The 63,969-nt window shown below is 37.1% G+C and overlaps 1 protein-coding gene across 2 annotated transcripts; it reads left to right on the top strand.

Moving 5' to 3' along the window:
- The first annotated feature begins 28,118 nt into the window (after positions 1-28,118).
- LOC143226671 (serine/threonine-protein kinase mos-like) lies at positions 28,119-45,145 on the top strand. Of its 2 annotated transcripts, none has more exons than XM_076458352.1 (4): positions 28,119-28,811; positions 40,242-40,461; positions 42,297-42,642; positions 44,768-45,145. In XM_076458352.1, the coding sequence occupies exons 1-4, from the start codon at positions 28,154-28,156 to the stop codon at positions 44,927-44,929; spliced, it is 1,386 nt and encodes a 461-aa protein (XP_076314467.1). In that variant the 5' UTR covers positions 28,119-28,153; the 3' UTR covers positions 44,930-45,145. The 2 variants fall into 2 exon arrangements, with proteins under 2 accessions (XP_076314467.1, XP_076315040.1); XM_076458925.1 differs by having other exon boundaries at positions 42,297-42,610; positions 44,768-44,938.
- The last annotated feature ends 18,824 nt before the right edge of the window (positions 45,146-63,969 follow it).

Here is a 63,969-nt window from a genome sequence, read left to right on the forward strand (position 1 = left end):
GCAGCCCCACTGAGGTTCTGCCAGAGGCCAGGTGTTACATAAACCTGTCAAGGTGACAAGAAATGCCCTAAAAGGTCCAAGTGGCCACATAAGCAGACCCATGCAGCACATGCCAGACATTGGAAAATTCAAAATCTGTCAGTACTCTGTGTAGAAACAGAATACACTGATCACTAGAAAGTGTATTGCCTGCATTCTTGAGGTGAGGATCCAGGATGCACTTGAAATCTCAACCAAGGATGATATTGGCCCGAGAAGAAGGGTTCACCTCCTCGGACTGAACAGACTCATAGACATTAACAAGCCAAATTTTACGACCCCAAGTGGCAACATCAACACTCACGACCCACCTCTCAACATTACTATGTGATGCAAGGATGGTGCCACTGAAATGCGTGTGGAAAAGGATCCCCCACACCCTGAACACGTGTCGTGCCAAATGATTAGAAGGCAAGACAGGATAGCCTGAAGGGAATGAAAAGTGGTCCCTTCGAGAGGCAAAATGCATCATCTGTAGAAAGATAACATCAACTGCAAGGCAGTCGAAGAGGGAGAATGCATAGAATTACTTGGCAATGCCATGCATTCCCACGATGTTCAAGGCGATGCAGGAAAACCCCATCAACCAATTGGAGGGGGATTAGTGACGTTACTGCTTGGACTTCACTGAATGAGAGGGGGGCAAGTGGCCACTTCAAGCCACCCAACCCCACCCCTGCTTTGGAATTGCAGCTGCTGGAATCTGACCACTGCCACTGCACCACAGGTAAATCCAGACCTAGGTCTAGAAGTATCATGGGGCTGAAGGGCCCTGCTCCCCCCTCATTGTCGTCCCCCAGCTCTGGAAGACTGGAGAAGTCGAACAAGCGAGGTGACCATAGCTCGTCCAACGTTGGGGTGGGGTCTGAAACGGCCGCGAGAGAGGGGGCCAGAAGACCCACAACACCCAAGGCTTGGGCAGGGGTCCCTTAGAACTTCAGCCACATCCCACTCAGCAGGGGAAGCCTGTGCCACCTTTAGAGGCACCATTTCTCTGGCTGACCCACCTGTAACAGAGTGGGCTTGACCTTCCTCGGCTGACCCACCTGGAACAGAGGGAGCTTGATCTTCCTCAGAGGATCCCATCCCATCACTTACTGGGGTGGCAAGAGTGTGGACACTAACCCCCTCACCACCAGACTCAGGCTTGAGTTTTCACAGAGATGGGGGTACCCCTAGGTCTCCTGGGCTGGCCAGAGCCCCAACCAAACTGTAGCCAGTAGCATGGACCTGAGCCTCCTCAGAGGCCCTTCCCACCCAAACGGCTCCCAGAGCGTACCCCACCTCCCCAGGGGTCGAAGCTCCCTCAACTTGGGCAGGAGAGACCCGTCCTCCCGATTCACGGGTTCTGCTGAGGCATGCCCCACCCTCGGAAATTGTTGGTTTTGGGGGCAGGGTGGTAGAAGCCTTCATCCCTTTCTCCCCTTCTTAACTCGCGGCTGCCCCGCAGCCACCGCGGCATATGTTGTCACACGCCTCGGGAAACGCAAGGTGTCACCATTACACCTATCACATTTAACAGTACACTCACTATATGTATGGCTATAGCCACACATTTCCCACACTGCGGGGTCTGGCAGTTATTAAGCAGGTGGCCTTCGAGGCCACAGCAGCGACACAGTCGCCGTATGCCCGGGTAATTACACATTACCGGGAAGCTGCGTACAGTAATAAAGTTCGGAACCGGCTTCTTCATGTCTATACACTCTCGCCGGTTCCATGTGCACACTATTGGGCGGGTCTAAAAAGTCTCGTATTCTATTTTGCGAAGTGTCCCGTACGCTGCCAGTACGTCTTTTGCGGCATCGTGGGACAGTTCGAACTAGGCCAACCAGAGAGACATCCATTTAATGTTTTGCCCGGCTGGCTCCACAGGTACATCCTGGCTGCCAAAGAGAAAGTCCCCTTTGGCCAGCAAGTTCTGGGCGTGTGTGGACGACACCAGCATTGCCACATACCTCTCATTTCCGAAGTGTTACAGACATTTAGTATGGCTACCCCCAACCTCAGTGTTCAAGGCATCTATAATCGCCGAGGGTAGAGAGGCCGTGGGCTCCATGAAGCGGATGAACCAAGGCCGAACAGAATATGGCCGGTTGACCGTAGTCATACCGACCGAGACGAACAACACTCCCACAAGCTACGCGAACTTGTGGAACACGCTGCAGCACACGGTTACAAAACACAAAATCCCGTATCGGGCGACGGCGACATAACAAAAACCACGGTATTCGTTTAAACCTGCAGCTTAACACTAATTAATATTCCGATATACACAATTATAGAGGCATTAATTAAGATGACATCAGTAAAGCGAACTTGGCAGAGGTGTAGTTTAGAGAGAGAGAGAAGTCTGAAGAAGGGGTGGTAAGGAACGTTGTGGTTCCTCTTCGTCCTCGCTCATGGAAGATTATTTACATTTATGTGGACGTTTTCTTGTAATTTTATTTGACTTGTTTAAGGTGTGGAAGTGAGATGGGGCGTTATGAAAATGATGGGTGATAAAGGGGAATGAAACAAAGGCAGCACAAGGGAAGAATGCCAGGCCGGAGCCCGTAGTCCGAAAAGCCGACAAGACATCAACTCAAGCGGCACAATTCGGGGCCAAGCAAGAATATTGTCTTGGCTGGGATCTGAAGATCCAATACCTGAGATTGGGATGTGAGGAGAAAGGGGAGTGGTCCGAGAAAACCCACTTTCACAGGACAAGCGCCGAATGTTTTACCTGTCCTGTGTCCAGATCTGAAAAGAAATACATATAAACATATATTCACCTTATTTATCATTACGTATTTTGTTGAGTGTTTTGTAACTGTTGAAATATGTTGGATATGTATTTTGTAGGAGCGCTGGTTAATTTACATAATGATGCAATTAGTTCGTTTCTATGCTCTGCTTTTAAGTAATATTTGTATGACATTTCTGTGAGCTTGTTTCTAAGGGTGGATCGGTTACTGATTTTGTGTACATAGTTGACAGGTGTGATGGTAGTCGGTTTGCTGCTCTTAATATTTTATTTTGTTGTATTTAGATCTTCTGTAGTGTGTTGTTAGACATATTGTATGTTACTTGACATCCATATTCTATTAATGGATGGATATAAGTCTTGTATATTTGGATGATGGTTTCTGATGAACAGTTTGCTAGATATGGTCATCAAATGTGAAATACGTTTTTTGTTGTATAAATGTATGTTGTTAACATGTTTTTTCCATATTAATCTGGATTCTAAAGTAATGCCAAGGAATGTGATTTGCTGGCTCATGTTGATAGGCGTATTGCCGAGTGAAATGTTTACTTTTTCTAGGAGTCTTCCTGTGCCTTTTCAATTTCCTATAGAAAGTAATTGCTTGTGTTTTCGTTGGATTTAAAACCACTCTCCACTTATTGTTCCAGCTCGCGACAGTATTTAGTGTTTCCTGAACGCAAGACATGGCCATTAGTGGGTTCCTAGTAATACTCCAGATAGCAATGTCGTCTGCGTATTGCAAATAGTAAGTGTAAGTTATGACAAGGAAAAGATATATCACTAACAAAAATAATGTAAAGGAGTGGCGACAGGACGGATCCTTGAAGTTTTTTGAAATATTTTGAACAGCTCAAGTAAGAGTTAACAAAACCTAATCAATCTGTTTGGAAGTTTGATATCCATTTGATAATAGTTTGATTTACTTTCAAATTAGGCATTATGCCAAACACTGTCAAATGCTTTTTTAACATCTAAAAATACACCTATGGTTACCTGATTGTTATTAAATGTTTTGTTAACTGATTCAGTGAGTTGTGTGAGGTGATCTATTGTTTGTCTGTTTTTTCTGCAAGCATTTTGAGATTCAGGTTGGATGTTATTTATTTCACAGAAATGAAGGAAGCGACTTGAAATTATTTTCTCCATCAGTTTGCCAAGACAATAGACTGATGGGACAGAAGTGGTCAGGATTAGACCTGTTTGATTTTTTCTTTAGAATCGTGGTAATAATGGCTTTTCTCTAAGTGTCGGAGTAATAACCTGTTCTTAGAGATTCTTGATATTTGCGACATGTTGTAGTAGGAGATTGGAGCCTTTTCTGAGAACATTTGGTATTTGATCATGTCTGGGGGAAGTGCTTTAAGTTTTAATATTAATTTGAGTTCGGTGGTTGTGAATTTTCTATTTATTGAACTGGAATAGCTGTTTAGTGTGTTACCAGGGAATTGTGGTGTGAAAGAAGATCGATTTGTATGTATGTAGTTGTTAACATGGTGGTGGTGGTGGTGTGTGTGTCAAAGTCGGCATAGTTTAGGTCACTGAAGGAGGATTAGTAATAGTTGGCTTTCTCAGAGTCCGTCCTTGCGATTGTCTTGTGTGAGTGTGTTGTAATGTGTTGTGTGTGACGTGTTGTAATGCGTGTTTTTGTCCAATGAAATACTCTTGATTTTTTTTCCAAAGTTCTTTTGGCTTATTCTTACTTTTTCTAAGTGTTTACAAAAGTTAAACCAACTTCAGTGATGTCGAGAAAACCCACTTGTAGAGAAATATGTATGTAAAAACGGTTCGTTTGTAAAATTTTTTTCAACCCAAACGAGCCGTTTTTGCATATATATTAACCAACTTGTTTCTTTTCCTATTTTAATTTGTTGTTTAATTTTTGCGTTTGTTCTGTTGATATGAGTTTTGATGGTCGGGTCGCGTGTTGCATAGTGAGATCGTATTAACTGCCTCCGTTTGATTATTAGAGCGTGAATGTCCGGTGTTAAAAGTCCATTGATAATACGAGAGTTTTTTCCTTGTTTGTGGAATTGTGTTTTAATGGCTTTGTAATGGCTTCAGTAACTTGTTTAACATGGTTGTCTAATTCCGTTTTATTGTTAGTATGTTTAACTAAGTGTGGTAGAAAGGATTCGAGTGAAGCGTTAAAAGTGAGCCAGTCAGTTTTAGTGTACGTGCACACTGAGGGAGTCAAGTACCTCGCCGCGGAGCAGCGCTGGTGAACCATACAAGAAATGGGTGGTCGCTGGTGATTTTATCATGTACACCCGTGGTTCTTAACCTTGTTGGAGGTCCTGAACCCTGGAAGTTTCGTACTTGCATTCACTGAATCCTTTGTAATTGGAAAGATAAAATGATTTTTTTCAAATTCAAAACATAAGTAGATATTTTATTAGTGCACAAAATGAACCATGCATCAGTTGCACACAATATCATTGTGTTCGAAGAACAAAACCAACAAAACATGAATTTCACACAAAAACAAAACTCAATGAATATTTACTGCAAATCAATGTGACTTTTGCTGTTGCCTTTCAGCAACAAGTTTAGAAATGCGTGGCTTCACCTTGGTAAGTGCCACTCTCATATCATTTTCGCAACAAAGACTGTTACTTTTCTTCGTTTTTATGTCTACTATCCTCGAAAAGGATTGCTCGCAAAGATACGTTGTAACAAACGGTATGAGTATCTCAAGGGCCTTCTAAGCAATAAGAGAGGGTACGCTACGGTTTGGTGACACCAAAACGTTGAGAGCGTTGTTCTGAAAAGTTGCTGTTGAACCTGGCTCTGCTGAAGTTCAATGATTTCGTCGAGATATTCACCATTGACATCTGCTGTCGCAACACTAAACGTGAACGTCTGTTTTACCCATGCTAGATATGACTCTCTGGTGGGGAAGTATCCGTTGAGAGACTTTACGAGCTCATCTAAGTGCATGGCAATTGCTTGCATCAGTTCTCCGGGTATAGAAATGTCTCCGATTTCAGACACATCTTCGATCTTACTTACACAGTCGTCCAGCAAGGGAAAGTTTCCGAAGTTATCATTCTCTGTTCGTTGTTTCCATAACGGTAGCTTTTTTTTTTGAAAAACCTTCAGGTTTTCTTCTGCTTCGATGATGTTGACTACACTGCCCTGCATCTGTTGATTGAGATGATTGAGGGCATTGAAGATATCGGTCATGTACGCCAAAATGAGAATGAACTCAAATTTTTCGAAGCAATCTGCATGACAATGTTGGTGCTCTCGCAAAAACAGGGCTAATTCCACACGCATGGCAAAAACACGATTCAGCACCTTTCCCTGGAATAACCACCCAACGTTAGAATGGTACAGAAGTACCTCGAATTCAGAGCCCATTTCATTACACAGCTCTTTTAAGATGTGGTGCTTCAGGGCACTATTTCGCACAAAGATCACACATTCCACTATAATTTTTAATACTTCTGCCAGTTTTGAAGGTAGGGTTTTTGTTGCCAACGCATGCCTGTGCAAAACACAGTGCGTTACAATAATGTGTGGTGCATCGGCTTTCACCAGCGCACCAAAACCAGAGTTTCATCCCAGCATGACTGGAGCTCCATCCGAACAAACTGCAGAAACCATATCCCACGAAAGATCGTTGTCTCTAAAGAAGTCATCCACAAGTTTCTTCACGTCAGCTGCCTTAGTTGTTGTTGTAAGAGACTTATAAAATAAAAAATCTTCTTTTATCTTGTCGTTCTTCACATAGCGCACGAATACAACAAGCTGGCTTAGATTGGAAACGTCGGTGGTCTCGTCGAGTTGAAGGCTGAATTTTGAAATCAGATCTGCAACTACTTGAGCCGAGATGTCATCGCTCATGTCATCTATTCTGCTGCTGATGGTATCATTTGAAAGAGGAATTTGGGATAACTTATTTTCAGCAGCTTTTCCCAGCATGATGTTCGCCATCTTCAATGCAGCTGTGTTTACGAGTGCTTCACCAATGGTGTGTGGTTTGCCCTGCTTTGCGATCAAGTACGCAACTTCGTACGATGCTGTGAGGATCGGTTTGTCGATGGGTACAAAGCCGAGAAGAAGGCAAAGTAGCTTTTTCATCGAACCTGACTCTCTTTACCTTGAATTCAGCAAGCGTTGTGTTCTTGTATTTCCCATCTCCATGCAGCTTTAGGGAGTGTTCTTAGTTTTGCCAGTGCTAGACTAGAATTGCAAATCATGCATTGAAGACGCTGACTTCATTCATGTTCTGTTATACACGTGAATCCATATTGTACGTATTCGTCCGAACACTTTCTGCTTTTGATCGACATAGCTAGTATAAAGGGATTGAAAGATTAGGAAAAAAATCACAAATGACGCACGATTACTACAGTCATAAGTCGACTGCTAAGCGCACAAAGTTCCTTACAGCACAGATATTAAGGCCAAGTGATGTGACGTGATCAGCCGCAGCCAATGATGACCAAGTGGAGCATGATGTCACGAATCATACTAATGGGGTGAACGGAACGGACACATACACAGTGTGCGTGTCTTGACTTCTGCCGAACTCCTGAGATTGAATCACCGAACCCCTGGGGTTCGATTGAACCCAGGTTAAGAACCACTAATGTACACTAAAGTTAGAGATGCTGTTTATTTTGTCCTTGGGAGCTATGATGAAATTGAGTATATCATAGGAACCTTTGGCAATAAAAGAGTGTACGTGTATGGTCGTTTATTAGGTGCATGTTTATGGAAAGAAAATTCTTTGTAATTGATCCTCTATGCGTGTTTGTTTCCTCTTAGCCTTGTGTGTGGGGAATTAAGTCCCCCATAATAATTAGTTTTGGATTACGATTCGCACATTTTTGTAAAAAGTTAATGCCAATATATTTTGAAGGAGAATAATATATAGCTAGGATAGAAATTGTCAGTAGGTCATTTAGGTGTATGTTGCAAAAACTTTGTTTCATTTACGTTTGATTTAAAAGTGTTTTCTATCGCGATGAGATGAGATATCTCTATGCTAAAATTATACCTCTGCCGTTTCAAGAGCGAGGTATACTGTATGTAATGAATCTGGGGAGTATGGTGTTTTGTTTCTCGGCGCAAAGTGTTTCCGAAATCATAATGAAGTTTGTTTATGTTGTAAATTTCTACTCTTTTGTTTTTGAGGTTTCCTTGGCTGCTGACATGTAGAATTTTAATGTGTTGTGCTACTTCCCTTGTATAAATTTTAAGTGATGTGGTTTAAAGGTAGTAGTAGTGTTTGGCTACAGAAAGCCTTGAGTGACTCGTGGCTTGACTCAAACGTGGGGAATTCACTTAATTCAATTATCATGGTCAGTGTAGTGGGGTTGGAGGTGTGTGTTGTCTTAGTGCGTGTGGCTTCGGTGGATGTGCGTGTTGTTTGAGGTTGAGTGGTTGCGTTAGTGGTCTCTGAAATTGTTGGAGTTTCTAGTAGTGGTTGTTTTGTGGTACGAGTTCTTGAGAAGCTGTGTGTTGGTGTTCATGGTTTTAAATATTGATTCTGTTTCTGAGCTATGTGCATTTGGGTTAACCTTAGTGATGGTATACAAACACACAAAACATCGACAGTTGTTTCGGTTTAAATTCTCCATCCTCTGAGGAAATAGAGATAACCAGGAGTAATCAGAAAGATACTTTCTCTTCATCCCACACCTGATTTGAGAGTGAGCTAAAAGTATCAAATCAATATATGAAGTAAAACAAGGTCATCCTGAGAGTAATGATATTAGAGTTGAAAAAGTGAGCAGGCCCCTGAGAGTAATGATATTAGAGTCAAAAACAGTGAGCAGGCCCCTGAGAGTAATGATATTAGAGTCAAAAACAGTGAGCAGGCCCCTGAGAGTAATGATATTAGAGTCGAAACAGTGAGCAGGCCCCTGAGAGTAATGATATTAGAGTCAAAAACAGTGAGCAGGCCCCTGAGAGTAATGATATTAGAGTCAAAAACAGTGAGCAGGCCCCTGAGAGTAATGATATTAGAGTCAAAAACAGTGAGCAGGCCCCTGAGAGTAATGATATTAGAGTCGAAACAGTGAGCAGGCCCCTGCGAGTAATGATATTAGAGTCGAAACAGTGAGCAGGCCCCTGAGAGTAATGATATTAGAGTCAAAAACAGTGAGCAGGCCAAAAAAGACGAAAAACAGAGCACCCGTTATGCGTGAATATTACAAAATCAACGACCGATATATGACTTACGGTCCTGCAGAGCGGCTAGGATCTATAATTCCGATGCCACAATTTTGAGGTGGGAGAAACGGGAGAACCCCGAGAAAACACACTTTCACTGGCTGGTGCCAATAATCCGCTAGTGCCTGTTTAGTTGACTTGAGGAAGAAGGATGGTCCGAGTCGTAACTCCAGTTGAAGTAAAGGGCTATGTCACTGTAATATCTTGCATATCTGATTAGCGAGAAAGGGTTAATGGGAGGTGGTGACTCCGCCTCCCTGTTCGGCTGGACTGCAGGTAATGGGGTTTCGTTGATCTGGTAGGTGAAGAAGGAAGGTCTGGGTAATCGGGTAGCGGATTACGAGCACAAGCGTATGAAGAGCATAGAACTGATGAGAATTTAGGTTGTGCTTCCCGAGTACTTTGTTCTTCGGTTGTCTGGACTAATTTACGCCTTCTTGCAGTCTTTGTTTGTACCTTCAGAGTGTTTGTAACCTTGATATCGGTCTGAACTAGTGCGTTTGTTGTCTTGATTCGCGTAGTTTGTGTCTGGCTTGAGGTTGCAGTGCTTGAAATTACAGCTGTGGTTTAGCAGAATTTGTCGTGCGTTTTCATCGGGTCGGCAAGTCCAGACATGTTGCTGGTAGTGAAGGTTGAGGGCGCCAATGTAGAGCCGGAAGAGGATGTTTGGATGTTATTCCTGATGGGATCTGGATTAAGAGATGATTCGATACTTGACTACTGAAAGTCGCCTATAGGTTGCTTATTTTGTCTGGGAATGTTGTATGACTGCAGATGGGTGGAGCGGCGGCGTGGGTGTTCGGTGTTAAAATAGAAGACGAAATAGAAACACCCATTATTTTTATATAAACACCCATTATTTTTATATAAACACCCATTATTTTTATTATGTTTTTTTTTTTTTATGCAGAAGACTCATTTTGCCTCTTGGAGGGACCACTTTTCGTTTTCTTCCTGCTACCTTGTCCGTGTTTTCTGGTCGTTTGGCACGACACGTGCGCGGGGTGTGGGTAAGAGGCAGGTTGTGAACATTGATGTTGTCGCTGGAGATTTGGCTTGGCAATGTCTGTGTGCCTGACTGGTCTGGGGAGGTGGAACTCTTCTTCTCGCGCTTGGCCAGGTTCTTCATTATACAGACCGATATCGTCCTCAGTGGCGACTTCAACTGCATCTTGAATCCTTACCTTGACAAAATTGGGAGCGATCCTCTTTCTGGTGAATGGTGTATGTAGTCTCCAAGTGCAGTGCTGTTGGATTTCGACTTTTCCAATGTCTAATGTGTACTTCATGGGTTTGCTCTTGTGGCCACTTGGATTGGTCAGGGCGTTTCTTGTTTCCTTGACAGGTTTATGTAACACCTGGCCTTTGGCAGAGCCTTAGTGGGGCTGTAGTTCACCGGGTTGGGGATGTCTCGTTTTATGTGACGGACCATCGGACACTTCTCACCACATTCCGAGATTTTGTTCCCTTTTTCGGGGCCCTAGTGTGTGAAGGCTCAACGTCCCCTCCTTGCCGAGGATGAGGTTGAAGACGAATTGATTGCCCTTGTCAAGGGGCTCTGTTCTGTCGAGTCTGTCACCAGTTCCTGGTGGGTGGGTCTCAAGGAAGCCTGTGCCTCCTTGTTGAGGCAAGCTGGCGTGAAGCATTTACGAGCCTTGCAAGGCAAGCAGGACATTTTAGCAGCCTTGCTCCGAAGCAGGCCAATGGGATGCAGATGGCGTCTCTACTCTGACGGAATCCCTCGATTCCAGAAATGTTATCCGAGTTCCAATGTGCAGGGCACGGAAGATGGCCAGGACCAGACACATCTCCAGTTTTGTGTTGGAGAATGGTCAATTGACATCTGACATCTCTGACATTCTAGATGCATGCTATTACCACCATTTATATTTGTCTTCACCCGTGGACGAAGGATTGTGGGACGTCATTACTCAGTTTTTGTCCTCCCTCGACCATTCCTTTCACGAACACCTCGTGTTCATTAGCTTGGACGAGTGTTGGTCGGCCATTTGGTCCATGCTGCTCGGTAAGTGTCCTGGGGTGGATGGACTGCTGGTGGAATTCTACCGCCACGTGTGGCATGTTGTCGGACCCTATTTAGTCAGTTGTCTGGTCACGGGGTCTATACGGCCAGGAACACTGGATGGGCTCATTAGTCTTATCTGTAAGGATCCTAACCAGTCTGAAGATCTTCCGTCGTGGCATCCCATATCTCGTGGGGTGTGCAGAGCAGAAGCATACAACAAAATCTGGTGCTTCTTAGGGACCTGTTCCATTACATCATGGGCAGGGATATCCCTGCAATCTTCCTCGACCAGAGCAAATGTTTTTATCGAGTTCACCATAAATTTTTGTGGTTCATTATGGAGAGGTGTGACCTCATTCCTGTTTTTGTCCAATACGTACAAGCGTTGTACACGACCGCTTCCAGCAGGCTCTTGATTAACATATACCTGACGTCTTCCTTTCCCATCTTACAGAGAGTTCGTCAGGGTTGTCCATTGTCTCCCTCACTTTATACATTGGTGATCGAGTGCCAACTCTCTTATCTGTACCTCTTGGTCTCCGTGTGTGGCCTCCAATTGCCGGAGAGTACGAGTGTCAAATACGTTTCTCATGCAGACAATGTGAACCTGTTCCTTAGTGAACTTAACATCGTAAGGTTCAGTGCTGGTCATTATCTACCGTTACTTTCAGGCCAGCACTGCCCAGCTCAACTATGCCAAGTCTCGGGCTCAGTGGTTAGGCAAATGTGCCTCGTGTGCCGACTCCCCATTTGGACGGGATTGAACCTCCTCCCCAGTCACTTGTTTTGGGGTTCATTTTCTCACACACCCCGAGATTGTCTGGGGGAGGTGGTGCAGCGTGTCGGTTCAGCAGTGCACGATTACTGCTACTGCCCTGCCAACGTTGTTTTGGCAGGGCAGAGGTGGTGAGGAGGAGGATACTCCCCTTGGTCTGGTACCTTGGGGCTGTCCTTCCTCCAGATGACTGCACTTCATGAGGTATTCAGTGCCATGGCTTTGCCTTCCTTTAGTATGGCAAACCTGAGGCTGTATCTTGGCTTTCTTTAACACTGCTAGTACGCAGGAGAGGTCTGGGCATACCATGTGTCTGAACCCAGTGTCTTTCTCTCTTACCATCTACCACCTTTTTCTGTCTGCTCTTGTAGGGTCACCCTGGTTACTACCTCATTAGATTCTTGGTTGGCACAGGGTGCATTCTTTTTGGTGTTCCATTGAGCCTGTAAACACCAATGTGTTTTGACCATTCTTCCTCATAAACAGACGTGCTGCAGCGAAACAGCAATGTTGTGCCGTGTCAACTGATGTTCCGACGGACACCTGTTCCCTCTACCACCTGCTGGTCCCTGAATGTTCCTACAGGATTGAGCAACACTACCCTGCTCTGCCGTGAGACATTATTTGGGGCCTCGCTTGCGATGCGTCATGTCGATAGCTACCTCTGGGCTTTCAACTGGTGCATCGTGCATAACATCACCCAGTAAGGTAGTGTGCATATTTGTGGAACTTTTTTGTAATCGCGTTTTTTCCTTTGTGTCACACTCAGGTGGAGTTTGTCAAGCCCAGGTTGGTTTTCTGTTCGATGTCGGTGGAGATCTGGGAAAGGGTGGTCCGCCTTCTCCAGATCCTGCTGCTCTCGGCTGAGACCATCTTATACCACTCGCCGGACCCTGTTCCCAACAGCCTGGCCTTTTCCTTCCAGTATACTCTAACAATCTTGAAGTACGTCATCTGACTGGTTCGAAACGAATTAGCTTTCGAGCAGGCACCAGTGTTGTACTTTAAGATGATGGGCAAGGCCAGGTATAGGTTGTTACTCTGCCTTAAGGTGGATTTTCGGCAGGTAAGTTCTAGGGACTTTTTCCATCAGTGGTGGCCAAATGTTTCGCCTCTCTGTGCGTCGGTGGGATGTCGGGTTGAGCTTGGATTCTGAGATGCCCCATCTCCACTCTCGCTTCTTGCCTATATCTGTCTTTTCTTTAATTATTATTTGTATATATTTGTTTTTGCCTTGTATGTGTTTAATTACTTTTTACTCTTTCTTTGCGTATATGTTTAATTATTACCTTTTTTCCTTACTTTGTATATCTATGAGTCATTATTATTATGAGTCATTTTGTATATATGTGTAACATTTTTTTTCACAGTTCATACCGCGTTCCTTTTTGTCATGATTCGTTGTACAGTTACTTCTTGTTGTAAATAAATTCAAAATTATATTGGGGGGGCACCTCAAGAGGTAAGTTTTATTTTACTTGCCCTCAACTGGTAGTACTTTATTTTCATTTATATTTATTTTTTCCATCTTTTTCTTATTCTTACTTGAAAGAGCAGTCACCTTCCCACAACTATCTGGAGGCAGTGAAGGATGATATATATGTAGGACGTTGTGGCTTTGAGCACCCAAATCTCGCTCTCCTAATTTCTAATTTTCTTATGTGAGACTATCAAATTGGAGGTTAAAAGTGATAGATCGTGTATCCCCACCTCAATGTGGATCCTACTTCAGTCACCTCCAAAACCCAAGATACATTTTATAATCCTACATTGTACTTTGTACCCTAAAATCCCTTTTTTAAAAACTTGTGTAGCGTATTTAATTTTTTTTAATTTAAAAACTATGTTAATGTGTTTTGGTTTATGGCTTGAATATTTTATGGTTATAATACAATTACTCAGAGGTTTGGATTTACTGTTTGTAACGTAATCCTTCCTCATGATTTCGTTTATTCATTTAATTTCACTTAGATATAAATTATTTATATTTCACTAAAATACACACATACGAGTGTGATCCTTTCGCGCTTAATCAACAGATATAAAAGATAATATATTTTCTTGTATGCTAACTACTCGGACACTACTTTTCAATCACCACCAAACTTGGCCTAGTGTATCCTACGGTCACAATAAATAACATGAAAGGGAAAATTCTCAAATCGGTTTTAGACAAACTCATTGTTGACTCTTAATTTAGTTTGACATCGTGTCACGCTCTTTTTTTTTTATAATACTAAACACCATACGTCATTAATTAGTAACAAAATAACACGATATTATTGTTAGGCCACAATGTTATTTACGAAGAACTCATAATGCACATGCTAATTTAACGTTTCTTGTTTCTGTTTTTAATAACTTCACTTACATAAAAACGAACGTTTTAATTTGTTTGTTTGTTTTGGAATTTCGCACAAAGCTACTTGAGGGCTATCTGTGCTAGCCGTCCCTAATTTAGCAGTGTAAGACTAGAGGGAAGGCAGCTAGTCATCATCACCCACCGCCAACTTTGGGGCTATTCTTTTACTAACGAATAGTGGGATTGACCGTCACATTATAACGCACCCACGGCTGAAAGGGGGAGCATGTTTGGTGCGACGGGGATGCAAACCCGCGACCCTCAGATTACGAGTCGCATGCCTTAACACGCTTGGCCATGCCGGGCCCGAACGGTTTAATTCAGAAACATCGTAAATTAGTTTTAGAAATTGTGTTCCCTCTTGGCTCCAAGGTCGCATAACAACCAATCAAATTCCGTGCACTTCATTAATCCAGACATGCACATCGTCAGTAATAATGAGTCTCGACATGTTTATGGCTTTTATGAGATCCTAGCAGACGATAGGCCTAAAACCCAGATAACCAACTGGTGGTATTGCAATTCACCTAATGATCTAATAAGGTTGATGGTTTAAAAAACTCCCCTACCCTGAAAGAAACTGGTAGTGAACATTCCCGTTACGCATATTCATTTAAAAAAATTAGAGGGAACATTGGTTGTAAGGTTTTCAGTTAAACGACTACATTACTATTCCAGACAAATGTAGTAACTTGTTTAAGGATGCAGAAGAGATAAAGGAAGATGTGTTTTCTAATATATGTCCAAGTTGTTATTGGTTTTCTAAAAAAAACATTTTTTTCGTGCTTCTAAATGATACTGTTCGTGACTTAATGGTTAATTATTACATAATATTTCCAGACATATAATTACTTATAGCTTTGTTGTTAGTGTTCCAGTACTAGACGATGTTATTAAATTTTTAAGTTGTTCTTGAACCAATAGGACACATTCTGAAATTATAAGTCAGTTCACCAAATACGTTATTGATAAATCTTCATCCTCCAAAATTATGTAATGTCATAAGTTTAGTTGTTGAAACTACTGCCACATGTTATTGAAGCAACAATAACAACTGGCCATACCAAAAGTGGAAATGTCTTCATTACAATAATTCCTTTGCCATTAACTGATTACTTGTTTGAAATTGGAAGGTTCCAATTATAATTCGTTTTGTAATGTCAATTAATGAAACGCAAGTTTAAAACTGTACTTACATTTCATATGGTCAGTTCAATATGTTCAGTGTCTAAGAGTTGGATCTCATTAAAACTTGTTTCAAGTAATTCGAACATCTGAGCAGGAAACACATAATTCATCTCGTAATATAAAAAAATACTCAAAGCGACACCAAATTAGAAATTCAGTTTGTTTGTTTGTTTGTTTTTGGAATTTCGCACAAAGCTACTCGAGGGCTATCTGTGCTAGCCGTCCCTAATTTAGCAGTGTAAGACTAGAGGGAAGGCAACTAGTCATCACCACCCACCGCCAACTCTTGGGCTACTCTTTTACCAACGAATAGTGGGATTGACCGTCACATTATACACCCCCACGGCTGGGAGGGCGAGCATGTTTAGCGCGACGCGGGCGCGAACCCGCGACCCTCGGATTACGAGTCGCACGCCTTACGCGCTTGGCCAAGCTAGAAATTCAGTATGCTTTATTTAGATTTTGGTAGATTGGTGAGGCTTTTGCAGCTTTAACATTGTATTTCAGCCAGTGTAATTAAATATGTAATAAATTAAATACTTAGCTTTTAACAAAATTAAAATATATGTATGAATATCAATACTTTTCGGTAAAATTAATATAAATAATGATTATATATCATATATAATTCACAAGCAAAAAAAACAACTAAAAATGCAAGAAATTCACGAGTTATTTAAATAAGATTCATGTTACTTTCAAATTTATCTATAAAATAACTTTCATATTTTTGTTGGTGTTGGTTATCAGAAAACATAAAAGGTTCTTTAGGTCACAGATGTAAACATTTACCGAGTATCTTAATGGACACTGATTTGAGTTTCTAACAAAACTTATGTTGATTCTTTTTAAACCTTACAATTTCAATTTAGCCAACCTACCTTTCATCACTTTTATGACTCAGCAGTAAGTCTGCGAACATACAATGCTGTAAATCGGTTTCGATATCCGTGGTGGGCAGAGCATGGAGCCAATTGTGTAGCTTTAGGCTAACAATAACTTTTATGACGCATACATTTTAACATGTAAATACAATTTTGGAAACTGTAAGAGAAAGATCTTTTGATTTTTAACATAAAAGTGACATTTGTCTTTCCAATCATGATTAGTATTGGTGATATAATCCGGTGTTGAAATCTCAAGTTCTTCCACTCTAAATTCTTGACATTTTTCAGTATTATATTTATAACCAAGTAAATAGTTCAAGCTTTTAAGTTGTCTATAAGCTACAGTATCATTAATATTACTTACCGTTTTTCTTATAGTTCTAGATCTGCAATCTTTTAACCCTGTTGTGTAGGTAAAGAAGATTACTGGTATAATTTCAGACTGATAATTAGATTTTGGTTCATATAACGTGGTATCAAAGATACCAACTTAACGAAGCTAGTGATGTTTTCCAAGTCGAGTTTCGCGTTAACCTATTGCACTAAAAGACCTTTTCAGTGGTCAAGTCTAATCAGATCCAGTATCCTTTCTGAAATTTCCCCAACGCAATTTTCCCCCTCTGGTTATCGAGCGAAGTACGAGACAGCTTTTAGCTGTCAACTTGGAAAGTTTCTCATCAGTTTTACAATCTTTCCAGATGTAGTCCAAGTGGACAGCACAGTGCTGTTAGCAGTAAGGAAGGGGTGTCCATGTCAGTTTAGTGCAGATCACTGATATTATATAATATGTCAGTTTACTAGTTGTTTAGCTCAGCAGCCAAATGAGGTAACATGTTTTGCTCTTGCGACAGACACTTAGTTCCCGTTATTGTATGTTCAGCTGTACAACAGAATACATACCAAAACGTACAGTCTGATCGTTACCCAACTAATGCCGTATCTCATGCCCTACTGACCTGTTGTGTGCACAAATACTTGATTGACCAAATTTGGCAGTATTGTTGAATATGATATTTAAATTCTGTAACTGTAGCTGGATAATGCAGACAGCATCTCCAGTCATAGGTGTGACACGTGATAAATGTAGATCATGCGGATTCTTTTAGTTTCACCTGGCTTCTTCGATCTCTTGTTATGATCCTTCTTTACTTCCATTTGTTCTTCATAGTTTGTTGTTATAATGCTTTGGTGCATTTATATGGCTTCCTTGATCTTACCTTTAGCCAAATTTATTTTTTCTCTTGCAATCCCTCCCTTAACCTTAATTGTACCGGTAAATGTAAAACTCATGACATTTGATCAATCTACGTTGATATCTAATTGATATATATCATTTGATCAATCTACGTTGATATCTAATTGGTATATATCATTTGATCAATCTACGTTGATATCTAATTGGTATATATCATTTGATCAATCTACGTTGTTGTATATATCATATCAATCTACGTTGATATCTTGGTATATATCATTTGATCAATCTACGTTGATATCTAATTGGTATATATCATTTGATCAATCTACGTTGATATCTAATTGATATATATCATTTGATCAATCTACGTTGATATCTAATTGATATATATCATTTGATCAATCTACGTTGATATCTAATTGATATATATCATTTGATCAATCTACGTTGATATCTAATTGGACATTTTGTCAAATTATTTCAATAAAATTCACATAAAAACGTAGATTATAAACGAAATTTTGGTGTTATAATATGCTTTAATGTTTTCATTTCAAAAGGAAATATTTAAATTTTAGATCCATATAAAACGCTTTCCTATCAGTAATTGTTCAGACGTTTAATTTAACAATATCTACAACCATCAAAGGGAATATTGTAATTTACTTGAGTATAAATTATGATGGCGACACCTTCTCGTCTATTCTATCAACAGCTTCAAGGCCCGGCATGGCCAGATGGTTAAGGCACTGGACTTGTAACCTGAGGGCGCGGGTTCGAATCACCGTCATACCAAACATGCTCGCCCTTTCAGCCGCGGGGACGTTATAAGTGATGGTCAATCCTACTATTCGTTAGTAAAAGAGCAGCCCAAGAGTTGGCGGTGGGTGGTGATGACTAGCTGCCTTCCCTCTAGTCTTACACTGCAACATTAGGAACGGCTAGTGCAGATAGCCCTCGTGTAGCTATGTGCGAAATTCGAAACAAACCAACAGCTTCAAAGTTTTCTATTGCATAAACCAGCTCTATTAATTTCGTGCATTTATGGCTTAGTTAAAAAGGCAGGTAAACTCTCATTGTCATAGGATATTGTATTCTTTATTCATGTCATTATCTTATATTCTAAATTGAATATTTGAAATAAACCAGTAAAATACACCAAACATAGCAAAAAGTAGGGTTAACTTTTTCAGCATTTCAAGACTTCGCTATAAAAACGAACAAGATCCACATATGAGTAGTAAAGTTTTTGTATGGTATGTATGTGTTTCATTTAATTTACTTTATATTATATTAGATAAATAAACAAATGAAAAAGTCAGTCATGAAACCCCTTAACGACTTATACACGCGAGAATCTTGCGCCTTAGGAATTTAATACTTTGCAGTGTATTTGACCGGGGCTATCTGATACCAAGTGAGCTTTTGATTTGTTATTCTGCAAGTTTGTAGTCGGACATGGTTCGAGAACAACAAGCTAATAAAATCAAATAAAAATGGATGTTTCAACCTTCAGGCTGTTCATTACAGTTATTATCTTCAGACACTCTAGAATTACATGGTTATTGAAATTTATTTATTTTTGTAATGATTAGAAGGTCAGTAGTGTTAGAGTAGATAAAATAAGAAAATATACTGAAAACCGTAATATTGATATAGGATGCTCTAACGATTAAGCAAGCGAAATTTGGAAAGCGTAAAATGAAGAGGTAATTTTATTCTTAGTAGGAAAATTGCTTTATACTCGGAACAGCCATTTGCAATGATCATTAGCTATAGCCATTCCGACTCTGTAAATAAAAACAAGTTTTTAGTAAAAATACTTTTATTTACAAAATCTTTTGTTTTTATTTTTGAAAATAAAGGATATTTTACGTTTACAGAATGTTTGGCAAATTTCATTATATAGTTAATATGTAATAATAGTAAACATTTATTCTTTAATATTAGGCCGGTCCATTGGATATTTTATGTAGTGTTTATTTCTGAGTCTCTATCTTTTTAACTTTCAATTTTCTTTTAAGATTTTGTTTCTTTTTATTTTTCCATCATTTTGATAATTACCAAGACCTTTTAGATTACATATTGTTATCTTGAAGTTGACTCTTGATTGTATATTCGTTACTCCTGACATCCACTTTGCTTCTATACAAAAACGTCTCTATTAAAAATTAATAACTTAAACTTTAATGTGTAACACATTATTTCTAAATGGACTTGGCTTTCACTTATTTTTCCGCATACTATAAAATAATACTGCCAACAATATAACTTACAAAAAATATTGTACAGAGATCTTAGCCAAATTATTGTATAATACTGCTCAATATAATATATTAAATAACTGAAAATTTCTATCGCCTTCTGCCCACCAGTAGTACAGCGGCATATCTGTGGTTGTATACCGCAAGAAACCGAATTTCGATACCCGTGATGAGCAGAGCTTAATTACAACCAATCCAACAACTGCACCCTCTGTTGGAGTTGTGATATCCAATTAGCAGTAAGAAAGTTGTGGACCTGGTAACAAGTAAACTCAAAATGTTTCGCAATAAAGAAACCAGCATTAGTAAATGAATAACAAAAATATTTATTTACAGATTAATATAATGAATGATCACTCAAGTTAAAGATGAAACAACTAACTGATAAATGTGTGAAATTGGTAAGTAAACAGGACAAATGACTTTTACGCCTTAGTGAGTTTATATTCAAAGATTAGTATTTTGATTTAGGATATTTATATTTTAGGTCCAAATTAGAATGAAATCTGTACTTGTTACTTTAACAATTATTGCATGCATTACTTTATCGTGAATCGAAAGTATCTCGATCCTCTGATAACTCTGATGGATTCTCTGGCACTTTAACATATTGTTCAACTGACAACTTCGAATAAGATTACGGCGTCTCTAGGATGTTGGTCTACTCACGCCACAGTCATAACCTTGGTAATATGTTTGAATATTTATTCAACACTCATTATTTAATTGATATACATGACTTGTAGTCATTTCTTTAGCTGAAGTCATAAACAAAACCAATTAATTTTCGAATCTTCTCTGATTCGATATTTGTTAGGTTTGTGAAACGTGCAGATTTCAGATGGAGCATCATTCTTTAGACTTTTTATTAATTGTGTCTTCTCCATCTCAAGGTTTAATCAGTACAAGAAACTTGTGATCCTATGTTTGGTTGAAACCTTAATTTGAAGGCAGTATGATGACTGTCAGTGTTTTCGGTTTATTGGTCAGTTGTACTTCTTCACCGATCTAAAGAATCCTGAGATTATCCTGACTTTCAATCAGGCCCATGGCAAGGTGGTTAACACTCTCGATTCGCAGTCTGAGGGTCGCGAGTTTGAATCACAGTCACATCAAATATGTTCGCCCTTTCAGCCGCGGGGACGTTATGAATGACGAGCAATCCCACTATTCGTTGGTAAAAATGTAGCCCAAAAGTTGGCAGTGGGTGGTCTTACACTGCTAAATAGGAGATGATAGCGCAAATAGCTCTCAGTAGTGTTATGTGCGAAATTAAAAAAAAACATATAAGCAAACATACTTTCAATCTAGATGAAATCATGGATGGAAATGTATTGCTGTTGAGCCATCTAGAGTCGGTCTAGATACAGTCAGTTGTAGATAACGGGCTGGCTCCAGAGTCATCTAGAGTTGGTCCAGATACAGTCAGTTGTAGTTAACGGGCTGGCTCCAGAGTCTTCTAGAGTTGGTCCAGATACAGTCAGTTGTGGATCCAATGATTAACCACAAAAACGACACTCCATACCACTACTTCTATGTCAATCAATTAGAACCTATATATGTAAAAACGGCTGGTATGGATATATAAAACTCTATGTAGAGGAGCGAACAACGTTTTGACCTTCTCCGGTCACCGTCAGGTTCACAAAGAAAGAAAGAGGTAACTGACCGATAGCCGACCACATGTTTAAAGGCGGTTGTGTAATTGAGTGTAGAAATGTAGAGGGCGTGCTTAGATGTTGATTACATTTATTAATTTAGGAATAAAGTGGGTTTTCTCATCATCACCAATTAGAAGCTGCTCAGCCACTGACTGCAACATTAACAACAGAGAAGAAGGGGTTCATGATGATGTCCTGGTATTTAGACACCTCTTCTCGGGTATTCTGTTGTAAAGCGTTTGGTTACCACTTCTTGAAGATATCAAATATGCACATACCTTTGATGAAATCACTATATGCTGAAGCAGAGAAGACTACAACTACCAAATGCTACTGAATTACGCTTAGTAACTAGTACTAACCATTTTCATTGGTCCTAATAACCTATAGCTATCATTGAGACTACAGCTACTGCATTACCATTAGTGACTAGTACTATCCACTGTCATTCTGATCCTAATAACCTATAGCTATCATTGAAACTACAGCTACTGGATTACCATTAGTGACTAGTACTATCCACTGTCATTGAGGTTTTAAGAACCTACAGATATCACTGGAACTACAGCTACTGGATTACCATTAGTGACTAGTACTATCCACTGTCATTCTGATTCTAATAACCTATAGCTATCATTGAGACTACTTCTGCTGGCTAACTTTCTTGTACAATATGCATCATTACAGATAAAGAGGAACAAAGCAATGACAGTTAATTCAATTTCATGGTTTTATGAAAACCACAAAGAAAAAACCACATTATTAGCTTTAGTTATGGGAATTATTGTCTGCACTGAGAAGATATAATATTATTTTTAATTAAATGTAATATATATCTTTCATTAAATGAAATCAATTATGAGAACAAGAACATTTGTGGAAGCCACCATGTTAGAACGCAGTAAATACTTTTATAGGTGAGAGGCAGATATTCAGATAATGTGAAAGAAAAGCACATTGTTGAAACTTGTGCTTAGCATAAATATCTCTGTTGTTAAATGCACTCCTTAAAGGTGCTAGTTTAGTATTTAACACAGCAAGTCAACATTATAGCAAACAAAGATTAGTCTATCTTAGCCCCAGTAATTATTCAATATGAAATTGTACAATGAATTAAAAGTTAATCCAATGTGTTTATTTAATGTGTTTAATAAAATCTGAAAATAACTGAATTTAAAATACTAATGAGAAAAAAAAACATTAACAGCCATATTTACAACACAAAACAACAACAAAACATTAACAGCCATATTTACAACACAAAACATTAACAGCCATATTTACAACACAAAACAACAACAAAACATTAACAGCCATGTTTACAACACAAAACAACAACAAAACATTAACAGCCATGTTTACAACACAAAACAACAACAAAACATTAACAGCCATGTTTACAGCACAAAACCACAACAAAACAGTAACAGCCATATGTACAGCACAAAACAACAACAAAACAGTAACAGCCATATTTATAACACAAAAAATGACAACTCATTTTTTCTCCTTTCTCTAGCAGTTTTCTCTCTTAGTGACTATTGTGTAAGGGTAACAATAATAATAAAACAGATTTGTAAGAAATACCAAAGATATAGGAAAATTACCAAGTAAGTCATTACTAGTTCTATTGTATGTTCATGAATCTGTGTAAATGTAGAACTTGTACATGAAGATATAAATGTATCCCACCCTCTTCCAGCAGCATAGCCATACGTCTGGGGACTTGTAACACTAGAAACCTGGTTTCGATACCTCTCATGGGTAGAGTACAGATATCTCATTGTGTAGCTTTTTGCTTAATTATAAAAATAGAAATAAACACTTTCTTTACCATTAACTTATCACTCAAAACAAGACTAGAATCAGAAGTAGTACTATTTAATTTAAACATTATAGAACTCAAACTGAACTTTCAGATGATGCCTGTACCTAAACCAAAACTGAAATTTATTAGAAATAATGAACCAGTGAAAAAAATAAATAACAAATAGGCAAAAAATTAGTAGAAAGAAACAACTGAAAGAAAGTTCTCCAAATTTAAAAGAAAAGATCAAGAAGAAAGAAACAACTGAAAGAAAGTTGTACAAAATTAAGAGAAGATCAAGAAGAAAGAAACAACTGAAAGAAAGTTCTACAAAATTAAGAGAAGATCAAGAAGAAAGAAACAACTGAAAGAAAGTTATACAAAATTAAGAGGAGATCAAGAAGAAAGAAACAACTGAAAAAAAGTTCTCCAAATTTAAAAGAAAAGATCAAGAAGAAAGAAACAACTGAAAGAAAGTTATACAAAATTAAGAGGAGATCAAGAAGAAAGAAACAACTGAAAAAAAGTTCTCCAAATTTAAAAGAAAAGATCAAGAAGAAAGAAACAACTGAAAGAAAGTTCTACAAAATTAAGAGAAGATCAAGAAGAAAGAAACAACTGAAAGAAAGTTCTACAAAATTAAGAGAAGATCAAGAAGAAAGAAATAACCGAAAGTTCTACAAAATTAAGAGAAGATCAAGAAGAAAGAAACAACTGAAAGTTCTACAAAATTAAGAGAAGATCAAGAAGAAAGAAATAACCGAAAGTTCTGCAAAATTAAGAGAAGATCAAGAAGAAAGAAATAACCGAAAGTTCTGCAAAATTAAGAGAAGATCAAGAAGAAAGAAACAACTGAAAGAAAGTTGTACAAAATTAAGAGAAGATCAAGAAGAAAGAAACAACTGAAAGAAAGTTCTGCAAAATTAAGAGAAGATCAAGAAGAAAGAAACAACTGAAAGAAAGTTCTGCAAAATTAAGAGAAGATCAAGAAGAAAGAAACAACTGAAAGAAAGTTCTACAAAATTAAGAGAAGATCAAGAAGAAAGAAACAACTGAAAGAAAGTTCTACAAAATTAAGAGAAGATCAAGAAGAAAGAAACAACTGAAAGAAAGTTCTACAAAATTAAGAGAAGATCAAGAAGAAAGAAACAACTGAAAGAAAGTTCTACAAAATTAAGAGAAGATCAAGAAGAAAGAAGCAACTGAAAGAAAGTTCTACAAAATTAAGAGGAGATCAAGAAGAAAGAAACAACTGAAAAAAAGTTCTCCAAATTTAAAAGAAAAGATCAAGAAGAAAGAAACAACTGAAAGAAAGTTCTACAAAATTAAGAGAAGATCAAGAAGAAAGAAATAACCGAAAGTTCTGCAAAATTAAGAGAAGATCAAGAAGAAAGAAACAACTGAAAGAAAGTTCTACAAAATTAAGAGAAGATCAAGAAGAAAGAAACAACTGAAAGAAAGTTCTACAAAATTAAGAGAAGATCAAGAAGAAAGAAACAAGTGAAAGAAAGTTCTACAAAATTAAGAGAAGATCAAGAAGAAAGAAACAACTGAAAGAAAGTTCTACAAAATTAAGAGAAGATCAAGAAGAAAGAAACAACTGAAAGAAAGTTCTACAAAATTAAGAGAAGATCAACAAGAAAGAAATAACCGAAAGTTCTACAAAAGTAAGAGAAGATCAACAAGAAAGAAATAACCGAAAGTTCTACAAAATTAAGAGAAGATCAACAAGAAAGAAATAACCGAAAGTTGTACAAAATTAAGAGAAGATCAAGAAGAAATAAACAACTGAAAGAAAGTTCTACAAAATTAAGAGAAGATCAAGAAGAAAGAAACAACTGAAAGTTCTACAAAATTAAGAGAAGATCAAGAAGAAAGAAATAACCGAAAGTTCTGCAAAATTAAGAGAAGATCAAGAAGAAAGAAACAACTGAAAGAAAGTTGTACAAAATTAAGAGAAGATCAAGAAGAAAGAAACAACTGAAAGTTCTACAAAATTAAGAGAAGATCAAGAAGAAAGAAACAACTGAAAGAAAGTTCTACAAAATTAAGAGAAGATCAAGAAGAAAGAAACAACTGAAAGAAAGTTCTACAAAATTAAGAGAAGATCAAGAAGAAAGAAACAACTGAAAGAAAGTTCTACAAAATTAAGAGAAGATCAAGAAGAAAGAAACAACTGAAAGAAAGTTCTACAAAATTAAGAGAAGATCAAGAAGAAAGAAACAACTGAAAGAAAGTTCTACAAAATTAAGAGAAGATCAAGAAGAAAGAAACAACTGAAAGAAAGTTCTACAAAATTAAGAGAAGATCAAGAAGAAAGAAACAACTGAAAAAAAGTTCTACAAAATTAAAAAGAAAAGATCAAGAAGAAAGAAACAACTGAAAGAAAGTTCTACAAAATTAAGAGAAGATCAAGAAGAAAGAAACAACTGAAAGAAAGTTCTGCAAAATTAAGAGAAGATCAAGAAGAAAGAAACAACTGAAAGAAAGTTCTACAAAATTAAGAGAAGATCAAGAAGAAAGAAACAACTGAAAGAAAGTTCTACAAAATTAAGAGAAGATCAACAAGAAAGAAATAACCGAAAGTTGTACAAAATTAAGAGAAGATCAAGAAGAAGGAAACAACTGAAAGAAAGTTCTACAAAATTAAGAGAAGATCAAGAAGAAATAAACAACTGAAAGAAAGTTCTACAAAATTAAGAGAAGATCAAGAAGAAAGAAACAAAAAATAAAAGTTCATATTAATACTTTTTTTTTCTGCCACAAACATCTAGACAGTTGCAAGGTTCGTGTTGGTTTAGCACTTTGTTCAAATAATAAGAAGTTGAACTGGATGACGAAGGTATATTTAGCTTTTATTGAGAAAAACAGGTTCTTACGCGTATTTCAAGAAACTCCGAAGTGACTCCTCATGTCACTACAACTGGTAAAAAGGTTTTCACATGTATCTCGGGAAATATCAACAACAGTGCTATAATATACAGTCCAAACTGAACTTTCAACAATGTTACACATATAGTTTAAATTGTATTTACAGCAATATTACATGTACAGTCCAAATTAAACTGTAACCAATATCACAGGCTAAGCCGTGCTTTCGAAAATTTCACATATATAATCCAAACTGATCATAGGTGAATACTGTATATTATGAATAAATACCATAGATCTAGTGATATGATGTCAACAAACAGAAAACAACCCACTGGTTGGAACTCTAGCTTGTTTTTTATATTATGAATAAATACCATAGATCTAGTGATATGATGTCAACAAACAGAAAACAACCCACTGGTTGGAACTCTAGCTTGTTTTTTATATTATGAATAAATACCATAGATCTAGTGATATGATGTCAACAAACAGAAAACAACCCACTGGTTGGAACTCTAGCTTGTTTTTTATATTATGAATAAATACCATAGATCTAGTGATATGATGTCAACAAACAGAAAACAACCCACTGGTTGGAACTCTAGCTTGTTTTTTTTTTAATTAATGGCAAAGCTATACAATGGGCTACTTGTACTGTGCGTGTCACGAGTTTCGAAACCCGATTTCTAGCAGTGTAAGTCCGCACACATACTGTTTCACTAGCGAGAGCCTTAAACCACAGAGCTAAAATAAGATTGAGCAAAGAATAATAAACTTGACAAAAGAAACTACAATATTTTGGTGCTTCTATTAAATAATTTATTAAAATAAAATATTTAAACCTCTTCAGTGCCATATGCATGTATTTAAACACGTATTGTCACCTATAAACCTATATAACGTTAGGAAAACGATATTTATAATAAACAATATCGGTTATTTATGACACAAAGGGGCACACAAATGTTTCAAGTCAAAATATTCCATCTTCAGTATATAATAAAATAAATACGTCATTCCTTATTGAACGGCTTGAAACAGCTTTCACTAACACTGAACAACATGCAATCTTTGTTTAAATTGCACATTTTCTAAAACCTACAGTATTTTGTTTGTTACTCGTTTAATATTTATGTCATTGCAGTTTTGGTTAAATTACTCTTTTTATAGCAATGTATTTTAGTTACTTGCTCATGAATTATGTAATTCTTTTAATTTACTTTAGTAACTGAAGATGAAACCTGTTGAATTTCGAAAAGTTTATCTGTGTCCCTATGTGTTATAAATTGATTGACTGATCGTGTGGAATTAAACACAAAACTATACAACTGGCTATCTGTGCTCTGCCTATCACAGGTATTGAAGCGTCGTTTCCGGCAGTGGTAGTCCGTAGACATATTGCTATACCACTAGGAGGCAGTGTTATGAATAAACAATGTTATTTATCTTGCGTATCATTATCCTTTCTGTTGTGATACTTCGTTTTCTTTGACACATCGGTTGCTAATATGACGTTAGATTTGTGAATACAGCGACCTAACCTAATTTGTTGAAGAGAACTCTAGATGATTTATAAATATGACATTCATACGATCAAAATAAATATTGGAAAAGATAAAAGTTAGTCAAATATGTCATTTCCTTTAATAACACAGATAGACATATGTGTTTTACTTGTATTTAAAAAAAAAATAATTTGAGTATGTGTGGTCTTGTCTTATAGAAGAGCCACAGCGGTTATCTGATATGTCCACCAAGAGGACTTGAACCCCTAATTTTATCATTTTAAATCCAAAGACTTACATCTGTCACATCGAAAGAAAATAAAAAATTAGAAATTGAGCATTTCGGTTAAATGAAAAAGGAAGAAAGCATTTTTTAGAGATTTACCATCTGAAAGCCAAAGAATGCGCGACTTTTACCTTTTTGATATTTCTTTAAGTATTTTTTCAAAGTCATCTTAGTTGTTTTCAAACACTAATTATTACTATTACCGTCGAGAGAAAACTTATTGAAAATTAGTATTTCCGTAATGAGAAGTAAAAATTGAAGCGCCATCTGTTTAGAATAAATTACTAATATGGTATAAATTAACATCAGCTGAGTTCAACTGATTTTTCTCTTAGAATATTAAGTAGTCATGTCAGGAGTTAGACGCTCATTTTCTAGGTTACGTCGAAGTGCTAGTCCTTTGCTATGTGGAAGTTGTCATCGGCTATCACCTCGTCTCAATACCCCCGAAACTCCACGTCGCCCTTCCCTTTGTAGTCGCTTACCTGCAGTTTATGACCTCACTTCCCCCGGGTCTTCTAGACTGAAGAATTTTCTATCATCGGGTAGGGAAAGTCATTTGTGGCCAAGCATTAAGTTGTTTGTAACTCCTCATGAAGAAGGTACCAGTCCAGTGCCATCACAACGTTTCACAAAGCTTGGTATTAGTAATGACAGTCTTCAAGTTCCACATGTTTTTAACTGTAATATAGATGGTTCTCCCATTTTAAGGCCAAGTAAAAAATATTCACAAGAAGTTTTCACACCGATAAAAGTATCCAGGTTGAAATGTGAAAAACAGTACTCATGTAAGAGTTCCGGAACCACATATACTCAGAGTTCAAACGTTCTAATAAAGAAGGAAAAGGAGTGGAGCCCTTTCTTTGGACCCGAAATAAACACGCCTTTTAAGGAACTTCTGTTAAAACAATATGGTAAAACATTCACCGAAGCATTAGAAAGTCTGCCAGAAATTCGTATTTTAGGACAAGGTTCTTTTGGTTGTGTAGTGTTTGGACTCTGTAAAGGTATGTACAATGTTTGTTTTTATTCTTAAAATTTTGTTTAGTTTTCTTTCCCTACGATGTTGAGTTTTTTACGTCATTTGGCTGTTTTAAAACAACAACAACGTGGTTAATCAAATACTGGTTTTAAATTTATTAAACGTGATATATCTGATTTCCTATTTTCTCATCCTTTGTTCTGTAACAACAGATTTTAAAAAGTGTTCACATACTTTTCTTACGTTTCCTAACATTTTTCTTATATTCAAATTCTTTTTATTTATTCATACCATTTATAGGAGTGGATAATTTAATCCTTCGGGAAACTTGTAGTGTCGAAAGATATTTAAAATTAAATCGTAATCCAGCAAATTTTTAAACTTGTGAAACAAAAACTTAGACGGAAATAAAACTGAATAATTTTCAGGGCGTTGTTAAATCGAGTGATGGTTGCGGTCATTTACACTGGTACCAGTACGTCTAGATCAGGGGTTCTTAACCAGGGGTGCGAAGATGATTCCCAAGGGGTGCGAGGATGCCCATGAATAATTAAAGCAAATCTATATTTTTACATAAGAGTATGCTTTATATTTCTCCAGGGGGTGCGAAAAATGATTACTGATTTGAAAGGGGTGCAAACACTGAAAAAGGTTAAAAACCACTGGTCTAGATAGTCCTATGGCAGTGAAGTTGGATATTTGCAACAATTACGGTAGTTGTGTCTTTGTAACTTGAATTGAAATATATTTACAAACGTTGCTTAAGAGTCGCAGTGTAGGTAAATTAATATGTAGGCTTATACACGAATTTTTCTCAACATTGAAATAATGTAGAGAACAACGTTTCGACCTTTTAGGTCAACTTCAGGTTAATAAAAATTAAAGAAAGTCTTTGTTAACCTGAAGATGACCTCAGAAGGTCGAAACGTTGTTCTGTACTTTATTTTAATTAAAGTGCTAATACCCATATCAGCCGTCTTGAGATACATTTTTAGTTCAAGTGGGTCTCTCGTCATCACGAAAAAGTTTACCATATTCCCAGGATTACCAAATAAATTAATTTTTATAAACGTAAATGTGTCTCCCGAGTACAATTTCATTATCTCAATACTTCGCTATTACAGATAAATCTAAACTGGAAGTGTCATTCCCAAATCCAATATTGATACACATGTTTTCAAAGATCATATTATATTAAAATGATAAAAAAAACATTCTTTACTTTATATTAAGAGAAACCAACGACACTAAATAAATAAGATTAAAGAAATGTTGTGGAATATAAACGATAAAAAAGAATTAGAAGGTAAAACTGGAATTTTACATAATATAATGTTAATATGTATATTGACCACACTAAATGCAATTCAGTGCAGATTACAATAACATAAATGTTACGCAAGAAATAAAATCACTCTGCTATTGCAGAAGATTTTAGAACAACACAACACACAATTTTATGGAAAAAATTAAAAGTACAGCTCAACAACGTAATATTACAACTTTAAGTATCAGAGAATCGCTATAAATTGAAAATTAAAAAAAAAAAACGCGCATTAAACTTAAATGAAGGGCCATCAAGTCAAACCATGGATATTTAGCGTGATGTTGACCAAAACATTTATGTGAATACGAAAGCAATTTAATATCACGTGACGAAAAAAATGTATAAATTAGTATTTCTTGCAGGTAATGTAGAGGACGTCGAAACGTTGTGCATGTGTGGTGTTTTTAACAGTACTTCCACGTGACACGTGCCAAGAATTTGGGCTGTTTGGCAACTATAATACAGGGTGTTCAGAAAGTCACTGTGCACTTGTATATTTATTAACAGACAAAACTGCACGGTGACTTTCCGAACACCCTGTATATAACATGATTCTAGAATGAGCTAAAACTATTCTTAGTGTTTTCACGTTGTACTAAAAATTACACATAATTTAATGACAAATTCGCAGAGTTTGTGATATTATAGCAAGTTTTTGGCTTCCATAGTTTACTGTAGAAAACTTAGGTGATGTACGTGTGGTGTTCTGTTTAACTTACCCTCTTTGGTAAGATCAAGCATCGTTTGTCATGTTCTTCGATATTTGTTCCCGTTCTTGTTCTTTGTTTTAAGAGGAGATACGAAAGCCTTGGTATCAATATTTCTTGAAAAATGATACTCTACCGCTTTCACTCGCAGCAATGTTGGACAAATCGTACTCTAGGTTTTAGTTGAATGAATCTCAGATTTCAGTCGATAAAAGTACCATCTATCTGTTACAAAAGTTAGCTCAATCTCTCTTTACCTTCTTTGAATGTTATCAACTAACATAACAGTAGAAGTATAACTTTTCTATAGCAAAGCTTGTTGCACATAGTTGGTAGATGAGAGGACGAAAATAGTTTACCATCAAATTCACAAATGACATTTACATTCATGTTCGTAAGACCATCTGGATCTCCTTGGAATAACATGGTGCATAAAGTTTTTTAAACAGTCGTGCAGAAAGCAGCAATCGATAGTTCTTGTAAAGAGCACTGAAACTTGATGTCTTCCGAAAGATAATCACTTGATGTCTTCCGAAAGATAGTCGCTGTGAGTTCGACACCACAGGACTGCTAAGTTTAATAGATATCTTTCTTGCGCCCTATTGGAGTACTACAACAACGCCTTCATTTACTCGAGTTCTTGGATGACCCGCATCCTTTCTTCAGTGTCACGAAATCCATGGGATCCTCAGAAGTATCGCTATTCATATTCGTTATTCAACAAAGGAATAGCGTAATCAATCCTTTTTGTTCTTTCTTCGTGCCTTTAATTTGTTCTGTGTTTCCCACCTGCTTTTCGTGCCTTTGGATTTAAACAGTTACATTCTCGCTGACATCGACGATATTTTCCACAAGTACCACATATACGCACTTTACCCTTGCAAGTCTTTCTTTTTCCTGTATTATCGTTGCTTTATCAATACAACATCAGTACGCCTTGACCTTCAAAATTCAAACATTCCAACGGTTATAGTAACTTTACCCATGTAAATGCGTTAGAAAGAATTACTAGATAATGCAGTTCAAAATGTGCACTTTCGATTGGTTATAAGCATGTACTTTAGAGGAGCATGTGTAGTATTTCCAAAAGATGAAGTTGTGGGTGGAACCACTGTAGTTGGTTCACTAAATGTAATAATATCTCAACAAAGAGAGATACTCTTATTTTAGGCATTATAAAATGTAATTGAGCAACAGGCAAAAATGTACCACTTGTTTATATAGAAATAGATATTTAACAGTTTTTTAATATTTAAAATATGAATAATAAAGTACAATTGTATGTCAACTTTAGTGACACAACTTAATAAAATATTAATGTAATAGTTTTTAATGTAAGTCTATAGAACTAGATAACATGCCTTCTGAACCCTACCACTGAAAATAATTCTTGTTTGCTAAATTCTTAAGTTCTTCCGATTCTCCAATGAAAGTAATATATCAACACCACTACAAGTATTTCAAGAACTTTCTTTGGTGAAGAGCTGGTTTACAGTTTAGCCTCAACATTCGATGCATCAGAACCAATTTGATAAGATGCATAGCTTGTTGATGTGCCTGAAATGTATAATCTCACTTCCCCAGGATAGAGACAGCGCCATTCAACTGTAGACAAGTACGGAGGAAAACAGAATCATCATGTACATGACTGTATTAGTTGTCCTGACGCAATACTGCTAGTCGAACCAAACATGTAGGTAGAGGATGTCTTGAACACTTTTTGGTGCCTTGTCTATCTTACAGAAGCAACATCATATTTTTACTCAATTCTGGAGTGATTATTCGTCCTGAATTCATGAAAGATGTTATCAGAGTTGAAGTTGATCCAAGGGTCTGCTGTTTCGGAGTCTAGGGTTAAGAATCAGGCTATAATTGTGTAGATATGACAGTGCACCCACTCATAACAACACCCTAGAATTAGCATTATTGGCAGGCACGAGGTTTGACATGAATGGAAGGTCATCCAATTAAACATCAGTTGAGCCACATTGCCTAAGGTAGGCCATTGGAGATTGCATAGTGGCAGCTACTAACCGACTTACCAACAGTCTTACCTACCACTAACACCTAACGCTGGTTCTAAAGCTGTGTTGCAAAGAGATGACTGCAAAGTGGATTGAGGCCTGGACTCAAAGTAACTAGGAGCAGGGTTACTTCACACTCTCTGACTAGAAGAACTTGCTAGCTTTATGTAACTAAGAGCAGGGTTACTTCACACTCTCTGACTAGAAGAACTTGCTAGCTTTATGTAACTAAGAGCAGGGTTACTTCACACTCTCTGACTAGAAGAACTTGCTAGCTTTATGTAACTAGAGCAGGGTTACTTCACACTCTCTGACTAGAAGAACTTGCTAGCTTTATGTAACTAGGAGCAGGGTTACTTCACACTCTCTGACTAGAAGAACTTGCTAGCTTTATGTAACTAGGAGCAGGGTTACTTCACACTCTCTGACTAGAAGAACTTGCTAGCTTTATGTAACTAGGAGCAGGGTTACTTCACACTCTCTGACTAGAAGAACTTGCTAGCTTTATGTAACTAGGAGCAGGGTTACTTCACACTCTCTGACTAGAAGAACTTGCTAGCTTTATGCAAAACTCTCGCAGATAAAGTCTTGGCCTGGGCACCACCCATGAGGCAAGCTGACGTTCAGATGTCTTTTGACGACGTAAGGGTAATTAAATGTTTACTGCTGTGTAAATGTGTATTTTATGTGTCAAATGTATATTGTAATTATCTCTGTATTTGTATTTTTTTATGTGTATTAATCGGTGATTGTTATTGTATTTTGAATTTTGTGATTTCATTCTAAAGGTAAGATTTGTATTTTGAGTATTTGTAACCGTTTTATCAAAGTCGCTGAGTTATGTTATTAAATGGTTTTCTAATGTTCCAAAGGTTGTGATATGCTCAAGTAATCCATGTGAACAGTATCTGTGAAAAAAGATTTATTTCAATCCATACTTAATGTGAAAATGCACATTTAGTTCAGTGTTTTTTGAGGTTTGATTAGGTCTTGCTCAAGCTCATCTCTTACCATTTTTTCTCAAGATAAAAGATATTTTAACTTATCTCTGAGGTAAACATCCAAAGAATCATTCTAGTAGATTTTTTCAATGAGTCCTTAACAAAGACATCGAAATTTTCACGCTGTTGAGTTGGTTTCAATTAGTATTTAATAGTTGATTCAAATTATTATAACTCAAATGGTTTACTTTACATTAACTATAATGTTTCGCTATTCAACAAAATTATTCGTTGTCTAATTCATCAATATTTTCAGTACAGCTAAAAATACTCAAGACTTTATTGTCCCCGCTAAATATTATGAACTTGTATTATTACTATGAATCAGAAATTCAAAGGCTCTGTCCCTCAAAGTACGTCACATGTTACAAGGGACGAGATTTTAATGGTATATACAATCACCCTACAATCTAATTAGTTAGTCTTTCTGCAGCTTTTGTGTATGTGATTATCTTAATTAATCTTTTGCTATATGAAATAAAGGGAAATTCGTTTAGGCAGGGCTACAGTAAGTTTATCTGCAAGATATTTTGTTATCCTTAGTACCTGTATTTCAATGCGTTAGTAATACCAAATGTGTGGAGTGACTACGTCCTGTTTGTATTTCAATGTGTTAGTAATACCAACTGTGTGGAGTGACTACATCCTGTTTGTATTTCAATGTGTTAGTAATACCAACTGTGTGGAGTGACTACATCCTGTTTGTATTTCAATGTGTTAGTAATACCAACTGTGTGGAGTGACTACATCCTGTTTGTATTTCAATGCGTTAGTAATACCAACTGTGTGGAGTGACTACGTCCTGTTTGTATTTTAATGCGTTAGTAATACCAACTGTGTGGAGTGACTACGTCCTGTTTGTATTTTAATGCGTTAGTAATACCAACTGTGTGGAGCGACTACGTCCTGTTTGTATTTTAATGCGTTAGTAATACCAACTGTGTGGAGCGACTACGTCCTGTTTGTATTTTAATGCGTTAGTAATACCAACTGTGTGGAGCGACTACGTCCTGTTTGTATTTTAATGCGTTAGTAATACCAACTGTGTGGAGCGACTACGTCCTGTTTGTATTTTAATGCGTTAGTAATACCAACTGTGTGGAGCGACTACGTCCTGTTTGTATTTTAATGCGTTAGTAATACCAACTGTGTGGAGCGACTACGTCCTGTTTGTATTTTAATGCGTTAGTAATACCAACTGTGTGGAGTGACTACGTCCTGTTTGTATTTTAATGCGTTAGTAATACCAATTGTGTGGAGTTACTACGTCCTGTTTGTATTTTAATGCGTTAGTAATACCAACTGTGTGGAGTGACTACGTCCTGTTTGTATTTTAATGCGTTAGTAATACCAACTGTGTGGAGTGACTACGTCCTGTTTGTATTTTAATGCGTTAGTAATACCAACTGTGTGGAGTGACTACGTCCTGTTTGTATTTTAATGCGTTAGTAATACCAACTGTGTGGAGTGACTACGTCCTGTTTGTATTTTAATGCGTTAGTAATACCAATTGTGTGGAGTGACTACGTCCTGTTTGTATTTTAATGCGTTAGTAATACCAATTGTGTGGAGTGACTACGTCCTGTTTGTATTTTAATGCGTTAGTAATACCAACTGTGTGGAGTGACTACGTCCTGTTTGTATTTTAATGCGTTAGTAATACCAACTGTGTGGAGTGACTACGTCCTGTTTGTATTTTAATGCGTTAGTAATACCAACTGTGTGGAGTGACTACGTCCTGTTTGTATTTTAATGCGTTAGTAATACCAACTGTGTGGAGTGACTACGTCCTGTTTGTATTTTAATGCGTTAGTAATACCAACTGTGTGGAGTGACTACGTCCTGTTTGTATTTTAATGCGTTAGTAATACCAACTGAGTGGAGTGACTACATCCTGTTTGTATTTTGTTACTTATCAAGACTACCCACAAACTGAAATCCTTTTAGGCGAGATCATTGTAAACTAATCTTAGACACTGGGCATAATGAAATGCATCAGCCGAAAGAGTTTGACGTTTTGAGTCCAAAACTTTAATTAGACCTCAAACTGATTTAAGAAATGACTAAGCTATGAGCTAAAAGTTTATACTTGGAAAAGCACAAACACGGAGCCATTCTATGACCAGCTATGCCGCAGATAAAAAACAAAGTCGTGGGAAATCGGGGTATAACAGGATAGACAGGACTTCCCTTTTGGTTAATCCAATGATATTGCTTTCAACTAGTAATTTTGTAAAGTTTTTTTATTGTTTTCTACGGTTCTCAATAAACTGAAGATAACTTTTAGGATAGTTCCTTCTACCTCTTTAAACAGAGATAACATTGAAAGATCGCCAGTTCTCAGTCACTTGCCTCTTGATTAACATATAGCATTGAAAGATCGCCAGTTCTCAGTCACTTGCCTCTTTATTAACATATAGTAAATGAGTGAGACTTTTATACTTGATATTTGACCTTCTTTAAAACCATGGGGAAACTCTTGGCTCAAATTGATTCTTTACGTATTTCTAATCTCTCACCTTTTCTTCTGACTACAAAGATTAATAAATATTTGATTCGAGTTTTCCAGTGTTTCCACTAAAATGCTAAGTGTGAGGAAAATTGCTAGTATCCTTTGTAAAAACAGAAAACATCCAAAAGTCATGCCACTTTTAAGTGAATCCCGACATAACATTTTTACCTTCTAACATTTTCCTGAACTTGAATTTTGAACCATCAGTACCTGATGAAACTACATAATTACAAAATTAGGAGAAACAAGAAAATTGTAAATTTCATAAATATTCACGATCAAGGTTTCTCTAGTAAAGGAATCATCAGGTACAGATTGAAATGTTTGTAACAGGGTGTATGTTTATTCACAATCAAGGTTTCGCTAGTAAAGGAATCATCAGGTACAGATTGAAATGTTTGTAACAGGGTGTATGTTTATTCACAATCAAGGTTTCGCTAGTAAAGGAATCATCAGGTACAGATTGAAATGTTTGTAACAGGGTGTATGTTTATTCACAATCAAGGTTTTTCTAGTAAAGGAATCATCAGGTACAGATTGAAATGTTTGTAACAGGGTGTATGTTTATTCACAATCAAGGTTTCGCTAGTAAAGGAATCATCAGATACAGATTGAAATGTTTGTAACAGGGTGTATGTTTATTCACAATCAAGGTTTCGCTAGTAAAGGAATCATCAGGTACAGATTGAAATGTTTGTAACAGGGTGTATGTTTATTCACAATCAAGGTTTTCTAGTAAAGGAATCATCAGGTACAGATTGAAATGTTTGTAACAGGGTGTATGTTTATTCACAATCAATTAAAGGAAAATGTTTGTTTAACAGGGTGTATGTTTATTCACAATCAAGGTTTCACTTGTAAAGGAATCATCAGGTACAGATTAAAATGTTTGAAACAGGGTGTATGTTTATTCACAATCAAGGTTTTTCTAGTAAAGGAATCATCAGGTACAGATTAAAATGTTTGAAACAGGGTGTATGTTTATTCACAATCAAGGTTTCACTTGTAAAGGAATCATCAGATACAGATTGAAATGTTTGTAACAGGGAGTATGTTTATTCACGATCAAGGTTTTGCTAGTTAAGGAATTATCAGGTACAGATTCAAATGTTTGTAACAGGTGTATGTTTATTCATGATCAAGTTTTCTCTAGTAAAGGAATCATCAGGTACAGATTAAAATGTTTGTAACAGGGTGTATGTTTATTCACAATCAAGGTTTTTCTAGTAAAGGAATCATCAGGTACAGATTAAAATGTTTGAAACAGGGTGTATGTTTATTCACAATCAAGGTTTCACTTGTAAAGGAATCATCAGATACAGATTGAAATGTTTGTAACAGGGAGTATGTTTATTCACGATCAAGGTTTTGCTAGTTAAGGAATTATCAGGTACAGATTCAAATGTTTGTAACAGGTGTATGTTTATTCATGATCAAGTTTTCTCTAGTAAAGGAATCATCAGGTACAGATTGAAATGTTTGTAACAGGGTGTATGTTTATTTACGATCAAGGTTTCTCCAGTAAAGGAATTATCAGGTACAGATTGAAATGTTTGTAACAGGGTGTATGTTTATTCACAATCAAGGTTTTGCTAGTAAAGGAATTATCAGGTACAGATTGAAATGTTTGTAACAGGGTGTATGTTTATTCACGATCAAGATTTCTCTAGTAAAGGAATCATCAGGTACAGATTCAAATGTTTGTAACAGGTGTATGTTTATTCACTATCAAGGTTTCTCTAGTAAAGGAATCATCAGGTACAGATTCAAATGTTTGTAACAGGTGTATGTTTATTTACGATCAAGTTTTCTCTAGTAAAGGAATCATCAGATACAGATTGAAATGTTTGTAACAGGGTGTATGTTTATTCACAATCAAGGTTTCTCTAGTAAAGGAATCATCAGGTACAGATTCAAATGTTTGTAACAGGTGTATGTTTATTCACTATCAAGGTTTCTCTAGTAAAGGAATTATCAGGTACAGATTGAAATGTTTGTAACAGGGTGTATGTTTATTCACGATCAAGATTTCTCTAGTAAAGGAATCATCAGGTACAGATTCAAATGTTTGTAACAGGTGTATGTTTATTCACTATCAAGGTTTCTCTAGTAAAGGAATCATCAGGTACAGATTCAAATGTTTGTAACAGGTGTATGTTTATTCACGATCAAGGTTTCTCTAGTAAAGGAATCATCAGGTACAGATTGAAATGTTTGTAACAGGGTGTATGTTTATTCACGATCAAGGTTTCTCTAGTAAAGGAATCATCAGGTACAGATTGAAATGTTTGTAACAGGGTGTATGTTTATTCACGATCAAGGTTTCTCTAGTAAAGGAATCATCAGGTACAGATTGAAATGTTTGTAACAGAGTGTTTGTTTATTCACGATCAAGGTTCCGCTAGTAAAGGAATAATCAGGTGCAGGTTGAAATGTTTGTAACAGGGTGTATGTACATGTTTAAACGAACAGCCGAAAATGGCCTTCACATTCACCTAGAGTCAAGTGGTGTTGTATATATTGTCCATCGTCTGTTGTGATAGTACCCGAAATCAAACTCATGAAAAACTAGTTATCAGTCATGGATTTCAATTAAAGGTGCGGAGTTCAATGCTTGTACCTACAACTTATCAACTCCTACCGCTTTTCTCTGTTTGAAGCCATTTGTGGGAAGGCAGTTGAATTAAAGGTTGTAATTTCAACATTTTAAAAAAATAACCACCCTAAAATATTTATACTAAAAATACCTCCCCCTTAAAAGTTCTTAACAGAAGAAGAAATGATTATGATAACCTGTTAAAACATTTCAATCTGTTATTAATGGTGCCTTTACTGGTGAAACTATAGTTATGAACAAATGATGTATTTGTTAAATTTACAATTGTCTTGGTTTTCTTCATTCTGAAATCCTTGCTGCTCGTTTTAACAATATCAGCCATCTGCCATCTTGGTGTAACATGTTTACCTCCTAGCATTCTAAATAAGTACTTTTTAGTTTTAACATAATCAAACAACTGTTTTAGATAGCCCATTTTTTGGATTTTATTAACATTTATTTTAGTTATATATTTGAGTTTTATTGGTTATCCAACGTGAACACAAAATAGAACAATTCAAACTGTTATCCATAACAACAGAGTAGATAAAGGGGGGGGGAGTGAACAGCATTGTTTTCTTACAGTACTGTATGTCTCCCAATTTGGCAATCAGTTAGCCTTTATAAATTATTATATTATCTGTTTTTCCATTTTATTTCTTTAGTAAGTCGATTAAATTTGATTTTTATTATCTGTTTAATGACTTCAGTAACATGTCTGTCTTGAATTAAATGTAATTTACTTTTAAGAAGCTACAAAATGTGTGCCACATCTTTCACCTTATTGTTTTAATTTATTATCAGTAAATCTCGTATTTTAGAATTGAAGTTTTACAAAAATTTTTATATACAATTTTATTTGTTTTTTCTCAACATGTAAAAATATTTAATTATGCGATGATAACCAACTGTATCAACGCTTCAACTTTGTAACCAGACTCTAAATGTATGTTTTCTTATAGCAAAGCCACATCGGGCTATCTGCTAAGCTCACCGAGAGGTATCGAACATCTGACTTAAGCGTTATAAATCCGTAGACTTACCGCTGTACTAGCGGGAGACTCCAGAGTCTTAAAAGTGGTTAAGAGTCAAAATAAAAACTCCCTAGCTAAATCTCTGGCACGAGCCATGATAGTAAGTTGGAGTAGGAACACATCGAAAACTTGTGAACAAAACAATATGTAGACTTCAGTACAATACTCGGATAAACAGTGAAACCCAGTGTACTTGTAGCTACATGACTTTTCTAGTTTCGTTAAATATAATGTTTTGTTTACTTTCACTGTAGGATTGAGAGTAGCAGCTAAAATTACCCAGCAGCCTTTATTCCATAACATCGGAGAGAGAAATTCTCTTCCTTTACATCACCCTAATATTATCCAAACATTGCAAATATACGACACACCAGTTAAACGGCGATTGGTGCTTATGGAGTATGGTGGTCATCAGAACCTTCAAAGAATTCTGGATTCAGCAGTTGATTATCTAGAAAGGAACCGACGAAACGGGTTAGTCTTTTCATTAGGGCACCTTCAATAAAATCTATTTAGAATCAAGTATTTTGTCTATACGTTTAATGATTACTAACAGCAGTCTACTTATTTTATACATACAGTATCATGTAACGTAATGGAAGTTGGGGAGGTATTCTATTTAGGTTATTAATTGTGTCATGTAACGTAGTGGAAATGGGAGAGGTATTCTATTTAGGTTATTAATTGTGTCATGTAACGTAGTGGAAATGGGAGAGGTATTCTATTTAGGTTATTAATTGTGTCATGTAACCTAGTGGAAGTTGAGGAGGTATTTTGTTTAGGTTATAAATAGTATTATCACTAAGAACCGTGGTGCTGAGTACATAGATATGTGCAGAGACAAAAATGATCACGGCGTTCTATCTATTATTATATCATGCTTATAAATAACGTTTAAAGTTAAATTATATCTTTATTTAATTGCTATCAACGGGCATATCGCAGCTTGGATAACAGTGATATTATTGTGTACTTCTACCACATGTATGTTTGTAGAAAATAAAGTAAACTTCTATTTAGCATTGATTTCACTTTATAAGCGTATGTTATATTAATGTTTCATAAATAGGTTTCATTTTTGGTTACTACATGACAGTACAAACTGTTCTTATATGACGGTATTTTGTAACGTCTTACATATTGTATATCAAACCAATTTCAGTAAAAATCAATATATATAAATAAAGAAAGAATAATTTAAAAATATTCAAAGTATTAAGCAGATGAAGTATTTATGTTCAAACAGCTGGTATGGGTAGAGAAAACTCTATGTACTCACACCAGCTATTTTAATATGTATATATTTTTCTCTACAAGTTTCGTCATCACAGATCAAGTATTTATGCAACTGACATATTTGTGCACAACATATTGATGTCTGTGTTTAAAAATACCAGATTTTTAATTATCAAAAATACATAGTTGTAGTTTCCTTTAGATTTTCAGTGGCACAAGTCTTATCGTCTGTGTGTATTACCATATTTAACTGCCTGGTTAAATATTCTCTTAACGTTGATCTAGTGCTCCTGGTTACTTGCACTATCCTGGTGAAATCATTCCAGCTTTATTAGCCACCAGTTTAATCCAGAATTAGAGAAACCGAGAGAACTGACATAATATATCTATTGCCGCTGAATTATTATAATAAAAAAACAAATGCTTACCTTTCAAACTACTGCAAGGAAATTTAGAAAAAGAGGATAAGGAAGTAATAAAAGATACAAAGATTTAGGGATATTAATATCGGAAGAGTTCAGAAGGTATCTAGGGATAAATATACAAAACCAATGCAAAAATTCCTACATAAGTATCTAGTAAGTTCATAATCAATTTTGCTATTTAGTTGTTATTAGTCGCTGTAAAACTGTATAGCATTATTTATTTAAGCACTTTTGCTCAAAACTGAACTCGTGAACTGACAGTAATTTAATATTTAGTTGTAGATAAAATTTATTATTGGAAAGAGTTGCCTATTTGTGTATTGATTTTTGTATGTTTTGAGTATTCATCCCTACCTTGTTTTGTACGTTTGGCATTTCCAACCCTACATCATGAAGGCAATATCCCGAATGTTTGTCACTGTCCGTTTTGCAGGGTTTTTTTTTATTACTTGCGTATAATTAGTGGTGGTTAGTGGAAAATCCTGCTCAGATCTGTATTATGAAGTAACGAAGCACTGGAGACGGAAAGAAATATGCTATTACGAATATATATCTTAGTGTTTTATCAGTTTAAGTCCTTCAAGTATTTCATGTGGATTTGTGCTTTTAATTTTTAAGTTGACATACAGTTTAACTGTTTGTGTACAGGATCGCAATTCAAATTTCTTCAGCTTTGGCTTACTGCCATGAGAAAGGAATTATCCATCGTGACGTCAAACCAGCCAACGTCACTGTGTCCTCGTCGTGGGTGTGCAAGTTGACCGACTTTGGGTTGGCAGTACCGACCCGAATGCTGCACAGTGAAGGCCTAACTCGTATTATGAAGGCAATATCCCGAATGTTTGGCACTGTCCGTTATACAGCTCCCGAGACATTCTGTGGTCAGTTTCCTGCTCCACATCACGATGTTTACTCAGTTGGTGTTATCTTATGGCAACTATTGACCAATGAAATACCTTATGGTAATGAAGCGCCACATACTGTGATATATACAGTAAGTTGTATTGGTAAAAACGAGGCAAGAATAAACTTTATATTTTTGTCTTTTTCTAAATATTACTGGAAAACCATTTATAAACATTTATATCTAAATACATGTTATGCGTTTCATCAAACAAATCATTGTTCATAACTGTGCTGCTTGCTTTTACACATGAAAATAAAATGGTACACAAATTCTAAAAAATTAAGAAGCTTTGAGGCAGCATCAACATCCAGATCTATAAATATATTAATTTTATAATTACTTGCTTGTATGAATAAATGTATTAACTGTATGGCTATCAGATTGAATTAATAAACGTTAGTTTTATGAATAGGTATCAGGAACTTGGATAACATTGTGACAACCTCATAAATAGAAAATGTTTGTGATGTCGAGAAAACCCACTTGTAGAGAAATATATATGCAAAAACGGCTCGTTTGGGTTGAGAAAATATTTTACATAGAAGAGCGAACAACGTTTCGACCTTCTTCGGTCATTGTCAGGTTCACAAAGAAAGAGGTAACTGACCGGAAGCTGACCACATGTTGGAAGGGGTTGTGTAACTGAGTGTCGGAATGTAGAGGGCGGTGTAAGATGCTTGAATATATAATATACTTTTATTTTATTACATTTCATATAGGTATAAAGGCGTTCCTTTATATTCGATTATTTTGGGTTTACGTTGTTGTATAAGTAAGGCTTCTTTAATTTTGCGTTTGTTTATGTTTGTTTCTTTATTTAGAATTTGAGTGTTTTCTATGGTTATGTTATGTTTATTTGACTTGCAATGTTCGAAAACGTGTGAAGGTGACTTTTTATGTTCTTTGAATCTAGTTTCCATTTTTCTACTTGTTTCTCCAATGTAGAAGTCGTGACAGTTATCACATTGTATTTTGTAAATAATGTTGGTGTGGTGTTTGTCAGTGTAATTTTTACATAGTATAGACAGGAAGAACGCAATAAACAGGAAGAAAGCAATCAAATATCATTTCTTAACCTCAAAATTACAAGAACCGACACACAATTCAAAACAAAAATCCACCGAAAAATCACCCACACTGGACTATACATTCCTTGAGACTCAGCACATGAAACAAAACAAAAACTCAACATACTAAGAAACCAAATAAACACAGCCATAAACCTATGCTCATCAGATAAAATTAACGATGAATTAGACAAAATAAAACAATACTTCATCAACATCAATAAGTTTCCTCCACATACCGTAGAAAACATTATACGCACACACCTAGACAGAAAGCAAAATCAACCAACAAAAGTAAATATATCTCACGATTCAAAAAATCATGAAATCATATACTACTGCATACCATGTATTCCGACATCAGCAGAAAAATAATCAACATTTGGCGAAAACTAATAACAAAATATGACATTCCAGTTAATACCAAATTTATTCAGAAACCAGGCACAAAACTGAAGTCTATACTATGTAAAAACTACACTGACAAACACCACATCAACATTATTTATAAAATACAATGTGATAACTACACGACTTCTATATTGGAGAAACAAGTAGAAAAATGGAAACCAGATTCAAAGAACATAAAAAGTCACCTTCACACGTTTTCGAACACTGCAAGTCAAATAAACACAACATAACCATAGAAAACACTCAAATACTAAATAAAGAAACAAACATAAACAAACTCAAAATTAAAGAAGCCTTACTTATACAACTCAAACCCAAAATAAACCAATATAAAGGAACGCCTTTGTACTTATATGAAATATAATAAAATAAAATTATATATTCAAACATCTAACACCGCCCTCTACATTCCGACACTCAGTTACACAACCCCTTTCAAACATGTGGTCAGCTTCCGGTCAGTTACCTCTTTCTTTGTGAACCTGACGATGACCGAAGAATGTCGAAACGTTGTTCGCTCTTCTATGTAAAATATTTTCTCAACCCAAACGAGCCGTTTTTGCATAGAAAATGTTTCAGTTCTGATTTCTGGGAAATGATTGTGTTTGAGGGTTATTAGCAAAATTCAGACTTTTATCTTTTCTGATAAATGAAGCTTGGTACTAAATTAGTCAAAACGAGTGATATGTAGATGTCTTAATTTGTCAATATCTAATAATTCTTTTTCTTTTAAGGTTGTTGCACATGGGAAGAGACCACAGCTTCCCAATAATTTACCCTCTTCAGATTCTGACTACGTTAAATTGATCCAACAATGTTGGCACAAAGATTCAACAAGACGACCCTCTTGTGAAGAAATTACTCACACACTTCAGATTCTGACTACGTTAAATTGATCCAATCCAGAAGAATTAACGTGAAAGCTACTGGAAACATTCAGATTTTGATTATATTATATAAATCGAATGGTTAATTTAGAATACCTTTTCAGTGAAGAAATAGCCAATTTATTAAGAAATATTTCAACTGGTTTTACTATTATTATTTTGTTTGATTTTTATTCAAGTTCTTTATATACAAAAATCCAATAAAAGATTAAAATATAAATGACACTGAAGTTTTATAGAGATAGTTCTGTTGCTATTAAGGACCTAGCATGACCATATGGTTAGAACGATGGATTAGTAATCTGAGGAAGACGGGTTCGAATCTCCGTCACACCAAACATGCGTTATTTTATGACTGTCATTCCCACTATACGTAGGTAAGAGTACCCCAAGAGTTGGTAGTGAGTAGTGATGGCTAGCTGCCTTCCCTCTTGTCTTGCACTGCTATATTAAGTATAGCTAGTGCAGATATCCCTTGTGAACCTTTTTCGCGAAATTTCAAAACAAACAAATCTGTTGCTATTGAACACTCGGGAAATAATAGCTCTGCTGATAGTTCTAACAATACATTTCAATATCACTTACGATGTTCTAATTGTCCAGAGTGCAGCATAATGTTTCGACTTTCTCTGTCATAGCTGTCCACACCATTGGTCCAGTTGAAACAACAAGCTCTCTCTCTCTCTTGTCTGATTAGACAGTTTGAAACTTAATAAATGATAATGCTTGCTTCATAGATGTTCTTAGTTTGCTCACAGTTATCTGAGGCACAACTATCACAGAATTACACGAATAAGATGGCACCATTAAAATTCAGGAGGTCGCACAGAAGGCTGTACCATTGTAGAACAGGATTCGCAGGAAAACACGCAGAAAGTGACTGCTAAAATGTAAGAGCCGCTAAAGTTAAACAGGAGGTAGTGTTGCTGAAGTGTAGGAATAATGGAGAAGGTGTAACCACTGCAGCAACTGTATTTAGTTCCATTTCAGCTATCAGCTTATTAAACTTAGTTTTTTATTGTAGTAACTGATGCTGTTCCTGTCAAAGCAGCAAGCCTCTGACTTGTTTGATATATCTTTGAGGATATCCTCATAATCCATTAAAACCTTACTGGGATATGAATACTACCACTCAGTTTGGTTGGTGGTAGAATGGGTGACTCAGCAAAATGAATCATTCCTGATGCGTGTTTAGGCAAATAACTAATGAATGCTAAAGATGTATCTTTACAAGGTCTTGTAATGTATAGACTTGGTTCCTTCTTTATAGCAACTTTAATGGAGTATAAATGTGTTCTGGTTTGGCTGCATCTAGATAGCAGCTTTAACATGTTGGCTCCCAAGCCTATCTTGCCGACACTTTCCAGGATCCCACTAGTCATTTTACAATTACTATTTTAAGGAAGAACATACATGTTGCTGTTGTGTCCCAGCCACTCGTTGATCCTTTAAAAAGAAAACGGAGCACAACTCGGTTGTGGGTTCTGTGGGTCTTACTGGAAGATTATTGTGGCCAATGGGTGGGTCGTGTGGTAGCCAACATGTTTAGAAGATCTCACTATGTCCTGATTTGGCTTCTTCTGGATAGTAGTTTTAAGAACTTTCATGTAATTTTACTGCTTTTAGATAGCAGATATCGTAAGTCTTAGCATCCCCTGAGTTGTCTGGATCTGGTTATTAGTTTTAAGAAGTTTTAACATTACCTGACTTGGCTGCTTCTGAATGGTAGCTTTTAGAATATCTTGACTCTGCTGTTTCTGGACTGCAGCTTTTATGGATCTTAGCATATCCTGATTTGGCTACTTTTAGATGACAGCCTTCTTGGAGCTCTACTGTGTCATGACTTGGCTATTTTATCGTGAGAATGAGCAAATGTCGTTTGAGGTGACACAACACTGGTTACAAGCGATTTATTAAAAAAAAACAAATTAAGATAGGCAGTCGCGAGTGGGTACAAGGAATAAATGACACTGAATTCCGTTGTACACGGGAGAATTTAACCGTTATTAAAATTTGTGAACATGAAAACGTGAAGGCTTATATTGCATCAATGCTTATTAACAATGTGGATTATACTTTCTTCAACATTAACATACAAAAGTTTATACTTTCAGTAACGCTTCTTAGTTTTCCGATGTTTCTAACCTTGACCCCATATGTACATTATTTAGTTAATATTAACGACTTTTTGCATTGTACATCAAGGTTCCTACTGGCAACATTATCAATCAAGGGAAAGTAAGAGTTAAAACTTGCATGGAGTTAATGTAGTGCAGGTCTTGCACATGTACATTCTGTGTTGTATATCACAGGAACTCAGCTGAAAAATTGGAACAACTGAAAAACGTAGAAATCTGGACACACTGATGATGAGGAAAACTTTCGTTTCGATCCAGTGTTATCGGGCTTAAATGATTTGCTGTGTAATACATCCAAACTAATGGTGGTAAACTTCGGAGTGATTAGTCCAGTAATTAGAATGGACTCATCTTGCGTCAAATGGTTATGGGAAGGGTGACCTGTTTTGTTTGTCTTGAATAAACATCTTTTCATACCAGATTATAACTGTTAACGCATTCATGGACATATTTGTTTAGACTTGCACAACCATCTAGTAATAATCACCATGTTGACAATAATTCCACTTCTTACTCATATGCAGACAGTTTAATACCATGCGAGATGCCCTTGACAGGTGATTTCAATGTTCGCTTTTTGTTAGCATTTGCAACTCGTCAACAAGTCTATAACTAACCTCATAAGAAAGCTTATGTTTTTATTTTTAAAGGGCAGCTTAGTTTGAGACGGATCAGTTAACATTTCCGAATGCTTCTGATAGCAGCTTCCATAATGTCTGTGTCCTCACATTATTTTCTTCGCTGGAAAGCAGCTTTAAGAGTCTTAAAATTCTCCAACCTCAATGCTTCTCAATAACAACTTGAAGTAGTCTTAGCATGTCTTCATTTGTCTGGTCCGAGATAGCAGCTTCAAGGATGTCTTACCTTTGGCGGTTCTGGTTAGCAACTTTATGTAATCTTAGCATGACCTGACTTGCCTGCTTTTGGATAACACATTTCATGGATTATTTCTTTTCCTAACTTCACTGCTTCTCGATAGCATTATTAAGTAGTATTATAATGATCTGAGTGCTTTTTCTGGACAACAGCATTAAAGAGTCTTACTTTGCTCCCTCAAAGTGGATTCCTGCACATGTCAAAGAGACTTGCCAGAGAAGGTTTGGTACTTTAAATTTACTTCCTCTGGGATCTGAACATCCACCCACATGTTTGCCGTGCGTAACGACTCGCAAAGGGGAAGAGATGATCCTGGTAATTGAGGGAGTCCAACCGTAACACTCTACTTTGGCCTTATTCTTGTAGACGATCGGCTTTGGGTGGCTCCACAGGGTCAACCTCTCAGTGTCGATTTCTGTACGTGGTAAGGAGACCTCCCAGAGAAGGTTCAATTATTTTAGTTTATCTACTCTGGGACCTAAACATCCACTCACGTGTTTGCCGTGCGTGACGAACCGTGAAGGGGAAGAGATAATCTTTGTGGTTAAGGGTTCCAACCCTCACACACCACTTTTGCCTTGAATTCCTGCAGACGGGCGGCTTTCGGATGACCCCAGGGTCAATCAGCTGGTCCACTTGAACTAGGGTCAACCAAGTAACAGTGTTGGACGTTCTCAATGTGTCTGATGTTGATGTTTGGGTATAGTGCTCACGAAACCCTGGCATTGTTGCAATGTCCTTGTTTGGCATTGTAGTACGTCCCCTCGTAGGGCTCCATGGTGGGTGGGGTCAGTGGGTACTGAAATATTCATTTTTTATAATGAATTCCGCAAATAAAAATAAAATAGTGAAAACATACCATAAGTAAACGGCCATGTCTTTAACATTTTGAGCAACAGTCTTCAACCTCTCGACACATACCTCATTTTCTGATGCTACATTCTCTTACAGACAAATCTTTCAGGCAAATGTTTTTATTTTTTATTCAGAAGGGACTAAAGTGACTTGCTGGTTCTTCTAAGTCAGTTAAAAAGCTTCGTTCTGGTGATACACTGGTGGAAATATCCATTCCTACATACAGTGTACTTCTCCTGCATTCAAAAGCCACTGGCGATATACCAATTGAGGTTACTCCCATGCTACTTTGAATTCGTCACGAAGAATTATTGTTGAGGGGGATTTGAGGAATATTTCCTAGTCGGAGATCCTCGCTGGTTTCTCCACCCAAGTAGTTTCTGCAATGAGGCGTATCTCCACTTGCAAAGATGTAATTATGATGCTGACCAGCGTCCTAATTTTGACGTTTACTTAACCACGACCCACTGCCTTCGAGGAAGGTGGTTTAAATTTCAAGGTATTACCATATATTCCAATTCCTCTCGGATGTTTCCAATGTCAGTGGTTCAGTCCCTCAAAGATATCATGTTGTGTTTCCTTGATGAGTGCTTGTTGCAGTAGCAAGGCCTATAAGTGTGAAATAGATACTCATTCTGTTAATTGTAGTGGTTCTTACCTTACCCATCTTCCTTTTGTTCATGCCCTAGGCAGATGGAAGAAAAAAGGTTCAGCGTTTGAAAACGGTTCACAACATTTCTTACCAGAGGTCGAAAGTTACTGTCTACCACTCCACTTTCATTCCACTACTAAAGTGGGAGCACATAGGGATTTCTCCGTGTCTCCAAAAGAATCGTTCACAAACCATGTGAAAAGTCTTTGATCCTCCTTAGTTAAAGTTGAATCAACGTCAAACACCTACCTCTCTCCCTATCATCCCTTATAGGAAATCCCCGAATCCACTTCCTTTGGTTTTGGGTTTGGGCGTTTCCTCGGGTCCATCTTCTCTGCCCCGAGATGCATAACGATAATTCGTTCACGCACTCAGTCCCTGGAATCTTCTTCCAACAACAGTGACCTACCCAATCAAACCAGAGCAAAATCCATAGAGGCTAATATTCTTCCTTCGAATAAAGAAAAAATGTGGGCAAAAACAAATGAGCTCTCCACCCAATTCGCCTACATATAAATAAAAATGGCCACTTTGATACAGTGGAATTGTCGAGATTTACATTCTAGTCTAGATGATATCAAAACACTGATTCGCATCATCCTGTGTCTTTCCTTATATAAAACATTTTTGAAACCTGCCGATACAGTCACCTTTCAGCAGTTTTCTTTGTACAGAAATGACAGACTGTGTGATGGACGAGTGCTGCAATGTCCTTGTTTGACATTTTAGTGCATCCCCTCGGAGGGCTCCATGGTGGGTGGGGCAGTGGGCACCAAACATTTTCCTTTTAATATGGGTATTCCAATTAAAAATCTTAACAAAATAGTGAAAAACCGGTCCATAGGTAAACGATCACGTCTTTAAAATTGTGAGTAGCAATCCTCACCATCCATACCACCTGTTGTACCTCATTTTCTTATATTGCACTCACTTTCAAACAAACCTTTAGAGCAAATGTCTCTCTTTTTCATTCAAAAGGGACTAGAGGGACTTTCTGGCTCTCCAAAGTCAGCAAAGAAGCTTCGATCTGGTGACATATTGGTGGAAACATCCATATCCACAGTGAACTCCTCTTGCATTCAAAAGCAATTGGGGATATACACATTGAGGATACTCCCCATGCTGATTTGAATTTGTCACAAGGAGTTTCGACAGTCAGGTGTATATCCACTCACAAAGATGAAATGATGATGTTGACCAATATCCTCATTCTGACATTTACATCACCACATCCACCTGCCGCCATCAAGGCAGGTTATCTTAATTGCAGGGTACGGCCATACATTCCAAACCCTTTCTGATGTTTCCAGTACTACGGTTTAGTCACTCAAACCCATCATGTTATGGTTCCTTGATGTGTGCTTATTGAGGTGGCAAGGACCATGATGCCTATGTGTGTGAAATGGACCCTCATTGCATCAATTGCAATGGCTCTCACCTATCCTACAATCGTTCATGCCCTAAACGGTTGGTATATAGAGATGCAGCGTTTGAAAACGATTCGTAACATTACTTATCCTGAGGCTTGCAAGTTGCTGTCCATCACTTCATCTCGGACATATGCTGCTGCACTTCATTCCACTACTACAGTGGGAGTGCAGATGAATCTCTCTGTGCCTCCAACAGAATCGTTTTCAAAACAAATAAGTCATAACCTACATGGAAAAAAATGATGAATGAACTTCAACAGTCATCTCTGTCCCTTACATACATTCCAACAAATCCCAAGATACCCTTCCTTTAATTATGGGTACAGGCATTTCCGTGAATACATCTTCTCCCATCTCACGATGCAAAACGATCATTTGTTCACGTCTTCAGTCGCTGGAATCCATTTCCAACAGCAAAGACTTGCCACGTTGACCTAGGGCAGAATCTATGGAGGTTAATCGACCTCTCTCGAATAAAGACAGTAAAAAAAAGACGTGAGCGTAAACTGAAGGGTTCTCCACCCAGTTCGCCTACACATAAGTAAAAATGGCTATCTTAATACAATGGAACTGTTGAGATTTACATCCAGATTGGTATGACATCAAAACACTGATTGCTTCCTACCATCCTGTATGTCTCTCCTTACAGGGAACATTTCTTTCTGAAACCTCCTGGAACAGTCATCTTGCAGCAGTTTTCTTTGTACAGAAATGACAGGCTGTGTGATGGATGAGTGCATGGAGGGGTGACACTGTTGGTTGTCAGCATCTGCCCACCCTATCTTTGTCACTCAACACGCCTACGGAGGCCATAGCCATCCGTGTTTTCTTGGGTCATAACATCACTGTTTGTTCTCTCTACCTGTCACCTGGAAAGACATGTGATCAATCACATCTTGATGCTCTTATTGAACAGTTGCCGTCTTCCATTTTAATCCTGGGTGACTTTAATGGACATCATCCCCTCTGGGGAAGTGCTGTCATTGATAGGAGGGGTCGATCTGTGGAGCATATGCTCTCTGATCATAACCTTTCTCTTTACAATACTGGTTCCTCTTCTTATTTTCATGCACCTAGTCAGTCATTTACCGCTATTGACCTCTCAATTGGCTCCCCTTCACTATTCTCCCATTTCTCTTGAAGGGTTGATAATAATCCACGAGGAAGTGATCATTTTCCTATAAGTTTGAGAGAGATTGGCTGTGGTAAATGTCACCCAACCTGCGTGCCCCAGTGACAGCTGGATCAAGCAAACTGACCCTCTTTCACTGCTCTTGCAGAACTTGATCCTGCAATTATCTGTCAGCCACCATCAATAGACGACTTGTGGAAGCAGTAACTGACTTTATTACACAAACAGCTGCTCAATGTATTCCTAAAGTCTCGACACGTATTCCACGATATCCTCGTCCGTTGGGGAATCCTGTCTGCCACATGACATGGAAGGCCCAAAAACTGACCTAGGATACTTTTCATAGGTATCCCACTCTTGCACCACATCACTTTCCAGCAGGCCCATTCACATGCTCAGAGGGTAAGACATCAAATCCAGAAGGAATCTTGAATTAAGTTCACAACCAACATATTTTCTACCACCAGTTCCAAAGTTATATGGAACAAGATTCGAAAATTTATTGGGCAATATAACTCTGTCCCCTTCTCAATCTTGCTCTTTGATGGCAAGAAAGTAGCTGCTACCCAGAGCATTGCTGATACTCTAGGTGAAAGATATCTAGCATTTCTGCTTCTTCCTCCACCTTCTTAGCCACCAAGACTCGGGAAGAGCAAACACCTCTGTTCTTTCAAGCTAATTGTCTCTCTAATTATATTCGTCCCTTTACACTGGGGGAACTCAAACTGGCCCATCATCGGTCTGGCAGTACGTTGGTTGAACCTAATGATGTACACTATAAAATGGTGCGCCATCTCCTGCTTCTCTTACTATTCTTCTGCTTGCTTTTTACTGAATCTGGCAGAAGAATGTCTTTCCTGATGCCTTACTCCAGACTATTGTCCTACCTTTCTCTAAGTCTGGGAAGGAACCAAAGATTCCTTCAAACTACCGTCCAATTGCTTTGACTAGCTGTCTTGCTAAGATTTTACAAAGGATGGTTAATGTTCGTCTCGTTTGGTTCCTCAAATCAAACAACCTCCTCTCGCCTGCCCAGTGTGTTCCGACGACAGTACTCCACCATGGACCACCTGATTTGACTTGAAACGTCAATCAGAGAAACCTTTCTTAAATGACAACATCTTGTATCAGTATTCTTTGATATTGAGAATGTTTATGATGCAAATTGGAGGTATGGCATTTTGCGAGATCTCCATATATATTGCTTACGTGGCCATTTGCCCATTTTTATTACTTTTTTTAATGGACAGGTGATTCTAAATTAGTGTGGGTTTGACACCTTCTCGTTTTTTTCTACAGGAGCTTGAAGTCCATCAGGGCTGTGTCTTGAGTGTCACACTTTAGTATAAAGATTAATGCCCTCACTGAACAACTCCCTGTTACTATTACAAACGGGCTTTACTTCAACGACTTTCACATCTCATGTTAGTCATTGAACATGAGGTATATTGAGCAGCAGCTACAAACTTCCCTCAGTTATTTACTGAAATGGACAACAACAAAGGGCTTTAATTTCTCTCTCTCTAAAACCGTTTCTACGCACTTTGTTGTGATTTGGTGATTGCATGCAGAATCCCCTCTACAGCTTCTGTGTTCACTGCTGAACTCTATGCCATTTCTCTTGCCCTGGATTACATAAAAGCTAAGCAGTATTCAAATTCCACTATTTATACTGATGTGCTTAGTTCTCTATTGGCTCTCCTGGAATAGCTTCACGTTAATTTGCACCCTGTTCGCGCTGATATTCAAAACTAGCTGGCTAAATTATCTTTAACATCTACTTCTATCCAGTTTTTCTGGACTACGTATTGGTCACAGTTTTTAGCTCATTGGTTTCTCTTATCTGGAACTGATGCAACATTGTGTAGTCTGTGCAATACTCAAATCACAGTAAACCACATTTTACTTTCTTTACGTCGTTATGACTCTCAATGATGGCGTCATTTTCACCATATTCTGCCCCAAGGTTTGTCCATAACGTTAGACAGTGTTATTGGTGATGATGATGTTTTTAGTTTTTTTAAAGACCATCAATCTTGATAACGCTTTTTAAGTTTTTAATTTATACATTAGACTTTTTTAATGGGATTCCCTTTCAAGAATCTCAGCCCATCTAGCTCGATTTGAAATTAGAAAATGGCCATAAAGTCAACTTACCAGAAACCATAACTGAAAAGGCCAACTTCAGGTGACTAACTTAAAATTTTTGTTACTTTACTATTTGAAAATGGCCGAAACATCAAATAACTCGGAGCCAGGACTGGAAAGGCCAACTTCGTGGCTGATGGTGGCTTTTGTATTCACCTGTTAGTCTTCCTGGTGATTTATGATGATTATAGTTATGCTACAGAAAGTCCTCTACCACATTACTGTAGTTTTCTCTTTATGCTGTAGACTAAATGTAAACATAGGTTTTATGCTTTTTTAATGCTTTTTACCTGAAACTCATTTTATAAATTTCTTAATTTTACTTTAATTTTAACTTTTTACTGGATGTTTGGCACAGATAGCCAAGCTGCTTTGTGCCATAAAACACCAACTTAACTAACCAATTGCCCACTCGGTGTAGATTCTGATTACAGCACTGCTGTGGACCACTTGAAACATCGATCAGAAGAGCCTTTCTCAAGCGATATCATCTTGTGCCAGTACTCTTTGACCTTAAAAGCTTATGATACTGCATGAAGGTATGACATTTTGCAAGACTTCCACTTATATGGGTTGTGTGGCCATTTGCTCATTTTAATGGACAGGATATTCCAAGTTCGTGTAGGTTCAAAGCTTTCCCTTCTTTGCTACAGGATCTTGGATTCCCTCATGGCTGTGTTTTGATTGTCACACATTTCAGTACAACGATTAATGCCATCACTGGACAATTCCCTCTACAGTTGCAATCGGTCTCCATGTTGATGACTTCCATTTTTCGTACCAGTCATCGAGCATGAAGTATATTGAATGGCAGCTACAGACTGCCCTCAATCACTTACTGAAAAGGACCACACCAAACAGTTTAAACTTTTCTCTCTCTAAAACTGTTTGCATGCACTTCTGTTGCCAGTGAGGTATTTACCGAGATCCTGAACTCCATGTTAGTGAAGTTGTGCTTCCCATAGTCTCTAAGCCAAAATTCTTGGGGCTTATATTTGACCATAAGTTGAATTTTATTCTACACATCAAGCAGTGTATCAAGTATGGACACTGAACATCCTCCATGTCCTCTGTCACACCACTTAGGGAGCTGATTGATGTTCTGTGCTAAAGATATATCGTGCTCTTATTTGATCAAAACTGAAATATGGGTCACTTGTCTGTGACTCTGCCAGGACCTTGGCCTTGAAGATACCAGAACCTGTTCATCATCAGAAACTTCTGCTCTGCACCAGGGCTTTCCACACTTCCCCAGTTCAGAACTTGTAGACAGTCTCCTTTTGGACGTGTTTTGTCCACAGGTTTGTGTGATGCTGGACAGTGTCATAGGCAATGGTGACACTGTCAATCTTACAAATGTTTTTAGTTTGTAAAGAGTCATTGGCCTTTTTAATGCAATTTAAGTTTTTAATTCAAAAATTGAACTTTGTTTTGTTTTAACGTGGTTCCTTTTTACGAGGTTTAATACATTTATTTTGTTACCAGTTGTTTGGGACAGATACTCAAGTTGCTTTGTGCCATGAAATGTTAAACATCTAATCAACCAACAAAGGGTCAATTGACTGGGTCACTTGGATGAGGGTCAACAAAGTGCCAGTGGTAGATGTTTTCAACTGATATTGTGGGCATTGTCTGACGCTGGTGTTTTGGTACAGTGCTCATGAAACCCTGACATTGCTGCAATTCTTATTTTGGAATTGCAGCACATCCCCTCATAGGGTTTCATAATGGGTGGGAACAGTGGGCACTAAAATGTTCATACTCCCTGTTGTCTAGGCAGTTGCTCAATATATTCTTTAACACACTCGACACGTTTTCCACGGTTTTCTTTGCTATGGTAGAATCCTGTTTCCACATAGCATAAAAGATGCATAAACGGGCCTGAGATATCTTTTGTAGGTATCCCACACTTTTCCACTGCACCACTTTTTGACAGGCCTGTACACATGCTCGGAAGGTAAGACGTCAAAAACAGAAGGAATCTTAGAGTAAGTACCCAACTAGTATCTCTTCTTTCATCTCTTCCAAAGTCTTGTGGGATAAGATGTGGAAGGTCAGTGGGAACTATACTTCTGACTCTTTTTACCTTGCTCTCCAATGGCCAGGAAGTTGCTGATGCCCAGACCATCTGTGATTCTCGTGGTGAAAGCTTTACTCGTGCATGTAGCACTTCTGCTTCATCCTGTATCTTCTTGGCCATCAAGGCTCGGGTAGAGCAATCACCTCCTTCCTTTCGGGGTGATTGTCTCTATCACTATAATTGCTCCTTTACACTGGTGGAACTCAAGCTTGCTCTTCATCAGTCCGGGAGTATAATCAGTTGAACCTAATAATATTCACTACAAAATGCTGTGCCCCTATCTCTCTTCCTATTTTCCTGTTTTTTTTTTCTAACTCGATCTGCAACAGAATGCTTTTTTCTGATCATTGGTGCTGGGCTATTGTCCTTCATTTTTCCAAGCTTTTTTCAAACTACTGTCCAATTGCTTTGACGAGCTGTCTCTGTAAGACCCTAGAGAGGATGGTTAATGCTTGTCTTGTTTGGTTCCTCGAATCAACCTCTTCTCACACACTGAGTGTGGATTTTGAAGACAGTGCTCCACCATAGATCACCTGATGCGACTTAGTCAATTAGGGAAGCTTTTCTGAAGTGACAACATTTTGTTTCTGTATTTTTACCTTGACAAGGCTTAGGCTACTACGTGAAAGTACTGCATTTTGCGAGATATCTACTCGTATGGGTTGCGTAGCCATTTGCCAATTCTTATAAAAAAAAGAATTGTTTTTCTCAGGAATTTGTAGTCCCTCAGGGCTATTCTTGAGTGTTTCAATTTTCATATTAAAGATTAATACCGTCAGTGGACAACTCCCACTAACATTTGCAAGCATTTCCATATCTCGTTTAACTCATTGATCATGAAGTGTTTTTTAGCAGTAGCTACAGACTGCCATCATTTGTTTACTGGAGTGAACCACAGCAAATGGTGTTATTCTTTTTCAAAAACTGTTTACATGCACATTTGCCGCCAATGGGGAGTATTCATCCGATCCTGCACTCCATGTCAGTGAAATTGTACTTCCCATAGCCCCTGAGCCAAAGTTCTTCACGCTTATGTTTGACCATAAGTTGAATTTCATTCCACTCATCAAGCAATGTATGAAGTAAACGAAGACACTGAACATACTCATTGCCCTCTCTTCCACCTCTTAAGGAGCAGATCAATGTTCTATCCTAAAAATCTATAGTGCCTCGTTCTATCAAAACTGGACTATGGGTGTCTGGTCTATGTCTCTGCCAGAATATTTTAGACACTGCTCGCCATCTGAGACTTTAACTCTGTATAAGGGCTATGTCCTTCTCTAGTTCAGAGTTTGTATACTGAGTTTCATGAACCTCCTCTACACATCTGCCAATTGCATCTCTACTATATACATTGAAACTTCGATCCTTGCCACAGCATCCCATTTGGGATGGTTTACTTTCCTCATTTGGCCATGCTTTTGAAGAATAGATAGTCTGTCATTGTTCCTTTTGGCCTTTGTATTCAGGTGCAGCTGGCTGAATTAGGTCTGTCCTTAGATAATGTTGCTGTTTCTACTAACCAACCATGATTTATTGCCATTCCCAAGTGTGACCTTTCTTTGAGTCATTTCAAGAAGGCTGACACTCCTCATTGGAAATACCACCTGCTATTTACCAAAAATCTTTAGAACCATCCGTCAATTCCCATTTATACCAATGGTTCAAAATCAGGTGACTCTGTGGGCTCTGCTATGGTTTGTTGTTTCAGTGGTTGCACACAGAATTCCTTCTACGATTTGTGTTAACTGCCAAATTGTACGCCATTTTTCTTGTCCTGGATCACATACAAGCTATGCAGTACATGAACTGTACTGTTTATACTGATTTCCTTAGCTCTCTACTGGCCTTGGAATTGCTTCACGTTAGTTCTCACCCAATTATCGTCGATATTCAAAGCTGACTGGCCCATTTCCCTATATCTACTATTTTCCTGTTTTTTCCTTGATACCAGGCCACGTCGGTATTTGCGGGAATGAGCTCGCTGACACTGTTTGTTTGTTCTGGTGCTAGCATTATCATGCCTGTTCCATACATAAACCATAGTCCAGTATTTAAGGCTCGGCCCCGCATCAGTTGGCAGTCACTTGGAGTGAGCAACATGATATGTTTTTCCAGATAAAACCCTCGGTTGCTCCTTGGACATCTTTCCATAAGGATCAGAAGGAGAAAGTTGTTCCAACTACAGTTACGACAGAAAGTATTCGTACCCCTGTGTCGTGAGTAGTTTTTTCCTCATAACTTAAAAAGCATCACGATTAGAATAATGAAAGTACCGTATATTATAAATATTATACTAACACACATCTACATAAATTTTTGTGTAAATTAAACTGCAAATAAACTAGTTATAAACAAATAACCAAACATAGGAGGGGCATAAAGTGTTCGTGCATCTACTTTAATGGTCAGTTGTGTAGCCTTTCAGGTGAATTACTTGACTTGGCGCAGTCTCTTCTCATAGCCCTCCATGAACGTTTGACAGTACTCGACTGGTATTTTCTTCCATTCTCCTTTACAGAAGGCTTCCAACTCTTGCAAGTTTTTCGGATGACGCTGATGAACCCTGGTCTTCAACTTGTTTCAAACGTTTTCAATTGGGTTGAGATCGGGTGACTGCGATGGCCACTACAGAACGCTTATATGGTTCTTCTGCAACCAAAATTGAGCATATTTCGATGTGTGCTTAGGCTCATTGTCGTGCTGGAAGATCCAACGACACCCAAGCCACAAATTCCGAGCATCATTCATGATATAAGTGCATAATATCAATGCACTCTTCTTTTTTCGTGATTTCGTTGACGCGGTGAAGGCTGCCTACACCAGAAGAGCTGAAGGAACCCATAACATGATCAAGCTACCTCTGCGTTTAACTGTAGGGACGGTGTTCTTTGGAACATTTCGTTCCCCCTTCTTACAGAAAATATTGCGAACATCATTGTGGCCGAAAAGCTCGACTGACCAAAGAATACTCTTCCAATAAGTAAAGGGTTTATCTACATGCTTTCTTGCATACCTCAATCGTGCTTCTAAATGAACAGGCTTTAAATATCGAGTTCTACAAGGACGGCATGCTTTGAACCCAGAAGAGCGTAACATGTTTGTAACTGTAGAGAGGTGCTTACTTCAATCCTAGTTTCCCTTACCAATTTATGTATGTCATTACGTGTTTAAACAAGGGTTCCTACTAACTTCTCTAAAAACCTTCCTCTTGTTCTGTCTGAAATTTTGGTGGGGCGTCTGGAAGGAGGGAGGTTAGCAGTTGATCCTGTAAGCTTAAACTTGGCAATTATGCTTTGAACAGTAGATTTCGGCACATTACGTTGTGCAGCAACACCGGAAAGAGACACACGAGACTTGTATTTTGCAACAATTCTGTTTTTAAATCACTGGACAGTTGTTTCCTGTTCGCCATGATGACCAAGCAGATAATGACGGAGACTGCGCTGAATTGCCGGAAATAAATTTTTTGCTGGCTAAATTCCAATAATTATGAACCCAATGTCTAGTTCTGGAATGGTATAATGTAGTTTATTTGCCAAATTAAACAAAATTTTTACGGGAATATCGGTTTTTTTACACATTCTGAACTGTATGAACACTTTCTGCTCCTCTTATTTTTAGTTATTTGTTTATAAACAGTTTATTTGTCGTTTAATTTACATACAAGTTTATATAGATGTGTGTTATTATAATATTTATAATATATGATACTTCTATTAACCTAATCATGATACTTTATAAGTTATGAGCAAAAAATCACTCGGGACTCAGGTGTACGAACATTTTCTGTCGTAACTGTAGGCTATTCATGGATTACAGTTCAACTCATTGTCGCCTTTTATCTGGTACTAATGCACCAATGTTTGGTCTATGTGACACTCAAGTTAAAATAACCCACATTTTACTGTCATGCTGTCATTACGACCGTGAGCGACGGCACCATTTTAGACATGTTTTTCACCATGGGTTTATCCTTGTCGTTGAACAGCATCATTGGCAATGCTAACACTGTCCACCTTACAAATATTTTTTTTTAACTTTTAAGGGCCATTAGCATTTTAAATTCTATTTAAGTTTTTAAAGGACGTTTTGCTACAATTTTATTTTAACTTATTATAAAGTGTCAAAGGAAAATAAGTTTACTTTTTTGTCGGTTATTTGGGACAGATAGCCTAGTTGCTTTGCGCAATAAAACTCCAAAGAACCACAACAACCTACTTTGTATTGATTTCGTCGCTCTGAATAACCGCTTTAAGAAGCGTTGGAATATCCTGACATGGCTGCTTGTGGATAGCAATTTTCATGAAGTCTTAACATGTCCTGACTTGGCTGATTTGGGATAACATCATGTCCTAATTTGGCTTGTTCAGGATATGGACAGGATATTTGTCTCGCACAAATATTTTTTTATATTTTCTGCCTTTTTATTTATTTTTGAAGATATCTCAAAAGTTTACAACTTTAGATTTGCTTGTTTCAAAGTGAAAACTTACGCCAGGAAAATTACTTCAAAAGATTCTTTGTTTCCAACGAGAATATATATAGGTAGGTAATTTGGTAATTGTAGATTGTATTTATCAAGATGAGAAATTACACATTATTGTACAAAATTCGGTACTTTCTTGCATAAAATTGGCGTCTAGTTAGAAAGAAGTGGTTATATTTGAATACAGCAATTGTCAAACACATTTTTCAGTCGAATACAGGATATATTTTTATTAAATGATAAGAAAACAAAGAAGACATGGGAAAAAACAATTTTGGCTAATCACAAAACGAAAATGACTATTCAATTCATGTAAAGAAAAACTTAGCAATTTAAACATCAAATCATTGGTTAGCTACAACAATTCATCGCTTTGAAAGGCTGTAGAAAGTCTGAGAAAAGATGAGGCAGTAATATTAACCCTAACTGTAAAGGAAAGTCGTGGTCAACTTTCCAATGAAGTGTGACACTGGCCATAGCTGACCATCAGAACCGACTCCACACACTTTGCCAGGATTACAATTATGGATGCAGAACAATGGAAGAATTCCTGCGTGTTGTAGGATGCACTATTAAGTTGTAAATTAACGCTTTTAAATGGGTCATTGACTACTCTTCTAGTGATAAACTACGTGGTATTATATATTGTCATATATGATATGTTATTATATATCGCATATCCTATAATAGTATATAATGCTTATTTCTTGTAACATAAAATTTAAGAAATAAAGTAATAAACTCATCTAATGTATTTCTGTTATTATTTGCTCTGGTGAGACAACGTCCTGGATAGAGAAAACTTTATCCAGCCTTACTCTATTCTTCTGTAAAATAGCTTTCACGGATACTAAACATGTCTCAACTTGGCTGCTGCTTAATAGCAGATTTTGGAAGTTTTTACCGTGTTTTGACTTTGGTACTTTAGGTTTCACAGAGCCTCGCTGTTTCCTTGATTGGCTGCTTATGAACAATAGCTTTGATAAATGTGTTCTGACTTGGTTGATTAATAAAAAGCAGTTTCAAGGGATCTGAGCATGTCCTAACTTTGGTATCTCTGTTTATGTTAAAAGTCTGCTCCAAGAAATACCTAGAGACGCTGGTAAAATGACCATCCACCTACTGGAGATGAAACCAGCATCAAATCTTTTGTAACATAATCATACAATACAACATTCAAATACAACTAATGCAACAGGAATTAATACAAAATAACATTCAATGAAGTAGAGATTCATATCTAATTGAACATAAAAAAACAACTAATATAATAAAATATCACAGAAGATTTGCAGCCTAATATCGTATCTGATATCAGATTTCAGGTGAAAGAAACTAAAATAACCATTATAGTTGTGTCGCAATGTTAAAATTCCCAACGGCACGGTCTCGTATCTTCAACCTGTAAATCTCTCATGAAATATTTTGTTTGAAAGAACATGAAAACTCTCTTTTCTTTAATTTTAAAGAAAACTTAAGTAACACACAAAAATCACAGCCAGAATTTACAACATAAGACCAAATTCACAAAAAATAGAAATGTACCCTGCTGGGACAGAGGTGAGTCTTCAAACGTGCAATGCTTAAATCAGGGGTTTAATTCTCCTCATTGGACACAGCAGATAGCCCGATGTGGCTTTGCTACGCAATAACACACACACAATATGCTTAATTTTACAACGAGTGAGAGAAATATTTGGTATGATGCTAAAATATTTGTTTTATATAGAACAAAATTTCTCTTTTCATATTATTTTACAGATGTACCAGAGCCACTCTATAACGTTAGAATATCATTCACCAACAAATGTGATTTACATTTTTTATTAGTAGCTTCCACATGAATTCTGTATTTTTCGAAGTTTTACTAGTACATTTATAAGTGTATACATGTTTAAATATTAACATTATAAATAGAGAAAATAATCCCATCATGGAACCACATAATACATTTTACGATTTCAATAAAAAATATAAAATCCCTAAAATAAGCAAAACTTTATTACCCTTCTCTTTACAATAGCCGAGAAGCACATAAAAACAATCCCATCATAGTCAATGCAAGAGCTCATGCGCATATCTCTTTCAGTTCATAGTACAACAGGCCCGACATGGCCAGGTGGATTAAGTCGTGCGACTCGTAATCTCAGGATCGCGGGTTCACATTCCCGTCGCACCAAACATGCTCGCCTTTTCAGCCGTGGGGGCGTTATAATGTTACGGTCAATCCCACTATTCGTTTGTAAAAGAGTAGCCGAAGAGTTGGCGATGGGTAGTGATGACTAGCTGCCTTCTCTCTAGTCTTACACTGCTAAATTAGGGACGGCTAGCGCAGATAGCCCTCGAGTAGCTTTGTGCGAAATTCAAAAACAAACAACATATTAACTAATATTCACGGTGTTTTGCTTCCAAGAGACAAGATATTCAAGACATAAATATTGATGTTTAGATTATTATTGAAACCACGTTAAACAAGTATAATACTTGGATTATTGGATTTGCATAAATTAAACAGATAAATTAAATAGAAACTAACCTTATCTGCAACACAAATAACGATTGAATCAACAAATGAATTTATAACCATAGGTATTCACATGTCAAATAATAATAGTAAAACAAAAATATATTGTTCTCCTTTAAAAACAATAAACATAAATCTACTAAATAAACTAAGTCCATACAGTAAAAATTTAATAATAATTGGAGATATTTGGAGACAGTGAATTTTTTAAAAATAGTGACTGTAGAGGTATCAGGTTTTTGTATAAGCTCGTCACAAATAAGTAATAAGTGTTTAATTTGGTTTTGATGCGGATAGTGACAAGTTAGCAACAGCTCGTGTCTTGTATCTCGAACCCCATTATAATAAGCTTAAAAGAAAACAATAATTTAGTTAAAAAACAGCAAATTGGGATGAATGTAAGAACTTTTTAGATCACTTATTGCCAGAATCAACAGTAAATTTAGCAGAAACAAAAAATTTGCTATTGATGAGTACTATCAAACAATAAACTAGTAACTTACCAAAGCTGCTGAAAAAAACACCCAAACAGATGGCGACCTTTAAACAAATAATAACACAATAAAATAACTACACCTGAAAAGACAATTTGTGAATGCAAGAGACACATACATCAAAGTGCACATTAATACATTAAGAAATAAAAGAAGAAATTAAATACAACTATTAAAACAAAGCGGATGGGATAATTACTACTCAAAATTGAACGATCACAAGGATTCGAA

Source organism: Tachypleus tridentatus, chromosome 1 (assembly GCF_004210375.1).
Source record: "Tachypleus tridentatus isolate NWPU-2018 chromosome 1, ASM421037v1, whole genome shotgun sequence".
Taxonomy (NCBI): Eukaryota; Metazoa; Arthropoda; class Merostomata; order Xiphosura; family Limulidae; genus Tachypleus; species Tachypleus tridentatus.

What these genes read in the sequence shown, in the direction of transcription:
- LOC143226671 (XM_076458352.1), top strand. Translation starts at nt 28,154, where the DNA reads ATGTCAGGAGTTAGACGCTCATTTTCTAGGTTACGTCGAAGTGCTAGT. An exon ending in AGTGTTTGGACTCTGTAAAG is followed by an intron (nt 28,812 to 40,241) that starts GTATGTACAATG and finishes CTTTCACTGTAG; the next exon opens with GATTGAGAGTAGCAGCTAAA. An exon ending in CACATACTGTGATATATACA is followed by an intron (nt 42,643 to 44,767) that starts GTAAGTTGTATT and finishes TTTTCTTTTAAG; the next exon opens with GTTGTTGCACATGGGAAGAG.